This window comes from Sorex araneus, chromosome 2, assembly GCF_027595985.1.
Source record: "Sorex araneus isolate mSorAra2 chromosome 2, mSorAra2.pri, whole genome shotgun sequence".
Taxonomy (NCBI): domain Eukaryota; kingdom Metazoa; phylum Chordata; class Mammalia; order Eulipotyphla; family Soricidae; genus Sorex; species Sorex araneus.
Genome location: NC_073303.1, coordinates 235,845,726 through 235,912,720, shown reverse-complemented (window position 1 = coordinate 235,912,720; position 66,995 = coordinate 235,845,726). Strand labels below are relative to the sequence as shown.

Here is a 66,995-nt window from a genome sequence, read left to right as displayed (position 1 = left end):
TGCGGTCATAGGTGGAGAAGCAGCTGCAGAGGAGGGTGTGGGGCTGTGTGCCATGACACCCGGGAGGGTCAGCAGTCGTGGGGCCCTGGCAGAAACCAGGGAGAGCAGCAGGGAGTCGTGTCATTGTTTGGGAGGTGGGAGCGGTGTCCTGGAAGCGGGGGCACTGCAGACGGTGCTTTGAAGGATGAGTAGGAGTTTGTTGGCCCCCTTCCCGAAGAAAGTCTTTTTCTAGGCTCCGGAGGGGTGGTCCAGAAGGGACATGGGGGCCAGGAGGCTGTTGGTGTCGGTGTCGGGCAGAAGCAGGCCGGGGTGGCAGCGGGTGGGGGAGCCCAGGGTTCCAGGAAGAAGTCCATCCCAGTGATTTGAGATCTGAGCACTGCACCAGGAATACCAGGAGAATCCCAGTCCTGTTTCTCCCATTTGTTTGTTTGTTTGTTTGTTTTGCTCTTGTCTGGGAGCCACACCTAGATGGGCTGTGGGCCCCCCTCCCGGCACAGGCACAGACAGAACCGGGTTTCTCTGCAAAGCCTGTGCACACGCACCCCCCCCCCCCGCCCGCCCAACAGCAGCTGCTGTTGTGTTTTGTGGGGTTTTTTTTTGGTTTTTCTTTTAGGGAAAGGCCCAGGTGAAAGTCATTTTACATTTTGGGTTTTTTGATGTCCAGAACCAGAGAGCTGCCTTAGGGCCGAGGGAGACAACCCAGGGGCGCAGAGCACAGGTTGTGTCCTGGCACTGCACGGTCCCGTCCCAGACCTGCTGGGTGCTCAGAAATGACAGGGAGCTCTTCTGCTCTGTCTCTGGCCCGTGGATGCTTCTAGAATTCAGGCCACAGGCACACGTCAAAGGGCTCAGAGCTCCTGGGGCCAGTGATGGCCGTCGGGGCTGGAGAGGGTGCCCGGCGGGGGCTGCTGAAGGTGCCCAGGCCGAGCCCGTTCCCTGCTCTCCAGTGGGCGAGGTGTAACCCCCAGGTCGCTGCTCTCAGGGTGGGCCAGCAGGACCCCTGGTTCTTTCCAGACTTTGGTGTCTTGGGACTCAGTTACAGTCGGAGAGACCAGTTCCCAAGAAGGTCACAGAAATCAGATGGTGGTGGGGAGCGGGCAGTGACGGGAAGCACTGTCCCCGACACTCAGCCGGGAGCTGCCCCCAGCACTGCTGGGTGTGGCCCTAAAAACAAGGAGAGAGTCAGGTGGGGATGGAGGTGGGGCTGTGGAAGCAGATCCTGGAGGGCCATTTGAGCCAAACACCATTTGTTGGGGAGAATCTAGGGGGAAGCAGTGTCCTGTGCAAAGGCCCTGGGGTGGGCTGGTGGTTGGGGACCCAGGGGGCTCCCGTGAGGGGTCGTGGGGAGATTCCCAGCTCTTCCCCGAACCCTGTTTTCAGAGACTTGGGGCTTTTCGGGTGGGCCAACCCCTTCTGGCCCTGCACAGCCCTCTCCATCTTTGAATCTTTGACTTCCGGAGTGCTCCCTGCCGGCTTCCATGTGGGCGCAGCTGGGGGAGGGGCCGGGGATGGTTGCTGCTGTTCACGGGGTCAGACCAGGGAGCATCTTTCGTAGCCTCTGTAGGGGGCTTTACCGGTCACCTAGGAGCCTGCGCCCGCTCACCTCTGCCCCCCACCCCTCCCCCCCGCAGGCAGGACAAGCTGAAGGTGCACATGCGGAAGCACACGGGGGAGAAGCCCTACCTGTGCCAGCAGTGCGGCGCGGCCTTCGCGCACAACTACGACCTGAAGAACCATATGCGGGTGCACACGGGCCTGCGGCCCTACCAGTGCGACAGCTGCTGCAAGACCTTCGTGCGCTCCGACCACCTGCACAGACACCTCAAGAAGGACGGCTGCAACGGGGTGCCCTCGCGCCGCGGCCGCAAGCCCCGCGTGCGCACCGCGGGGGCGCTGGGGGGCCCCGAGCCCGCGCCGGGGGGCCCCGCGCCGCCGCCGCCGCCGCCGCCCCCCGACGGCGCAGCCGATGCCGACGACGACCCCCACCCCCCGCAGGCAGCCACGGCGGCAGCGGCAGCGGCGGCCACGGGGGCAGCGGCGCGGCGCAACGGGCAGGAGAAGCACTTTAAGGACGACGAGGACGAGGACGAGGACGCGGCGGGCAGCCCCGACGACAGGTCGAATGCGGGGGGCACCGGAGCGGGGGGCGCCGCCGGGGGCACGGGGGCCGCGGCCGGACTCGCCTGAAAACCAAAAAAAAACAAACAAAACAAAAAAAAATACAACAAAAATGCTCCCCCCCCAAAAAAAAAATACCACCCAGAGAAAGATGGAGAAAAAAAAAACCAACAAAAAAACCCACCACCACGCAGACACGCCCCCCAGCAGAGTGAAGTGAGCGCGTCACCCCGCCCGCCCCCAAAATCTATCTATATACAGACATCTATATCTCTATATATATATACACAGATATATATATATATATATGTATGACTCTACAGGATCTAGGGTAGCGCTTCTCAGCCCCCCGTCCCACCTCTGCCTCCGAACCCGCAGACCCCCAGCCCGCCCCTCCTCCCACCCCGCCCGTGGGTCGCGGTGGGGGGTGTAGGCGAGGGCTGGGGCTCTAGGGGGGGCTTAAGGGTTCTGAGCCTCTGTCCCCTTCCTTATCTGCCTCCTTCCCATCTGCCCCCGTCCGGGCGACCCCAGCAGCCTGGGGCCTGGATGTGGGGTGCTGGGGGTGGCAGTCGGAGCGGGGTGGGGGGTGTGCATGGGGGTGGGGGGCTCCCCTCCCCGGCTGTTCCCCCCCTCCCCGCGACCTGCCCACCCGCGCTGGTTTGTATGTGTCTTTCGGATGAGACTTTAAATGATTTCTGTCTGTCTGCTGTGAGCAGACGTTAAAAAGGCCTCCCCCGCCCCCGCCCCTGCCCCTGGAACTTGCCCCCCTGGACCCCACCCTCCTTCCTCAGGGCACTTACTAAAGGGGGGTCTCACCCCTCGATCACAGCCTCCCTGCACCCGCCGCCCCCACCCCCCATTCCTGCCTGTGGCCTCTTATATGTCCTGGCCACTGCCACACAAATCTATTTATTTCCAGGTGTGGGGTGAAAGGGTGGGGGCTGGGAGGGGGCGGGAAAGGGGGGTGCTGGGTGGCTCCCAGGGGCCCAGCTGCACTTAGAACCGGCAATGTCCTAGAGCCAGGGCCCGACGCCCCTCCCATCCCACAGCCACCCTCTTCCCAACTCACCCCAAGCCCCAGGCCACCTAGGGACCCCCCAACCTCCCACGATCCGTTTGGCAATGAATTCAAAACTGTTTGTTCTCTCCCATCCCGGCCCCCTTCCAGTTTTTTAAAGCACTTTTTTAGATTTGTTTCCCTCTTTTTTTTTCCTCCTTTAAAAACAAAAATTTATATATAGATATAAATATATATATATATATATATATATATAAAAAACTCTAGTTTTCCTCAGAGGCCCAGTACCTGAGGTGGAACCCGGGGGGGGGGGCCCTCCCCGCCCTGTCCCCGAGTTCCAGTGGCAGGGAGGGAGGGGGCAAAGCAAATGCGATGTCACAAAAACAGACACACACACAAAAGCAATAAACCAGCCATCACCAGATGATTGAGAGGAGGGAAAAAAAAAAACCAAACAAGCAAACAAACAAAAAACCAACAACAAAAAAAGATCCGAACCAAAACCGAGGCAGGCCACCGCCAGTAGCAGTCTTGGCACTTTGTAACTGAACGGGTACTTCTATGTTCATTCTTAATTTAAAAAAAAAAACAAAAAAACAAAAAAACAAACACATGTTTACAAGTTGCAACCAACTTCTATGAAAAGTCTGTAAAGACAAAAAAAAAAAGAGAGATGAGAGAGCGAGAGAGTGAGAGAGCGCAGATTCCTAAAAAAAAGAAAACATACAAAAAAAACCGCAAAAAAAAAGTCAATTTATTTTTGTACAAAATAATAAAAAAACAAACCCACCGCACAGTAGAATCCACTTCTGTTCCCCCCGAGGTGAGCTGGGGGGGGCCAGGAAGGCTTGGGGTCCGCCCCATCCCCCCATAAGCTGGCGTGCAGGCAGGACTGGGGGGGCCTGGAGGGCTCTGCCGAGTCCTCCCCAGGCCCCCACCCTGCCGACTCATGACCCACTAGCCATAACAGTGTCCGCCCTCGTCCCCCCCAGTTTCAGGGCTCCCTCACTCAGGGATGGACCCGAGCATCCCAGCCGCCCCCCACCCTCCAGCCACCCCCCTTGCCACCGCTGTGTCCCCTCCATCCCTCGCCCACTCTGGGCTTCCAGCCCTTTCCGGGGGACTCTTCCCTCCAACATGGCCAAGGAACTGCCATATTGGACGCGCCATCCCCGTGGAGGTGGGGCATGGGCCCCTCCCCCCCTCCAGGGCTCCCCACTCCTCTCCCTCTTCCCGGCCCTCCCCCTTTTTACTCAAAGGCACTGACTGTAACCCAGGGGCTGGCACTGGCCTCCCTCTGGCCTCTGGCTCCCCAAAGGCGCGGCATTGACCGGGCCACAGGCCACGAACGGGCCAAGGTCTGGGGGCATCCTCAGCCAGCGCGATCCCCACCCCCCACTTCTCCCCAACCCCCTCCCCCCAAACCCCTGCTCTGCATATGCAACGCCTAGCGTGGGACCCTGTAAATATCGCTGTGCTGAGCTGAGATCCTCCCGAAAGCCCGGGGCGCCACCCCCCTCCTCCGGAACCCCCACTTCTGCTCCTCGAGAACCCCTCCTCTCCTGCGTCCTTTGTTTTTTGTTCTTTTTTAAAGGGAAGCTTTTTCAAGCAGGCAGCGTACACGGCTCCTACCCGACAGGCCTCCCCACACACGCCCACCCCCGGGCCATCAGCCCCCTAAAATGTCTCAGGACCCCCCCTTGCGAGGGGGGGGTGGCAGGGGGAGCCCAGGGCTGGGTGCTGGTCATACCCCAGTGTCCGGGGGCACGCTCTGGGGGGGACCATCTGCGGAGGCTTAAGCAGATAAGCCCAGGCCAGGGATCCCCCCGCCCCCACGTCCCCCCCACCCATCTTTCCACACCCCCCCCACCCCAATTGCCAGTGAGGTTCTCTGTGGGGACAGCCCCGCCCCACACACCCCCTCGCAATAAAACCAACTGAAAAATCACAGCTGTCGTCCTGGCCAGTGGGGGCGACCGGACGTGGGACTCTTGGGGGTGGGGCGGGGGTGGGGGGTCCGGGGGTCCGAGGGCCGATTCCTCCCCTCCCCCCACCTGCCGAGAACACTTGAACACGGACCTCCTTGGGAACTGCACTAGCCCTCGCCCCCCAAGCTCCGCACCCAGCTTCTGCCCGGCCCGCTCGGCCTTAATGTGCCCTCACCATGTCCTGCTGCCCCGTCCGGCTGCATGGGTTCAAAGCCGGGACCCCCCCCCCGCCCCCCTGCCCAGCCCCCCCCACCCTCCCGCGCAAATCACATACTGTACATAGACGTGGATCGCTTTTATTTTTATTCTTTAAATTAAGGTTGTGATCAAGTGTTGCCAAAGATAACTGCTGAATTCTCGAATATATATATATATATTGGACGGGAATGTGTTGGACAGTCAAAGGAGACAAAAAAAAAAGCTTTTTTTAATTTAATTTAAAAATTTTTTTTTTTGGTTTGGTTGTTTGGTTGTTTTTTTTTTGGGTTTGGTTTGTTTCTGGTGAGGGAGGGGGTGTTTTTTTTTTCCTTTTTTTTTTTAACTGCCTGGTACAAAAAAAAAAGAAAAAGAAAAAAAAGCGAAGCGAAATTGTTCTTTGCATCTGGGTGAAGCTGCGTGGATGCGTCTGGCAAGTGTGTGCACGCGCCACCGATGCCAAGGGGTGAGGGGCCGTGTGGGGCCAAGCCTCTAGGGTGGGGGAGGTGGGGGGGTGCCGGACAGAGAGAAATTCCCTTTGCTGCTGCTGCTCCCTGCCTTGACCCCCCCTCTCCTCCCTCCCCCGCCTTTTGAGATTAAGAGGGGAAAAAAAAAAGCAAAAAAGTTGAAAATGAAACAGTGAATGTAAAGTGCCTGAAGGCACCTCTGGAACACGGGTGTGGATGGTCCTGTACCCCCAAGTCTAGGTCCCGTGGACAGGTCCCCCCCCCTACCGGGCAGCATGCCCGAGAGATGCCCTCCCAGCCCTGTGTGCCCACCCATCTGTAGGACCACCTGAAAGCAAAGGCCCTGGCAGGGCTGTACCCCCTGCAGGGTGGGGAGGGCAGAGGTGGGGGGGATCAGCCAGCCCCTTCTAGAGGCTTCTGGGGGAGGGGGCTTTGCACTTCGGAGACCCCTGGGCCTCGGTCAAATGAGGGACCGTGCAGGACCGAGGCGGGAAGGGTGTGTCACCCCCACCCTTGGGTGTGTGTGGGGGGGTCTACCTGGCAGTGACCCAGGCAGCCAAGATTGTAAGAGGCGAGACAGGGATAGGGGCGTGGGGGGGTGGGCAGGGAAAAAGCAAGCAGAAGAAAAAAATCCATTTTTTTTAAATCCAGAAAATAGAAAAAAGAAAAAAAAAAGAAAAAAATCCTATTTTTTGAGAAAGAAAGATATTTATATTTGCAGTTTTATTTTAAAAAGTTATTTAAACTGAGGAAACGGCCTTTCTGGATGGGGCGGGGGTGGGGGGTGTTGGCTGGACATGGGTCAGGGTCGGGGCTCAGGCCCCCCAGATGTAACCTCAGAGTCAAGATTTGTTAGCACTATATAGATTTATGGGGGTGCAGGGCCATGAGACGGAGGTGGGCTGCGAGATCCCCCCAAATCCCCTTGGTCGGGCTGCCTGGAACCCAGAGTGGATGGGGGGGGCAGGTGCTGGGTCTTTCCCCCCCCACGCCCGGGGGGGTGCGGCCCAGGCCCGGACACGAGGTGCCTTGGACTTTGGGGCGCCCGGCCTGGGGACGGGTGGGGGGCCCACAGCACAGAGGAGACATTCCACAGACTGTATTTGAGTCTTTATAAAAGTGTGGGAGACTGCAAAACAGAAAAATCCATTGATTAAAAAAAAATGCACTTTTGGGGGTGGGGGGAGAAGCTTTAAAAAGTAATTAAAAAAAAATGACAAAAAGATGATGAAAAAAACCCGGAAAAAAATCATTTTTTCTTGTACATAAAAAAAGAAAAGCCACTAAATGCAGCCTGTTCCGAACCCCGCCTCGTCTGTCTGCCTGATTCTCACGCGCTCTGCTGTTTTGTTGGGGGGGGCCGCCAAGGGTGGGTTTGGGGGCCCCTTCCCCAGTGGGTCTGCCACGGGCCAGAGGCATGGACAAGCCCCCCCTTGGGGCTGCGTGGGTGGGTGGGTGGGTGTAGCTGGCAGTGCCAGGCCTGGGGGGGTACCCTGGGGGAGACCCCTGGGGAGTAGCAGGCTCCGCAGCCCCTGGGTAGGGTGTTACCGCCTGGGGAGCCCTCAGGCCCCTATGACATTGGCAAGGGACCCCCTCCTAGCTGACTCCTACAAGTACATCTTGTGGAAAGGTTGGGCACCTTTCTCCTGGAGGGGAGAGGGGCCGGTGGGGATGGGGTGGGTGCACACGGACTCCAGAGGGTGCCTACCCAGCCCCAGGTGCCCATGGGCTGGGCCACAGCCGTGACTGGGCCCCAAGGTCCCACCCAGACACCGCCTGCTGGCTTGGGCCAGAACCACCTCCAGGACCGGAATGCAGACCCAGGCCGCAGACCACCACAAACCCACTTCCTGTGTGTGGGGGCGTCCTGTCATGAGCTTACCTGGGGCTTTCTGGGTTGGGGCTGGCTTCAGGCTCGGGTCTCCCTGCTGGTGGAGGGGGTCCCGCCCAGCCCCGTTCCCATGGCCCGGCCAGCAGGGACCTCTCTGACCCATTTCTGGAGCACTGGTATGCTGAGTCCCGTGGGAACTCCTAGTGCCCTTTGGGGAACCCTCTCCTGACACTTGTGACTGGTGCAGACTTCCCTGGATCCCCGCCCCCCAGCACACACAGCGCCACAGACCCCTGGGTCTCCACCGGCAGCTTCACGTTGACCTTTTTTTTTTTTTTTATTCGCGTTTTTAAAAAACAATTAAATTAGAATACAAATATTAGAAAACCGCGGCCGGGCCCGTGCGGGCCGGACTGCGGAACCGAGTTTATACAGTAAAACTGAATATTCGCCCGACCACGGCCCCGCCCCTCACTCGACACCTGAAATGATAAAATGATATTGCTTCCTGACCGGAGACATCTGCGTGTACAAAGGGGGGGTGCAACAAAAATTATTCTTGGGCTGGGGGGAGGGAACTGAGAGAAAAAAAATACAAAAAAAAAACCCCAAAACCCCCCACACACAAAAAATAAAGCCCCGTGCCGGGCGGAGGGGGCCTGCTGGAGCATTTGGGGCCAGTGGGCCTGGACCGGTTCGGTGCCTGCGTCCCCCACCCCTCCCGCAACCCCTAAGCCTGGCCTGGTCCTATTGGAAGACGAGATCGTGGTGATGGGGGGGGCGCTGGGCAGGCCTGGGACCCGTCGGGGCAAAAACCCAAGAGCACGAAGAGGGGGGAGAGGGGCCACCCCAAGTTGAGAGCGCGGGGTGGGGGCCCCGGGGCCCCCCCGGGAGTGGGGGTGGGACAGCGGGCGCTGCCCATAGGGAAGTTAACCTGAATTGGAATTTCCGAGGTAGCTGGCTAGAAAACTGACACCCACCCCCCCTTCGCCACGCGGTGCCACATCCTGGGGGGGCGCCCCCCCACCCCGACCCCCCACCGCCCGCAGAGGGGGGTGGGGGGGCCCAGACCACAAGCCGGGTCTTCAAAATACCAAGTTATTGCACTTTCAAAAAAATATCTGTGGCTGCGACCCCTCCCACCCGCCCCGCCCCTTCCTTGGACCCCTCCTCCGCCTCTCCCCACCCCCCACCCCCTTCCCTCCCCTTCTTCCCCCCCACCCCCAAACCCACTCCATGGCTTCTTGGCTAAAACGCTTGGTTGCTCGGCGCTGGACTCGGGGCTCTCTGCGAGGTGGGGGGCCGGGCGAAGGGCGGGATGCGGGGTGCGGCGGGCCGGGGGCAGCGGGCGCCCCGGCACCAGCTGGAATGCTCGATGGCGGCAAAGGTGGGGGCAGGGGTGTCCAGGGGCCGCAGGAGGGAGGCAGCTGCGGGCAGGCGGCTGGGCCTCGTGGCCGGAGTCCGCTTCTCCCGCGTTTCCTTTCTTGTTGCTTTTCCTGTAGGTTCATTGATTTTTTTTTTCCTTTTTCTTTCCTTTTTTTGTTTTTTTGGTGGGCTTTTTGCCTCTTTTTTTTTCCTTTTTTTAAATCCTCCCCTAGGACAGTCCAGTCCGGTCCCGCGGGTGCAGCACCGGGCGCCGGGCAGAGGGGGTGTCCGGACAGAGGAACGGTGGAAAGCCAGCTAAGGTCACTCGCGCCGCCTCCGCGCCCCGCGTCTGTCCGCCGGCGCGCACGCGCGCGGAGAGCACCAGAAAAGTGAGTCCGGCCGGGCGGCCGCGCGGCGCGGTCAGCAGGCCGACACCAGGCCCTTGGGGAACGGGCAGCGGCGCTTGGGCCGCGGGCCCTCCTCGTCCTCGTCCTCGTCCTCCTCTTCCTCCTCGTCTTCGTCCTCCGAAGACGATGAGCTGTCCAAAGTGAGGTCCACCACGTCGGCGCCGGTCTTGCCATTCTCCACGCTGCCCCCCGCGCCGCCGCCCCCCAGGGCCCCGCTGCCCCCGCCCGTGCCGCCGCCGCTGCTGCTGCCGCCGTTAATGCTGGGGGTGGCCAGGAGCCCGTTGGCGTCCGAGGTGCCTGCAGAGACAGGACGGGGCTCAGGCTGGGGGTCCAGGCCCGCACGCCCCCCGCGAGGAGGGCCCGCCCCCCACTCACCCAGCACCAGGATCGGGCACTGCGGGCTGCAGCTCCGCTCCTTCTCCGCGCGGATCGGGCACCACGAACCGTCCGCCAGGAACTCGATCTCGTCTGCGTCCTCACACTCACTCAGGATCTTGGAGAGGAGCCTGGAGGGACATGGGGGACCACAGAGGTGATGGGTGGGGGGCGCCCCTGCAGAGACTGGCTCTGTCCTGCGCTGCAGCAGCCTCCATGGGTCAGAGCAGTGGCCCCGCAGCGCCGCCATGCACGACCCACCTGGAGAGCTCCTACTCACACCCCAGAACCCCAGTGCACAGCTCCACTTTGGCCTCTGGACAAGGCCTGAGCAACAGGAATGAACGTCTGTGCTGCTCTGCTCCTCTCACCCCAGGGCCCAGTCGGGAATTCAGAAGTGAGGGTTTGGGGTAGGGCCCTGAACCACAAAAGCCTAGAGCCGGACAAGGACGGAGATGCATTAACGATAAACCGAGGCCCCCTCCTCCAGGAAGCTTCCCCGGTTACCACCCTCAGCCCATGGGCTACGTGGAGGGGGCTGCGGGGATCCTAGGTTCCAGGGCTCGTGGCTCCAGTGGAACCAGCATCACGTTCCCCAGCCCATGGGCTGACACCCGAACTGAGTGACCTGACCCAGGCCAGGCCTGGGGGGGAGGGGGTCGTGTGCCAGCCCCACAGCTGCCAGCAGGGAACAGAGCTGCTATTCAGGCCTGGTCTCCTCCCTCTGCCCAGGCTGCAAGAGGGCGGCAGCTCGGCCCCATCAGGGAGGGCTCAGAGTGGCAGAGACCCGGGTTCAAGTCCTGGGTCAGTCCTCTACTGGCTTGGTGGGGGCCGGCCCAGAGGCTGCGCCCCAAGCTCGGTGGCTCAGACTGCGGACAGGTGTGGGCGGGGCACCGTGACCAGAGGGCTAGCCAGTAAAGAGGGCGTGGTCAGGCTGGGGGCGTGGCCACGCCTGGCCCGTGCTTCTGCGCGGCCCGGCAGCTGTGGAGCGGGGGCGCACGCACCCATCGATGATGAGCTGGTCGTAGGGGGCCGGCTTGTCGCACACAGGGCACATCCAGGTGGGCTTCTTCTCGTTCATCTGCAGGTAGAAGACAGCGTCGAAGCACTGCAGGTGGGCACATGTCTCAGCCCGGCAGGGCACCGACAGCCGCATCTTCACCAGCTGCAGGGCGGGAGGGGCAGGCGGACATTAGCAAGTGCTCGTCTGCGCCTGAGCGGGTTAGGCCGCGCCCCAGCCGCACCCCCACACCCCTGGCCTGGCCGGTTGCCTCACCGGGCAGATGAGGGACACCCGCACGCCCGTGGTGGCGATCTCGCTGTCAGGGTCCAGGCGCAGCTTCTCCTTGACTGCGGAGAGGAGGGCCAGTGTCAGGGGGAGGACCCCGCCCCCCTGAACCCCGGCTTTCCTGAGAAGCGAAGGGAACAGTCGCCTTCCCATGATTGGCGGCACCTGAGCCTGGGTGGTGAGGATGCGGGGGCAGGGGAGGAGGGGGCTAGGGGGAGGCAAGGGTCATGTCCATAAAATCCCAGGAACCCCCTTCCCAGAAAATGACCTGGCACTTCCCGCGGTGTGTGAAGGCCGGGCTGGACGAGGTGGAAGGAGCAGCCCACAGACGCCACCAAACCTCTGACCCTTGGAAAGTCCCACCCCAGGACCCGAAGGCCTCACGCCCTGGAGGGAAGTGCAAGGCAGGGCAGGGCCTCACCTGGGCCACCCCACACCCAGTGTTCCCGGTGCCAGCCACAGGTGGGCACTTGCTGTGTCCAGGTGGCTGGGCGGGGGCAGGGAAGGGAGACAGTGCTGGGTGGGTCCCCTTTAAAGCTCCCACCCCCACGAAACCACGGGCGTCTGGTGCCTGGGGCCCCCTGTACTCACCCAGCGACTTGCACAACTCTGGGTGCTTCACCCCGATGGTCTTCAACCGCTGCAGCAGCTCAGAGGAGGTCAGCTGCCGCACCAGGTACAAGGCCACCGAGTAGCTCTGTGGGCCGGAGGTGGGCGTGGGTCCCCCGCCCTGCAGAGGCGCCCTTCCCCCCCTCCCCCCCCCCCCCCCGACAGCCAGGAGGGCGGGGACGCGAGACGGGTAGCGTGCTGGGGCGGCCCCCACTCACCTTGCCGTAGTTGCCCCAGGTGACGGTGATGCGGTTGGTGGCCGATGACAGGTACATGAGGTGGGTGAGGTTGATGGGGCGGCACGGCCGCTTGGGCTCCACGCCCGGCTTGTTGGAGGGGTAGTAGCCCTGCGAGCACACAGGCAGCGACGGGCTCATACCGGCCGTGGCCACAGCCGCAGCTGGGCCACCCCCGCCCCCTGGGTCCCCCCACGCACTCACCGGGACGGAGCAGTAGCTGTGGTTGACCTTCACGGCGATGTTGGGGGGGTACTGGTCCTCCTGTGGGCCACTGGCGTCCGAGTAGCAGATCCTGCGGGCACAGGCTGGGTGTGGGCTGGGGCCGCCGAAGGCGGGAAGAGGAGGAGAGGGAGCCATGGATGGGGACACGGGGGCCTTGGGGCGGGGCTCACCTCAGCACCACCTGCACGGCCTTGATCCCGGGCTGCAGCTCCCTGTGTGAGGAACGAAAGTGAGGCTACCTGGCTGACCCCATCCGCCCGCAGCCAGCCAGGGGTACATGAGCCCCTCCACCACTCCCGCACCTGGAATTTCGGATGAGCTCCACCTGCCGCGGCGTCAGGGCGAAGATGCACGGGCTCTCCTGCAGTTTCTCGCTGTTCTGCGGGACTGACACACACAGGCGCGCTGGCACCGGGAGAGCCGGCTCGGGCGCCCCCGCCCAGCTGCCTTCCAGAGGTGGGGGGAAAGCAGTGCCGAGACCCACAGCTGTGAGGAGAGGGCACCTGAGGTGGCAGCCATGAGGGGCCCTGGAGTAGGGGGTCAGACTACTCCCTGCACAGTGCTCAGAGGCTGCGGGGGCAGGGGTGGAGCTCAGCTCACTGAGCCCTGTCGAAGACTCAAGGGACCGGAGCCAGAGGGCAGTGGGGACAGCACGGCCCTGCACGCGGCTGACCGGGTTCCATCCCCGGCACCCTGTCCGGTCCCGAGCCCCACCACGAGGGAGCACCACAGCACAGAGCCAGAAGTCAGCCTTGAGCACTGCCAGGTGTGGCCCCCCGAACAGAAACCAACCCAGACCCCCAAAATGAGTCTTGAAACCTGGGAGAAGAGGAAGAAATGGTCCAAGCTGACAGGCCAAGCCTGGAAAGGCACAAATGCCCCACCGCGGCCACCCACTGAGGGATGAGGGTGCGGGCGCTGCTGCGGGCCAGGGCAGGTGGGCACCTGGCGTCCCGGAGCAGCCTTGAGTAGGGGCGGGGCTCTGGACATGCACTGGGCAAAGCCTGCGGTCCAGAGTGACCCGGGTTCACAGGGAGATCAGGACTGAAGCTGCCTTGCCCGCCGGCCCAGGCTCGATTCCTGGCATCCCCCAGGGGTCCAGACCCTGCCGCTGGGTGTGGCCCCAAACACAGGAACGAACAAACTGGCAACTGTGGCAGGAGCTGCTCCCCAGATGGGGGCTGGACACGGGGACACGAGGCCCCTCAGCCCGGGGCATGGGTCTCAGGAGCATCCTGAGCCAGGCTGCAGCCCCAAGGCCGAATCTGAGGGGGGCACTGCGGGGAGAACAGCAGCCCCCCGCCCCGAGAGGAAACCTCCAAGCCAGGGCCTGGTCCAGCTGCGCCCCACGGCTCTCCCCATGCGCCTGCCACGACGCCGACAGGGAAGGTGCACCCCTAGAGCCTGAGGGTGCCCCCAGTCAACTACTCCAGCCTCTGATCTTCATCGCATGAGCACAGGCAGCTGCATTGGTGTGGGGGGGGGGTGCCTGCCTTGACACGGCGGACCCAGGTTTGGTCCCCAGCCCCACCAGGAGTGACTCCTGAGCACAGAGCCATGGAGAAGTCCTGAGCACAACCGGGAGTGGTCCTCCCCCACCCCCAAATAAGATGGGGGAAAGGGGAAAATGCAGCCGCAGACGTGCCTGCTACCAACCCCGCCCACACCCCTAGCTGTGGCTGCGCTCTACACAGCCCCGGGGGCTGTCTGTCTGGTCAAGGGCTAGGGCTGGGGGCGGACACCGTCACACTTGTTTGTCTGGGCGGGTCCCCAGAGAGGTGAGGCCAAGAGGCCCTGAGGAGGAGGCTGGTGAGGGGACACAGGCCCAGAGCACTGGGTTGGGGGGGGGCTCCAGCGGCTCAGGCCCTAATGGGTCGGGGGAGGGGTCTGGATAGTTCCTGCAGGGGTGGCCATGACCAGCCAGTTCTCAGCACAGTGGGTCAGGCCTTTGTCCCCCACCCGTGGCCAGCGGCTACAGAAAGCCCTCTGGCCCTCCAGGGCAGGGGGGGCAGTGTCCACCCCCTCCCCCATATCCATCCCTGGGCCCTGCTTTCAGCCCTCGGGGCTGTGACCCCCTGCCCAGAGGCCTCTGGGTGCCTCCCTTATCTGGAATGTTCCTGTCCCAGCCTAGTCCCGCTGCCTTTCAAGTCCCTGAAACGGGCAGCCCGGAAGTAAAAGCAGAGACAGATGGCGACGGCAGGCCTGGCTGCGGGCACCTGCGTCCCCACGCACAGTCGGAGTGACCCCAAGCAGCGACAGCGGTGCCCTGCCCACCCCTATACCGCGGGGCTGCCAGGGGCCCCCAAGAGGATGGCCAAGGCCACAGGTAAGCGGCACGCAGTGCTGGGACAGAACCCAGGTGCGAGGCGCGTCCTGCTCCCGGCCACACAGAACCTCCCAAGAGCCCAAGTGAGGAAGGGGCGAAGCGGGCCAGGGTCAGCACAGTGGGTCTGGGGAGGGTCCCAGCACCCCCACATGCCACCACACGATGATGTCCAGACACTGACCGGGGCCTGAGCCAGAGCACAGCCAGAGGGCCCTGGCCTTGCACGCAGCTGACCGGGGTTCAATCCCAGGTATCCCACAGGGTCCCCCGAGCCCCTGCAGGAGTGAGCCACGGAGCCGGGAGTGTGCGGTGGCCCTAACACCCAAAGGAAAAGGATGCTGAGCAGGCAGCCGGGGCCGGGTGGTCGTCAGCTGTGGGCCGGCAGGAGCAGTGCTAGGACCCCCACCCGCCGCCATGCCGTGTGTGCATGACTGAAGGGCGGGCCCGGACAGCAGCCAGGGCTGAGCCCGCGTCCCCTACTGAGGCCCCCCAACAACCGAGCGGGCGAAAGCAGCTCTGTACCAGGGTCCCCCCAGCCCCCAAACACCACCTGATCCCCAAACACACACCGGGTGTGGCCCAGACCCAACCCCAAGGAGCAAAGGCAAAGCTGAGGGGGGTCCGGTGGACGTCCCCCCTCATCCGTCCTGGGCCCAGCTGCGGGGGAGACCGAGTGCCCAGCCGAGCCCCAGAGAGCAAGGAAGGAGACGGTCAAGGTCCGCAGGGTGGCAGGCCCCTGACTTTGGACCTGTGGGTTCCGGGTGGATGGGGCACAGCCTGAAGGGGCATGAGGACCACCAGCCCCAGGTCCTGCTGCCAGAGCAGTGGGCAGGGATGGATGTACACGGGAGGCACAGGGGGGCACCAGGCAGGGCCCCGGGGCGAGGGCAGGGCCTGAGCAGTTGCGCAAGCCACAGGGACGGATAGGTGAAGGGCTGGACACTGGGCCAGGGCTGCATCAGGGGTGGCCCCGGGGGACCATCCGGTCAGGCCCTTCCCCAAGACATTCTGGGACCAAGGCCACACCTCGGCCCAGTTACAATGGCCTGCATTCATGGGCCCACACCCGGCCCTGGCCAGGCTCACAATCGCTCTGTCCTAGGGTCTGTGTGAGAGCACAGCCTCCTCCTCCAGGAAGCCTTCCTAACTACCACCCCCCTGCCAAGCTCAAACTGGGGCACCAGGAAACTTTGAGAGTCACCCCTGGGGCCCTGCACTTCCCGGCAGAGCACAAACCCCCCCGCCCCAGCCCCCTATCAACGCTCAGGGATCCCTCGCTCTAACGGAGCTGTACTAGAGCCCGGGAGAGGAGGACTGGGTCCCACGTGGTGTGTGAACGTGGCATGGGGGAGGCGGCGCGGTGACCACTGCACCCCCAGTCCACCACCTCAGGGCCCGGCACAGGATGCGGGGGGCGGGGACGGCCCACGTCAGTTCAGCGACCAGCTTCCTTCCTTCCGCCCAGTCTCATGACGGCCTCCCGCACCCCAGCAGGCCATGCCGGGGGGCACCCGCTGGCCCTGGGACGCCCCAAGCTGTGGCCCCCCACCCTGGAACCATGCCCCCAGCACCCCCCAATCCCACTGGGGTCAGGAAGCAGGTGCTGAGCCTTCCCTGGAACTCTGAGGCCTGCCCAGGGGGCAGCGCCATGGGCTAGCGCCACGGGTACAGGGGCTCAGAGGGCTAGCGTGGGGGGGGCGGGGGTGGGCCGGGGGCTCCAGCCGCCCTGTGGGCCCTGCATCGCCGCCCCTCCCCCACCGCATTCCGGTGCGTGATTTATGTCCAGGCTGCCCCCACCGCCAGCGCTGACCTGTGCCGGGCGAGGGGAGGGAACAAGGGCAGGGCCTCACGGGGGCCCCCAGGCAAGGAAGGGGGCTGAGATCCAGCACATCCCGGGTCCTGGAACAATGAGCGGGGGTCCCGTAACCCGGAGGTGGGGGGAGAGGCCCGGCATAGTGTTTGGGGGCCCCCCGGGGGGGGCGCAGGGCTGGGGGGAGGCGCCTCTTTGTTCTGTGCCGCCACTTGGCGGGCGGGCGACTCATTCTCGGTGCAGACAGGGGCGCAGACTCTCCCGGAGATCAGGTGACGGGGTCCCCGGGGGCTCGGGCAGAGATGCATTGTGGGCCGCGGGGAGCCGGGCTCACTCCAGCAGGAAGGAAGCCCCAGACGGGCAGAGAAGGGGGCGAGGTCTCGGCCCCTCCACTGCCCCCGCGCCTGGCAGTGGGGACCCAAACAGGCTCCTCACTCAGAAGGGCTCCCAGAACCCCCAGTGACAGGTCCGGCAAGCGAGGGCCCGGGGAGAAGGTGGGGTCACCTAGGGACGTGGCCTCAGGCAGAGGAAACCCCCCCCCCAAGTACAGCCGCTCAGAACAGAACCCCACACCCCTGCCCCCTTCCCAGCCTCTCGCCAGGGCACCGGGAGAAGGTGCCAGCAGGCCTGTGCTGAGGCGGGGGGGAGCACTTAGGACCTGGGCTGGGAGGGATGTGGAGAGGGGACGTGCAGGGCCCACAGCCGGCCAGATGACGGGACAGGGGACCCAGCGATGGAATGTGGGGAGCCACAGTGTGAACCCCCGGCACTGCACAGGATCCCCTGGGCCCTGCCAGGAGTGAACCCTGAGCACCGCGGGCCATGGCCAGCCAGCACCCACCTACTACCCACTCACCCGCCCAACGGAAGCAGGTACAGGGGGACAGCCAAGAACGAGGGTGCTTGGGGCTGGAGTGGTAGCACAGCAGGGAGGGCATTTGCCTTGCACGCGGCTCACCCGGGTTCAATTCCCAGCATCCCATATGGTCCCCCGAGCACTGCCAGGAGTAATTCCTGAGTGAAGAGCCAAGACTGACCCCTGTGCATTGCTGGGTGTGACCCAAAAGGCCAAAAAATAAAAACCACGAGGGTGCTGCCCGCAGGGCCGTCCTGCCCACCTGTAAGTACACGGGAGATGGGGTGAGTGTGGGGAGCTGGTGGGCGGGAGGACCACGCTGAAGCACAGAAGAGGGGGGTGACACCTGTGGTGAGGGGCGCTGGGGATGCCTGGGTACGAGGGGACAGGGAGGAAGCCCAGAGGGGGTCAGGAGGAAGCACAAGGCCGGATCCTGCCCCTCCCCCAGGCATTCCTACTGAGCCATCCTGGGGTGGCCCCCATCCCTCTCACATGGGCTAGCAGGAAGCCAGGAGGGGGTGCTCGGAGGGGGGGCTGCGGGGGGGGCATCCCACCCCGCCCTGCTGCCTCAACGCCCCGCCTCCCCCACCCCGCCATCCCGGGGACCCACTCACCCAGCTCCGTGGGCTTCAGCAGCTCATCCAGCATATTGAAGAAGGGCAGCTTGACCAGGCGCACCTCGGGCTTCAGCGCCTTGGGCAGGCGGCCCAGTCCATTGAGGTACTTGCCATAGAGCACGGGGAAGTCGAGGTTGGGGCCGGGCAGCGGCGCGCGCGCCCCCGCAGCCGGCCGCTCGCGCTCGAAGGCGGCGGTGTGCACGGCCAGGGGGTCGAGGCCGCGGGCGGGCGGCCCGGGCTCAGCGTGCTTCTTGGCGTAGCGCGTCTCGTACAGCTCCTTGATCTTCTTGAAGAGCTCGGGGCTGCAGTCAAACTGCACGAGCTGCAGCGCGCGGGTCACCAGCTCGTGCTTCAGGCCGCTCTTGCTGCGGCCCACGAAGCCCAGCAGCATCTGGAGGTCGGACACTCGGAAGCTCATCACCATGTTCTGGGGGGCGGCAGAACGGGCGCTCAGAGGCCACCCCGGACCCCCGCTCTGCCCCCCAGCCCCTCGGCTACTCTCCTCTCTCGGATCCTCAGTCTCCTTGTCGGGTGTGGGCAGAGCCGAGACATCCGCTACACTCGCTGTCCTGGGGCTGCGGCCACAGTGGATGGCCACCCCCACCCCCGCACCTGGCCCCCCGAATGCCCGCACCCCATGACACAGCGTTGTTCTTTCCGGCTAGTTCCAGTAGTTTTTTCTGTGGGCTGGGCAATGTCCTGGCCCCGGACTCTGGTTCAGAGCATCATAAGGAGAGGCCTGAGTGACAGGACAACAAGGAGGGTGTTTTGCCTTGCCGGTGGCTGACCTGGGTCTGATCCCCAGGACCCTAGAGGGTCCCCTGAGCCCCGCCAGGAGTGATTCCTGGGCACAGAACCAGGAGTAAGTCCTGAGCACCACTGGGTGTAGCCCCCCCCACCAACCAAAAAAAAAAATCATAAAGGGCTAGAAAAATCGTACAGTGGGGAGGTCACTTGCTTTGCACACAGCAGCCAACCCAGGTTCGATTCCCAGCACCCCATATGGTCCCCCAAGTGCCATCAGGAGCGATCCCCGAGTACAGAGACCTGACAACCGGTGAAAGGGGACCCAAAAACAAAACAGACCATCATGAAAGTCCCCAGACATCACCCAGATTCCCCGAGGGGAGGATCTGACCGGCCAATCCCAGGGGTCTGGGGGTGGCAGGAGTCTGTGACGGGGGGTCCTGGTGACCAAGGTCAGAGTGCCAAGAGTGCCAAGGGCTGGGCATGTGTGAGGCCCCTCAGCATCGTCAGGCGGGACCCCTAAACAATCCCCAAACCAAAGTTAGCAGCAGGCAGCCCCTACCAAAGTTAGCAGCAGGGGGCCGGGGAAGGAGGGAGCCTGTCCCACGCAGGGCTGAGGGCACCTAAGGGCCGGGCTCCCCCAAAGCTGGCCCAACTCAAGTGAAGTGTGGTGGGAAAGAGAAGGTTCTATCAAAGGGCAGGAACAGAGCTTGGGCCCATGACCAGTGAAGCTGGCAGAGAGCCAGGCCCCGAGAACTCCAGAGGGCAGGACCAGAGGGCAGGGGGGTCCTGGCTGCCAGAGGCACCAGCAGATTCTGGAGCCTGAGGCGAGTCCAAATGTGGGGGGCAGAGGGGCAGCGGCGCTGGCAGGGTGTCAGCAGCGCTGTGGTCCCACAGAGGGTGAGTTGGCTGAGACACTGCACCAGGTCCTGCTGCCCCTCCCCCCAAAAAACACTTGGGGATCGAACCCTGCAGGAACACGGCGCCCCAAACCCATTCCGGCAGAACCTCACAGCAGGCCAGACGGGGCGGGGAAGCACAGGGAACCCTGGGCAGCGCACACCTACCCAGGGGCATGGGGGTCACTTGACAGCTAAGGAGCAGCCTGACGGACACCCCCCTGCCCAACCTGCACAGAGCAAAAGGCCTAAGGCCCGCAGGGGGCAAGGTCCTGCCTGCAGGTGGGGGAAGAGGGCAGGCAGGGGGTGCCGACAGACAGACACAGGCTGATCCCGGGCTGGACGCGAGGTGCTAGGCCCCACCCGCCCCCCACCTGTGGCCGGATGTTCACCACTCGAGTTTCCCAGCACCTGCCACCAGAAAGGAGCCTGGCCCGGGCACTGCCAGGGTGTCAGGTGAGGGCACCCCCCCCCCACTATCCAAGCCTCACTGCACCTGTGTTTATAAACACCCACGCCCCGCCCCCAGCCTCAGAGAAGGGTGGAACCCAGACCGTGCAGCCAGACAACTGCTGCGGTAACAGGTTTGGGGCTTCACACAAACACCCCCCAGCACTAAGGGATCTTCAGAGTGTGAACTGGATTTCCAAGTCTGTACCCAAGGGGGGAAAAAGAAAAAGCAAACTCAGCTCTTAAAGAGAGGCTAAGAAAGTAACTAAAAGCAGTGCTCCATGTGTGTGTGTGTGAGAGAAGGGGGGGGAGGGGTAGGACCCTCAATTACTGAAAAGATACTCCAAAATGACAGTTCGAGGTTAGGGATGAAGGGGCGGCTCCTCTGGATAGGGGGGTGCTATGCAGCCCAATTCCCCTTGGTACAGAGGATCCCCAGGAAACGGGTCACCCTAGAGCAATAGCACAGCGGGCCAGTGCTCGCTGAGGGCACACAGCTGACCGGAGGTTCGATCCCTGGCACCTCACAGGGTCCCCCAGCTCTGTGAGGAGTGATCCCTGAGTGCAGCACCAGGGGTCAGCCCTGGACACCACTGGTGTGGCCCCCCAAACCAGAAAATAAATGAAATAAAAAGGGCCCACCATCTGTTAGGGAGTTGGGGGCCTCATCTCTGGAAGGTCAAGCAGAGCTCATGGGGCCTCTGCTCCAGGTCCACGCGCCACCCCCACCCCACCCGCTTTGGGCACCCCTCCCAAACTGAGGTGAAGGCGGGGAAATGCCTTGTAAATAAATATCTCTGCAACTTTGTAACGGGGGCGGGGGTTGGAATCCGAGGTCCGGAAGGCAAGCACCGCGGAGCAGTGGGGGCAGAAGGGAGCAGAGGGAGCAGAGTCGGTGGGGACCCGCCTCCACGCACCTCCCAGCTTCAGCAAACTTCTGGGGAAGACAGCACTGACGATGCCTGGGTGGGTTTCTGGGACCTCCCCTCGCCCCCGACAAGTTCTTAGCAAGGGAAGCCCCTTGAGCTAGCGATCACCCCTAGAACCAGGCGGGCGGATCGATACCAGACACTGGCAGGAACGGAAGGTGGAAGGGGGCGGGAGGGAGGGAAAAAGTGAGTCCTAAGTCCCAACAAGGAGTGCAGGGAAGATCAAAAGCAGAGACGCGGGGGTCCCCCACCCCGCTAGCAATGAGGGAGGTGGTGCGCATGGGTGTTTAAGGGGCTTCAGAGACCCTGGCACGCGTGGACCCTCGCAGCTGTGGCTGCAGCCGCGGGGTGGTGCCGCCGGGCAGAGCCCAGACAGCTGGGGGCTGGGCGGCAATCGGGGTTTGGGGCCCACTGGGTGCACACCGCGTGGTGTCAGCAGGGGGGGCGGGGCTCGGACGCGGACCCGGGCTGCATGGCCGAGCACGGGGGTGGGGTAGGATGGATAGAGATGGCATGCATCCCGAGGGGATGCATCGGAGAGCCCCGGGACCCCCTGGCCCCTTTGCAGGATGCCAGCGGCGGTGGCAACAGCAGAGCTCGGGGGTGGGGGGCGAGAGGGGGACCCTGAGAGTCGCTAACTCCAAGCTGGCCTGCAGGGCCGGGAACACCGCTGGACGCAAGAAAAGAACGGGGCGGGGGGCGCCCCAGACACTCCCCCCGCCAGGCCCGCGAGCACGCACCCGGCTGCGGCCGCGACGCGGGGCGCGACGCTGGGGCCGGGTCGCTCGAGCATCGCCGCGTTCCGGGGGTGGGGGATGGGGGAGGACCCCTGTCTCAGCCTGGGAGGCGGGGCCGGGTCCCCGTGTTTCGGGAGACGCAGACCCTAAATGCTCGTGCTGGGCACGGCTGGTGCGCGGAGAGCCTTGCCCACAGCCTCGCGGGGAGGCTGGGCCGGACCCTCGTACCCAGGCGCCGGGGGAGGTCGCGGGGACCCCGCCCCCAGCCTCCCCGCTCCCCGCCCCGCACCCGGAGCCCGGGGGGCCAGGGGGGAGGACGAGGGGGGTCGGGCGGCGAGCCTCGGGCGAGCCGCGCCGTGGGGCCTCGCGGCGGCGGGCGCAGAACTCGGCCCACCGCCAGGCCCCCGCCCCCTCGACCGGCCGCCCGGCCCGGCGCCGCCGCCGCTCACTCACTTTGGCCTCCACCAGCTCCGCCGCCATCTTGGCCACCAGCGTCCCCCGCGCCGGGAGCCCCCAGCCGTCGCGTCACGTGACCGCCCGCCACTCGTGGGCGGGGCCGACACGGCGGCCAATGAACGACCGCGCGCCCTCCTCCCCCGCCCGGGCGCGCGCTCCTCGGCACTGCGCAGGCGCGCGCGGCCGCCGCCCTGGCGTGGAGCCAATCAGGGCGGCCCCACTTCGCGGGGACCCCCCTCCCCTCCGCCCTTCCAGGCTTCTCGGCTGGCGACGGCCACGCCCACTCCTGGGCGCGTCTTGCCTCTTAAAGCGACACGAGCCTCTCGCGCAGGTGTAGGGTGGGGGCAGGTCCTAAGTCTTGTGGTGGGTGGGAACGAGGGCGTGGGGATGGCGGTGGTGGTAAGAGGCGGCGGGGACAACAATGCAGCCAAGTGGCTTAGATCCCAGCGCCGGGCGTCGCCAGGTGCGCACCTGGAGTGCTGGATTGCTCCAGCCCCGCGACCGCCAATGTGTGCAAATTGCCAGGGCGCCCTGCGCGGTGCACATCCGGGGCCTGACGCTGCATCCCGCTGGCCTGACAAATGCGGAGTGACCGTTCCCCAGTTTTTCCGCAGCTCGTATTCTCTGTCACCCCTGTTGCCCTTCTCTACTGTCCACACTAACCCTGCCTCCTTAACCCCGACGGTCCTTTGGAATCCTCATGGACCCTGCTCTCGAGCATTCCATGACTTCCAGTACCCAATGGACTGGGGAACCCCAACATTTCTTGCATAACGAGCAGGAAGCGAGCACCCCGGGGACATTCCCTGAGATCATAATTCTCAGCCTGAAATGTGAGTGTCCCTCCCACCTCTTACCCCACCCCCCAAACTCAGCGATGGAGGTAAGATGGAAACAAACGCCAAGGTGCTGAAGCTCAGGCTTGAAGGCTGGAAGCCCAGGTTCAATCCCTGGGGACCACGTGCTCTGTGTTTTTGTGTGTGGTGAGTGCGTGTGTGTCCCACAGCACCAGAGAGCTTCTCCTGATCACAACAGAGCTAGGAGTGACCTAGCAGGGCTGAGAGTGCCCTCTCACCTAAAATAAAACAAAACCCAAAAACCGAAAAACAGACGGTGAAGAAAATGTGAACTCTTTAAGACAGACTTCAGTTCTGGAGTTTTGTTTTGTTTGTTTGTTTGGAAGGCATATCTGGCAATCGATACTCAGGGGTTACTCCTGGCTTTGCACTTAGGAATTACTCCTGGCAGAGGCACTGCACTGTAGCTCTGTCCTGTTGTTCATCAGTTTGCTCGAGCGGGCACCAGTAACGTCTCCATTGTGAGGTTTGTTACTGTTTTTGGCATATCGAATATGCCATGGGTAGCTTGCCAGGCTCTGCTAGTGCGGGCGGGATACTCTAGGTAGCTTGCCAGGCTCTCTGAGAAGGATGGAAGAATCGAACCTGGGTCAGCCGCATGCAGGGCAAACACCCTACCTGCAGTGCTATCACTCTAGTCCACTGGCAGTCCTCTTGGCAGTCCTCCAGGAAATGTATGGGACGCTGGGGATGGAACCCAGGATGGCCGCGTGAGAGCAAACACCCTCTCCACTCCCACCCTAGACTTCAGTTCTGGAATGGTACAACTCACCTGCTCTCACCCCCAATCTTCCTCCTTTGTTTTTCAGGGGATTGTTTGCCTTAAACATTAAAAAAAAAAAAACCACAAAAAAAAGTTTATGGACTGGAAAATCCCACAAAATGAGACCTGTTCCTTTTCTGTGCTCAGGAGTGACCCCTGTTGGGGCTTGTGTGGTCGTAGGTGGACCTGGGATACAAACCAGTGCCTCCCACAGAGACGCAGCTGCCATGTGCTAAGCAAATGCTTTAGCTCCGATGCTGTAGGTCCAGTCCACCATGATGGCACGGCCACAGTGGGTAGTCAAGTTTCAGCAAGTTTGGGGTGGCTATGATTCCAGCAGTTCAGAGACTCTGCCTTTCTGCTCTCCTTAGTTGAATTTCATTGTTGTTATTTTAACAAGCATTTTGTTTGCTGATAGTTTCATGAATTTTTTTTTCTTTTTGGGTCACACCCAGTGATGCACAGGGGCTACTCCTGGCTTAGCACTCAGGAATTATTCCTGGCTGTGTTTGGGGGACCATATGGGATAATGGGAATCGAACCTGGGTCAGCCGCGTGCAAGACAAATGCCCTACCTGCTGTACTATTACTCCAGCCCAATTTCACAAAATTTGATCATTCCATTTTACAACCCTGTCGTTTTGAATGATTTCAGGTATGGTAATGATCTGAGGGCTATGTTTTGATTTCTTTTAATTTGGGGGTTTGCTTTGTTTGGGGGGGTACACCCAGCAGTGCTCAGGGCTTGCTTCTGGCTCCTTCCCCCTAAAACCCTGCCAGGAGTGATACTGAGGATAGAGCCAGGAATAAGCCCTGAGCATCGCTGGGTATGACCCCAAAATACAAAAACAAACAAACCCGTGAACTAGAGGCTATTTTGAGTTCCAATGGACAGATGAGGGGCTGGAGTGATAGCACAGCGGGTAGGACATTTGTGTTGCATGCGGCCGACCCAGATTCGATTCCCAGCATCCCATATGCTCCCTCGAGCACTGCCAGGAGTAATTCCTGAGTGCATGAACCAGGAATAACCTCTGTGCATCGCCGGGTGTGACCCAAAAAGAAAAACCAAAAACAAAACCAGTGGACAGATGAGAAAACTGGGGTCTTAGGGCCTGAGTGATAGTCCAGCCGGGAGGGCACTTTCCTTGCACTTGGCTGACACAACCCCCCCCTCCCCCCCGCCCCATACCACTGCCAGAAGTAATTCTTGAGTGTAGAATCAGGAGTAACCCCTGAACATCGTTGGTTGCGGCCCGAAAAACAAAAACAAACAAACTGGGGTTTTGAGTGGTTAAATCATTTACCCAGGTTACATAACAGAACAAGGGCATAAAGCACTGCATGGTCAGGGGCAGGGGAGAAAGAACTAGAAAGCACTTGTGCCAGGAGCTGACCGGGCTTGATCCACAGCATTGCGTCTGTTCCCCTGAGCACCACCAGGGGCCACTCCTGAGCACAGAGCTGGAAATAGCCCCTGAGTACCATTGGGTATGGCTCCCCCAAAGCAAGACAGACAACAAGAATGCAAGGTTGTGGTTCTGGGTGAGAGGTGTGGGGGACAAGTCTGGACTATATGTCACTTCTTGGGAATCTCACCAGACATCCCCCGTTCTGATGCATTCTCGGTTTGTCACATATGACGGATAGAGAATTTTTTATATGTGGAAGGTTTTCAGCTGCTCAATCTGGGTCATTTTTTCCAACAGCTCCGTTGTTACTTAGCATTTTTTAGCAGCAGTATTTTTAATGAAGGTGTGTGCGTGATTTCTCTCTCTCTCTCTCTCTCTCTCTCTCTCTCTCTCTCTCTCTCTCTCGATTGGGAAGGGCTACACCTCTACCCTACTCTACCCTGTGTTGTGCGGGCGCTGGCCTTGCACATTGCCTACCTGGCCAGAATTGCCATCATCCCATAGGGGGCCCCAAGCACTTCTAGAAGTAATTCCATATGGAATTCTATCTTCTTTGAAGGCGGGGAGACAGTATGACAGTTAAGTAAGATGCAGCAAGCTGCCTTTGATGGAAGTAGAAAAGCTACCACATTGCCACTTCTAAAAAAATATTTTGATTGGAGCAAAGGTGATGGCAGGGCCAGACAGTGGAAGGGGAGGAGAGAGACCCTGGAGGACTGGCTGCCCCCCCCAATCTGGGACAGCCCCTCCCCCACCCCAGGATGCTTCTGCCTCTGGATCTTCTTCATGGGAAGCACATTTAACCCACCTGCACGTTTGAAGCTGGCTTTTATTGGCTGCAACTCAGACATGTGCTGCCTGTGTGTGCCTGTGTGTGTCTGTGTGTGCATGTGTATGTATGTGTGTGCCTGTGTGTGCCTATGTACGTGTGTGCCTGTGTGCCTGTGTATATGTGTGCTGTGTGTACCTGTGTGCCTGTGTGTGCCTGTGTATATGTGTGCTGTGTATGTACCTGTGTATGTGTGTGCCTGTGTGTATATCTGTGTGCCTCTGTGTGCCTGTGTGTGCCTGTGTATGTGCCTGTCCCTGTGTGTGCCTGTGTATGTGTGTGCTATGTGTGCCTATGTGCCTGTGTGTGCCTGTGTGTGCGCCTGTGTGTGAATGTGTATGCCTGTGTGTGCCTGTGTGTGCCTCTGTGTTGTGTGCCCGTATGTGCACCTGTGTGTGCCTGTGTGTATATATTGTGCTGTGTGTGTGCTTGCATACATGTGTGTGCCTATGTGTGCCTGTGTGGGTGCCTATGTGTATCTGTGTGCCTGTGTATGTGCCTGTATGTGTCTGTGTGTGCCTGTGTATGTGTGTGCTATATGTGCCTGTGTGTATGTGTGTGCCTCCATGTGCCTCTGTGTATATGAGTGTGTGCCTGTGTGTGAATGTGTATGCCTGTGTGTGCCTCTGTGTTGTGTACCCATGTGTACACCTGTGTGTGCCTGTGTGTATACGTTGTGCCGTGTGTGCCTGTATATATGTGTGTGTGCCTGTGTGTATCTGTGTGTATGTGTGTGCCTGTGTATGTGCCTGTGTATGTGTGTGCTGTGTGTGTGCCTGTGTGTATGTGTGTGCCTCTGTGTTGTATGCCTGTGTGTGTACCTGCGTGTGTACCTTTGTGTGCCTTTGCTTATGTTATGTTGTGTGTGTGCCTGGGTGTATGTGTGTGCCTGTGTGTGCCTATGTGTATATGTGTGTATTTCCATGTGTGTATGCCTGTGTGTGCCTCTGTGTTATGCCTGTGTGTGCACCTGCGTGTGTACCTTTGTGTGCCTGTGGGTGTATGTTGTGCTGTGTATGCCTATGTGTACATGTGTGCACCTATGTGTATATGTGTGTATGCCTGTGTGTGCCTCTGTTTTGTATGCCTGTGTGTGCACCTGCGTGTGTACCTGTGTGTAAGTTATGTTGTGTGTATGCCTCTGTGTTGTATGCCTGAGTGTATGTGTGTGCCTATGTGTATATGTGTGTATTTCTATGTGTTTATGCCTGTATGTGCCTCTGTGTTGCATGCCTGTGTGTGTGCACCTGCGTGTGTACCTGTGTGTGCCTGTGTGTGTATGTTGTGCTGTGTGTGCCTGTGTGTATGTGCATGCCTGTGTGTGCCTATGTGTATTTGTGTGTATGTGTGTATGCCTGTGTGTGCCTCTGTGTTGTATGCCTGTGTGTGCACCTGCGTGTATACCTGCGTGCCTGTGTGTGTATGTTATATTGTGTGTGTGCCTGTGTGTATGTGTGCCTGTGTGTGCCTATGTGTATTTGTGTGTATGTGTGTATGCCTGTGTGTGCCTGTATGTGTACACCTGCGTGTGTACCTGTGTGCGTCTGTGTGTATGTTGTGTTGTGTGTGCCTGAGTGTATGTGTGTGCCTGTGTGTGCCTATGTGTATATGTGTGCCTGTGTATGCCTATGTGTGTATGTGTGTGTGCCTGTGTGTATGCCTGTGTGTATTTCAGTAGCTAGACCAGATGAGTTAAGACACCCCAAGTAGCTGCACAGACAAATCCAGTACTGCTCAATGGGCTGGTTTTCTTTTCTTTTCTTTTTTTGGGGGCTATAGAGAGGTGGGTGGTTCGTGCTTATGGGCTGTTCCTGGCGTTTTGCTCAGGATGCTCCTGCTGGTGCTCCAGGGAAGATATGCTCTTCACGGGAAATTTTCCCGCAGGCCAGGGAGAGGCTCCAGGACTGACAGGCTTTTCATGCAGGAACCCCTGATTCAATCCCCAGCACCTCAGGGACCCCCAGGTCAGCTGGGTGTGGTCAGTGGTTTACAGCTTGCATTTTGCTAGGAGAATGGACTGCTCTGGTGAGGTTGGGCACAATCACATCACTCAGCATTTCCACTCTAGTGCTATTGGGAAGCCTTCTAGAATGTTCCCTGGGTGGGGGCCAGAGTGATAACAGTAGGGAGGGCACTTGCCTTGCTGAAGTTTATCCAAGGTTGATCCCCAGAATCCCACAGGGTCCCTGAGCAACCTCAGAAGTGATGCCTGAGTGCAGAGCCAGGGGTAAGTCCTGAACACCACTGAACAACAATAAAATATGTGGTGTTTTTTGTAGGTGTTTTTTGGGGGGATTAGCCATGGGCTGTTGATGCTCAGGTGGTACTGGGTTGTCCTAAAGGTTCTTGGGGGACCCTTGAGTGCTGGCATAGAATCCCAAGACAGGTTTCTTTGTCTGTTAGCTTATTTTGGCTACACCTGGCGATACTCAGGGGTTCCTCCTGGTTCTGCACTCAGGAATCACTCCTGGCAGTGCTCAGGGGACCCTGTGGGACGCTGGGGATTGAATCTGGGTCAGCTGTGTGCAAGGCAAACGCCCCCCTGATGTACTATCTTCTAGCCCCCAAGTAAGACTTGGGCTGGAGTCATAGCATGGTGGGTAGGGCGTTTACCGACCCAGGTTCGAGTCCCATGAATGAATGAACCAGGAGTAACCCCTGTGCATTGCCACGTGTGACCCAAAAAAGAAAAAAAAAACAACAAAGTAAGACAGACTTAGGTGGGGGTAAGGTAGAGGAGCAGGCGGTAGGGCTTTAGCCCTCAAAAGAACCCACAAAGTGGGGCTGGAGTGATAGCACATTGGGTAGGGAGTTTGCCTTGCAAGTGGCTGACCCGGGTTTAATTCCCAGCATCCCATATGGTCCCCCAGCACCGCCAGGGGTAATTCCTGAGTGCAGAGTCAGGAGTAACCCCTGAGCATTGCTGGGTGTGACCCAAAAAGAAAAAAAAAACCCAAAACCAAAAGAGCCCACAAAGTGGCTGAGACAGTGCAGGAAGCTGCAAGTTCAGGTTCTAGGTGTGGGTCGCAGGCCATTTTCTCTGAGGCCATGTGGCTGACCTGCTCCAGCCCACATGGTCTCTCCATTCCAGGGTTCATCTTGCTGAAGTGACTTAATGACGCCATTCCAATTTACCTGCTTCTTGAAAGACCCTGTCTAGTGAGTCATATTCTTTTTTTTTATTTATTTTTTATTTAAAAATTTTGTTTATTTATTTACTTATGGCTTTGGGGGGTCATACCTGGCGATACTCAGGGGTTACATGCCAGGTTCGCAAGGCAAATGCCCTCCTCCCCGCTCTGGCCAGCCCCGAGTCATATATATATATATATATATATATATATATATATATATATATATATATTTGCTCTTTGGGTCACACCTGGCGATGCACAGGGGTCACTCCTGGTTCTGTACTCAGGAATGACCCCTTGCGATACTCAGGGGACCCTGTGGGATGCTGGGAATCGAAGTCGACCCCTGGTCAGCCAGGTGCAAGGCAAACGCCCTACCCGCTGTCACTTCAGCCCCCAAGTCATATTCTTTTTTTTTTTTCTTTTTGGGTCACACCTGGCGATGCACAGGGGTCATTCCTGGTTCTGCACTCAGGAATTACCCCTGGCGGTGCTCAGGGGACCATATGGGATGCTGGGAACCGAACCCGGATCGGCCGCAGTGCAAGGCAAATGCCCTATCCACTGTGCTATTGCTCCAGCCCCCAGTCATATTCTTTTTTTTTGCTTTTTGGGTCACACCTGGCGATGCACAGGGGTTACTCCTGGCTCTGCACTCAGGAATTACTCCTGGCGGTGCTCAGGGGACCATATGGGATGCTGGGATTTGAATCCGGGTTGGCCGCGTGCAAGGCAAATGCCCTACCCGCTGTGCTATCACTCCAGCCCCCCCAGTCATATTCTTTTAAAATAATTTTGTTGTTTGTTTTGAAGCCACACCTGGTGGTGCTCAGGGTTTACTCCTGGCTCCACGCTCAAGAATTACTCCTGGCAGGGCTCGGGGCGCCATATAGGTTGCTGGGGATTGAACCTGGGTCCTCTGTGTGCAAGGTAAGCACCTTACCCACTGTACTACTGCTCCAGCCTCATCTTTTTCTTTCTTTTCCCTGAGGAAATTTTTGCTATTATTTGGCTTTTTCAGCAGAGCCTGACAAGCGTATTTGATATGCCAAAAACAGTAACAATAACAGGTCTCATTCCCCTGACCCTGAAAGAGCCTCCAATCATCGGGAAAGGAGAGGCTGCTAAAAATCTCACGGCTGGGACAAATGGAGACGTTACTGGCACCCGCTAGAGTAAATCAATGAACAACGGGATGACAGTGATATAGTGATACAGTGATTTGGCTTTTTGGGGAACACACCTAGCCGTGCTCAGGGTATCCCCCTGGTTCTGAGTTCAGGGGTCACTCCTGACAGGCTCTGGAAATCAACCCTGGTCTACTGCTTGCAAGCCAGGCACCCTACCCTCTGTTCTTAGGAGCCAGCGTGTCCTACTGGGAAGTCCCAGACTTCAGGACTTTAATAAACTGTGGGATGGGAGTGGGGGTCGCAAGGAGGGAGAGAGGGAACCCCACTTGGAAAGGTGGAATAAGTGGGTCTGGAATGAGTTTACATTCCAATTCAACCATCAAAAAGCCAAGTAAAAACCTTCTGTGCTGTCCTGTCATTCCTGCCCAAGGCTAAGTGAGAGACCCTCAAAACCAACCTTCTTGATGCTTCTTGATTTGCTCTTTTCTGCTCTGTGCCCTTGAGCAAATGGCTTAACCTCTCTGAGCTCAGTCACTTCCCTCAGGAAGAGCCCAACCAAAGTCCAGGGTATGCGGAGCAGATTAAGAGAACTAAGGAGTTAAGGGGCTGGAGCGGTAGCACAGCGGGTAGGGCGTTAGCCTTGCACGTGTCTAACCTGGGTTAGATTACCAGCATCCCATATAGTTTCCCCAAGCACCTCCAAGAAAGGTTCCTAAGTGCAGAGCCAGGAGTAACCTCTGTGCATCGCTGGGTATGACCCAAAAAGCAAACAAAAAAAAACCCAGCAGCAACAACAACAACAACAAAACCAAAAAGAACTAAGGAGTTTAATAGATGTTGTCAGGCATCTAACTGGAGTCTTAAAGGACGGTGGAGGGAATCTAACAAGATAGAAGGGACAGCGGATGCAGCGGCGCCCAGGGACCAGCAGGGGCCGCTGTCCTCACCCCGGCCTCTAGGCGCCGCAACGGGCGCATGCGCAGCGGAGCCTCCCTGCAGAGGTGATTTTTTTTTTTCCCTCTCTTCCCCCCGCCCCCCCCCCCCCGCCCCGTGTTTTTCTCCAGCCCTTACCCCAGTGTGTTTTTATGCCTGCAGATCCTGGCTGTGGTCGCCTTTGAGTCCTGTCAGAGACCCGCTCCACCGCCGGGCTTCTGTTCACCGTGGATCTGCGGATTGGAGGTGGTGGCCAGAGGTGCCAACCTCTGGCTTCGCCCATACAGGCTGGGAAGACTGAATATCTCTCTATAAGAAGGGCAACGGGGCGGAAGGTGGGGGACGCAATAGGGCATAAACCTCACCATTCCTCTTAATATCTCTCCTTTCTCAAACCCACAATAAATTAAAGTTTCCCCATATGTCTGCAATGAAAACCTTTCCCTTTCCCTCTTTGAAAAACCCCTAATTTACCAGGACGTGATGCAGTAGTTCTTGTCGCGTTGAAAGATTTAAAGTAAAAAGGAAGAGAGAAAAACTGGATAACTATATTGAGGAAGAAAACGGTGCTTGCTACCTTTGGCGCTTGCGCTTGCCTTATGAAATTCACAAAACGTGTCACCAATACAGGTGTGTTTCCAGACCCAGGTCAGAGCCCAGGGGATTGATATTGCCGCCTGCCATTCAGAGCTTCAATCAGTTCAAGAGATATTTATAGAACAGATCTGGCCTGCCTTAGTTTCCCCTTGGGTTAAACGCGAGCTGGTGATCGCTGGCTTCCATTACCTGAAATCAGGGGCATGACCAAGCTTTGCAAAAAGCAAGATGCACCAAGAATTTGCAGAAGAGGAGGAGCTTTAGAGTTCAGACCGAATCTGTATTGCTCTTTTTTTTTTTCTTTTTGGGTGGTAGGCACACCCAGCGATGCTCAGGGGTTACTCCTGGCCACTGCACTTAGAAATCACTCCTGGCGGTGCTCATAGAGGATGCAGGGAACCCGGGTCCGCCGCGTGCAAGGCAAGAGTCCTCCCTGCTGGACGATCTTCCAGGCATCCAAAAAGCACCTGACACGCCCCTGCTTTGGGTCAATACTAATTTTAGGGGAAAGATTGTCCGCAGGGGTTTTGTTTGCACTGATTTGATCCTTCATTGATGCCAGAAATATTTCCCGAGTGCGTACTCTATGCCAGGCATTGAGCCGGCCTTTTCCCAAAGAACCAAGATACCGAAATAGGATGCCGATTGCTTTCCCTTTGAGCCAAAGATCGGAAATATAACTATATTTTTTAGGGTCAGATTAGGACACAAATGTGAAGTCTTCCTGCGCCGCCTCCTGGAGAGAAGAGGAAATAGGCAAACCGATTGCGCATATAAAGAAACCTTGACCCTAATCTGACAGGGCAAACTGGCTCCTGAAATAAACGTTCTCTGAGCAGAAAGGAGAGCTAATTAAGAGCTAAATACTGAGTTCCGTATGTCAGACTGACTGAAATATACTTTCAACATATATTTTACTTTGCTCTTCCCCCAGTGAGGCAATACCAAACACCCCTGCGTTACAGACGGGGAAACTGAGTCGCAGAGAAACCTGGGGCACCAGTGTAAGAACTTGTAGCGTGGGGGACGTTGATAAGAAAGGAAGATTTTGTTTTCTGCGCTGTCCAACAACACCTAAAGCAAGTCACGTCTGGTATGGCAGCCTGTGCTTACGGAATAAATGCACCATGGGTATCTGATTAAATAAAAAGAGCTTTTACTTTGAAATAATCAGAGTTAAGTTGTCGCAAAATCAGAGAGCTGTCCTTTCCGAGTTCCTACCCACCCTGTATCATCCTCTTAGCAATACTGAAAAACTGCAAAATGAGTGCAATGCACAGACACTCTTTATTCACCTTATGTACTCTCAACAGGAAAAAAAAATCTTGATGTGTTGCCAACTACTCTAGCTGCTCTAGTTAATATACGCAAGCGAAAATGGCTCTAGGTAGAGTGCTGGGCATGACAGCATCCCCCAGGTGGAGTACGCGGCTGCCCCCCCCGACCACCGCCCACGGGAAAGTTCAGGCAGCCAATGAGAACGCCGGTATCCCGAGCGCAGCCGCGTCGGCACCTACAGGGTTAAGCCGAGAGGCCGGTCCTTGCGCCTGCGCGCGGCGACGCTCGGCCCCGCCCCCCAGCGCGCGCGCAGATGACCCGCCCAACCGGCGTCGCGCTATAAAAGGCCGGGTGTTGACGTCAGCGTTCTCTTCCGCCGTCGTCGCCGCCATCGTCGGCGCGACTCGCCTCGCTCGGATCTGCTTGGGAGAATCCATCGCCATCCGCCACCATGGTGAGCGACGCCGTCCGACTGGTCTCCGGCGGCGGCGACCGGACCTCGGCGGGCCCGGCGCTGCCGGAGTGGAGGCGGCGGCACCGCGCCCGCGCCCGGCAGGAGGAAGACATGGCAGAGCCGGCGGGCCTGGGGGCTGGAGGGGTCGGCCGCCATGTCTTCCTCGGCGTCCCTTTATTTTTCGCACTTCCGGGGACGCCGCCGGAGCCCCGGGGAGAGCCCCCGGGCCGGGTTGGGAGCCGCCGCGGGAGACGGGGGGAGGGTGGGTGATGATGTGGCAGGCTCTGGGATGGCGGTGGTAGCGGGGAGCGGCGGGCGCGGGCCGCCTTATGTAATTTGCGAGCGTGCGGCGGGGCGGCCGCGGGGGGCGACCCGCAGGCCCCGGGGCCTCGCCTTTTGCCCTGCCCGCGCCTCGGGGTGCGGCGCCGGCCTGGCAGCTGCGGGGCGTGGGGCTCCACGTCAGCCCCGGACTTCCCCGGGGTCAGGGGGTGCCCCGTGACACTCTGCCGGAAGGGGGGTGACCTTGGCTTGAAAGCGGGGCAGAGGGGCGGGGAGTGGCGTTGGGGGCGCAACGATGCCCGGCGCCTAGCTCTCAGGGCCAGGGGCCCCCGAGACATGAGCTGTCATTGTTACGGGACCTGCCATCTCCGCTTCGCCGGGGAACTTGGCGTTCAGGAGGTGTCCGGGAGTGTGGAGGGGGGGACGTAGGAGGCGAGGAAACGCCCCCTCCCCCCACCAGCTGTGCATGATCGATCCCTGAGGATTTCGGGAATTCTGGCCCTGTCCTGAACCCTCACTGCTCCTCCCTCCCCCACGCACCTTGTAGGTGAACTTCACAGTAGACCAGATCCGGGCCATTATGGACAAGAAGGCCAACATCCGCAACATGTCCGTCATCGCCCACGTGGACCACGGCAAGTCCACCCTGACGGACTCGCTGGTGTGCAAGGCGGGTATCATTGCCTCCGCGCGGGCTGGCGAGACCCGCTTCACTGACACCCGGAAGGACGAGCAGGAGCGTTGCATCACCATCAAATCCACGTGAGTGTGTGTATGGGGGGGGTTGGACTCCTTAAACTTTAGCTTCACAGCCTAGGGAGGTCCTCCCAGTACAGGGGTGAGGTTCTCATGGGGCCACAAGAGAGGTGGTTCGGGTCCCCTGTCAGATCAGCAGGGCCAGGAGGGGAGGTGCACAGGAGGGAAGAAAGGCAGGTGACAGGGAGCCTGGGTGTTGGAGGGTGTTGAGTCGGGTCCAGGTGTGTTGGACCTGGGCAGAGTTGGGTGGTACCTGGGAGGATGCTGGGGGAGATTGGGGCGCCTCCCTGGACTGAGTCACAGCTATGACAGGGGTTATCTTGTGTGTACGTTGTCTTTTGTTCTCTGGCTGATTCAGCTGAAGGGTGCAGGGCATCGGACTGTCCTCGTCTCCCTTGAGGTGAGCTGCCGGGCTGAGGGTCTGCGTCCACCCCCGCAGGGCCATCTCCCTCTTCTACGAGCTCTCGGAGAATGACCTGAACTTCATCAAGCAGAGCAAGGAAGGCTCCGGCTTCCTCATCAACCTCATTGACTCCCCTGGCCATGTGGATTTCTCCTCTGAGGTGACCGCGGCGCTGCGTGTCACAGATGGCGCCTTGGTGGTGGTGGACTGCGTGTCAGGTAGGCTCGGGCAGGCTGTGGGGTGGGGGGGGCCTGGGGACTCCCCTGCCAGCACCGCTGACCCCGTGTGTGGCACGCACAGGCGTGTGCGTGCAGACGGAGACGGTGCTGCGGCAGGCCATCGCCGAGCGCATCAAGCCCGTGCTCATGATGAACAAGATGGACCGGGCGCTGCTGGAGCTGCAGCTGGAGCCCGAGGAGCTGTACCAGACCTTCCAGCGCATCGTGGAGAACGTCAACGTCATCATCTCCACCTACGGCGAGGGCGAGAGCGGCCCCATGGGCAACATCATGGTGGGTCCCGCTGGGCGCTGCCGGGCTTTCAGGGGGGAGGGGGGCGAGGCTGGTCCAGACTGTGATGACCTGAGATTTCTTCACTTTGACCTGAACTGTTTTGAAGAAACACAGACTCTGAGGCTTGGCGGGGGCGGCAGCGATGGCAGTAGCAGTCCCTGCCCCAGCTGACAGCTTCTCTCCCACAGATTGACCCTGTCCTTGGCACTGTGGGCTTCGGCTCGGGCCTGCACGGCTGGGCCTTCACCCTGAAGCAGTTTGCTGAGATGTATGTGGCCAAGTTTGCCGCCAAGGGCGAGGGCCAGCTGGGGCCTGCGGAGCGGGCCAAGAAAGTGGAGGACATGATGAAGAAGCTGTGGGGCGACCGGTGAGCATGGGGAGCGCCCGCTTGGGGCTGGGGAGTGTGGGGCGGCTACCAGGCCGCTGACCTCCCCTCCACGCGCTTCTTTAGGTACTTTGATCCAGCCAACGGCAAGTTCAGCAAGTCGGCAACCAGCCCTGATGGCAAGAAGCTGCCCCGGACTTTCTGTCAGCTCATCCTGGACCCCATCTTCAAGGTGAGTGCTTGGGGGCGGGAGTTGTCTGGGCTTGGCCAGAAGGAGAGGTGGGGACAACGTTGGCTGTGACGGCGTCTTGAGAGGTGCCATTGTCACCCACTCTGGTGGCTGCCATGTCCTGGCCTCTATCTGACTCTTTCCTGACCCGCTGTGTCCACCCCAGGTGTTTGACGCCATCATGAACTTCAAGAAGGAGGAGACGGCCAAGCTGATTGAGAAACTGGACATCAAGCTGGACAGCGAGGACAAGGACAAGGAGGGCAAGCCCCTGCTGAAGGTGGGCGCTGTCCCTGGGGCTGGGGTGAGGGTGGCAGGGCGTGGCTGACTGAGACCCCTGCGCCCGCAGGCTGTGATGCGCCGCTGGCTGCCCGCCGGGGAGGCGCTGCTGCAGATGATCACCATCCACCTGCCGTCCCCCGTCACCGCGCAGAAGTACCGCTGCGAGCTGCTCTACGAGGGCCCCCCTGACGACGAGGCTGCCATGGGTAGGGGCCGCAGGGCGCCCGATGGGGACTGGGGGTGCTCTGGGCAAGGGACCCTCCTCATGGTGCTCTGTCCCCGCAGCCATCAAGAGCTGTGACCCCAAAGGCCCTCTCATGATGTACATTTCCAAAATGGTGCCCACATCCGACAAGGGCCGCTTCTACGCCTTTGGCCGCGTTTTCTCGGGCATAGTGGCTACCGGTCTCAAGGTCCGGATCATGGGGCCCAACTACACCCCCGGGAAGAAGGAAGATCTGTACCTGAAGCCGATCCAGAGGTGAGGGGGCCTGCAGGACTGTGGCCAGCCGCCCTATGAGACCGGCCCCTCTGTCACCTCTGGGGGGTGCCCTTGTCCCTCTGCTGAGCCCGATTCCCTAGAAATCCTGGGGTGGAGCAGCCCCCATCTCCCTGTGGGGTCTCTGCCCCTCGGGTGCTGGAACTCAGTGTGGTGTTTGTTCCCCCAGGACCATCCTGATGATGGGCCGCTACGTAGAGCCCATTGAGGACGTACCCTGCGGGAACATCGTGGGGCTGGTGGGTGTGGACCAGTTCCTGGTGAAGACGGGCACCATCACCACCTTTGAGCATGCCCACAACATGCGCGTCATGAAGTTCAGCGTCAGCCCTGTGGTGCGCGTGGCCGTGGAGGCCAAGAACCCGGCTGATCTGCCCAAGCTGGTGGAGGGCTTGAAGAGGCTGGCCAAGTCGGACCCTATGGTGCAGGTGGGCACACTGGGAACCGGGGGGGGGGTGCTCCGATAGCTGGACCCACCAGGGCCGCCTGTGGCTTGGCTGGAGGCTGGGGGTGCGACATGGCTGGGCATGGGGGCTGTGGGGGAGTGGGGAGCCCCAACTCACAGCCCTGGGCCCGCAGTGCATCATCGAGGAGTCCGGGGAGCACATCATCGCGGGAGCCGGGGAGCTGCATCTCGAGATCTGCCTCAAGGACCTGGAGGAGGACCACGCCTGCATCCCCATTAAGGTGGGCACCCGCCGGGCAGAGCGGGCCGGGGCACTGCCGCTCCCTGCGCCGGCCCTCACCCGCCCCTCGCTCCTCTGCAGAAATCGGACCCCGTGGTCTCGTACAGGGAGACGGTAGCCGAGGAGTCGAACGTGATGTGTCTGTCCAAGTCCCCCAACAAGCACAACCGCCTGTACATGAAGGCCCGGCCCTTCCCTGATGGCCTGGCCGAGGACATCGACAAGGGCGAGGTGTCGGCCCGTCAGGAGCTGAAGCAGCGCGCGCGCTACCTGGCCGAGAAGTACGAGTGGGACGTGGCCGAGGCCCGCAAGATCTGGTGCTTCGGCCCCGACGGCACAGGCCCCAACATCCTCACTGACATCACCAAGGGCGTGCAGTACCTCAACGAGATCAAGGACAGCGTGGTGGCTGGCTTCCAGTGGGCCACCAAGGAGGTGAGACAGCCCCTGACCCACCCTGCTGCCCTTAGTTTGGGCTGCATGGGAGGGCTGGAGGGGGTCTGCACTGGTGCTAGACCCCATCTCCCGGCTGCAGGGGGCGCTGTGTGAGGAAAACATGCGAGGGGTCCGATTTGATGTGCACGACGTGACGCTCCATGCCGACGCTATCCACCGTGGTGGCGGCCAGATCATCCCCACCGCCCGGCGCTGCCTGTATGCCAGTGTGCTGACGGCGCAGCCCCGGCTCATGGAGCCCATCTACTTGGTGGAGATCCAGGTAGGACCTGCCCCTGCTCCTGCCCCTGCCCGCCCTCACACCCAGCTCTTGGCCCCGTTGCTCACAGCTGCTACTTCTGCAGTGCCCAGAGCAGGTGGTCGGGGGCATCTACGGGGTGCTCAACAGGAAGCGTGGCCACGTTTTTGAGGAGACCCAGGTGGCCGGCACCCCCATGTTCGTCGTCAAAGCCTACCTGCCTGTCAACGAGTCTTTCGGTGAGTGCCGGGTGGGTGTCATGGCCGGGCTCTGAGGGTGCCGCGGGGTCCAGGACCACCCTGATCGCTGCTCTGTCTGTCCCGCAGGCTTCACCGCCGACCTGCGGTCCAACACGGGAGGCCAGGCCTTCCCGCAGTGCGTGTTTGACCACTGGCAGATTCTGCCCGGGGACCCCTTCGACAACAGCAGCCGCCCCAGCCAGGTGGTGGCCGAGACGCGCAAGCGCAAAGGCCTCAAGGAGGGGATCCCTGCCCTTGACAACTTCCTGGACAAGCTGTGAGCCGCCGGCCTGCACCCCGCCACCCCGGACTGTCCACAGCGCAGCTGCTCCCACCCTCGATGCCGGCTCTCGATATTTATTTCAGGATTTCGAACGCACAGAAAGGCCCTTGCAGCTGGGACTTACTGGCCTGCAGGGAGGTGGGGGGGCGGGACGCCCCACTCACCGTGTTTTCTCATTTCAGAGGGAAATACAAATGTCCAGAAAAATAAATGCATTCAGAGGTTGATGTGGGCAACTGGCTTGTGGACGTCCCCAAGGTGGGGACAGAAACTAGTCGGGGCCTGTGTCCCCTGAGCGCCGGCAGCTGTGCGGGGCCTGCGGGTAATAAACTTGATCTGGTGACCACACTGCCCTCCTGGATTTCTTCTGTGGGCAGCGATTGGCAGGTCCCTGGTACAAGCCAGCCCAGTTGCCAAATAGTCGCCAAAAGTGTACTGCAAACCATGTGCAAGCTGGCCGCCATCGCTGCTGGGCTCTGCAACGTTCTGGCAGTGAGGCGAGGTGTTGTGCAGCCACCCTGCCCATGATGCCCTTCGCTGTCAGATCTGTGTGCAAGCCCTCTGGCCCCCAAAGATTTCTAGAACCACAGCCCGCACCACGCTTGCAGACTAGGTACTAGAGTAGGGCTCCTGGGGGTACTGGGGACCCAAACGAGGGATGGCTGTGCCTGTGGCCCTGACAAGGCCACTCCTTGATAAGCCAGGGAGTAGCCCTGGTGTATGTTGGGGCCAAGAACAGGATCTCTGGGGGAGCTGGGGAAGGGCCTCCCTATCCCTGTGGTGAAAGGTGAGGTCCAGAGAGGTCAGAGAAGCTGCCGGTAAAGCAGCTCTAGGGTTCCCTCTCCCGGGTTTCTCCTGCATTAGGACCCCCTCATGGGGGATCTCTCCTGGATCTGCTCCATACTGACCCCTGCTGGCGGTGGCGGGGTTCAAACCGGGATTGGCAAACCTACATGGCAGACTTTTTCTTGGTGGCGGGGGAGGTTACACAGCGTTGCACAGGGCTTACTCCTGGCTCATACACTCAGGAATTACTGCTGGCGGTGCAAGGGGACCATATGGGATGCTTGGAATTGAACTCGGTCACCCACATGCAAGGCAAACACCCTACCCACTGTGCTATTGCTTCCGCCCCTGCACGGCAGACACTCTTGATCCCCTTTTCTGGTTCTGGGTCACTGGGCAGTGGGTGTGAGGCCTCCAGTGGGCTGAACCAGATCAGCCCAACAGAACCAGCCTGAGGCTTCCACTCCTGGTTATGAAGGGCGTGGGCTTGCAGGTGGTGCTCAGCTTTTTGGGGGGGTCAGGACAGGCCATACCCAGCAGTGCTCAGGGCTCATTCCCGGGCATATGGTCAGGGAATAAGGAAAGTGCCTGGCCCTGACCACTCCGGCCCTGGCTGGGCTTTTCATGAGTGGAGTTGAAAGATTTCAGCATAGCGGATGGACTATGAGGTTCAGGGTAGACTTTGCTGGAGCTGCTGGGTTTAAGGTGCTTCCAAGAGGCTGGGCCAAGCTTGGGTTTGGGCCCTGCACCCCCCTCGGGGTCCCCTGAGCCCTGCCGAGCGTGGTCCTTGATTGCAGGGCCAGAAGAAAAACCTGGGCACTGGGTGTGGCCCCAAAACAATAGTATGTTTTTTTTTTTTTTGCCTTTTGGATCACATCTGGCGGTGCTAGGGTCTCACTCCTGGCTCTGCGCTCAGGAATTAGTCCTGGCGATGCTCAGGGGACCATGTGGGATGCCGGGAATTGAACCCAGGGTGGCTGCGTGCAAGGCAAATGCCCTATCTGCTGTGCTATCGCTCGAGCCCCATGTTTTGTAATTTTTTACCTGTGTGTTTTAATACATCTCTAAGCCCCCATCTTTTATAATTTTGGGCATTCAATGCTAACTCCAAGCCCACCCAGTATCCTTTTAAAGTTTTTTCTCTTCTTTTTGGGTATCACCTGGTGATACTCAGAGGTTATCTTGGTGAACTCAGGTCCGGGGGTGGAACCCAGTGAGCTGCACGCAAGGCGAACACCTTACCTGCTGTGTTCTCTGGCTCTTTTAACTTACAAGTAAACTTTTTTTTTTCTTTTCTGGGTCACACCCGATGATGCTCAGGGGTTGTTTCTGACTCTGAACTCAGGAATTACTCCTGGTAGTGGTTGGGGACCATATGGGCTGCCAGGGATTGAACCTGCATCAGCTGCGTGCAAGGCAAACGTCCTACCTGCTGTTCTATTGCTCCGGGCCTCCAAGTGAACCTTTTAACTTGTGAGTCATTTTGTGTTTGCAGATAGTACAAAGGTCCACATCCTATGTGACCACTGCACATGGGTCAGGGCTGAGAAGTGTTTTATTTGAGGGTGGGACGGGGTGGACACACCAGTGGTACAGTAGCCCTTGGTCATTAGGTTGGGAGCACAGTGCTGGGAGTCGAGCCTAAATCTGATCTTTGTCCACTTACCTCTGAGCGACGATGATATTATTTATTTATTTTTTATTTTCCTTTGTTTTTCTTTTTGGGTCACACCCAGCAATGCACAGGGGTCGCTCCTGGCTCATGCACTCAGGAATCAGCCTTGGCGGTGCTCAGGGGACCATATGGGATGCTGGGATTTGGACCCAGGTAGGCCACGTGCAAAGCAAACACCCTACCCTCTGTGCCATCACTCCAGCCCCTTACTTTATTTTTTATTTATTTATTTTTCTTTTTGGGTCACATCCGGCGATGCACAGGGGTTACTCCTGGCTCTGTGCTCAGGAATTACTCCTGGCGGTGCTCAGGGGACCATATGGGATGCTGGGAATCGAACCCGGGTTGGCCGTGTGCAAGGCAAACGCCCTACCCGCTTTGCTATCGCTCCAGCCCCGGGACGAGGATATTTTAAATATGAGTGTTGCGGGCCAGAGCCGGTCCATCATTGCCTTGCACGTGGTGGACCCTGGCTCCATTTCTGGTACCCCAAAGCCCGGGAACAATCCCGCCCTGTATAAACTGACCAAAGAGTTATTTACTTATAATTTATCACTTTTTATAGGGGCTACACTTAACACTTGGGGTATCAAATTTGGCCACACATATGTTAAGATGTGATGTGCCACTTGAAATGCTCTGGCCTGGTTTTGATTTCCTGATTTTGTTTTGTGTGGAGAAAGGGGTCGGGGAGCTGGGTCTCAGGCTATTCCAGGCTTTGCTCAGGAGCGACCCCTGGTGGTGTTTTGGGCTATTTCTGGCCGTGCTCAGGAGCGTCCTCCTGGCGGTGTTTCTGGGCACCGTAACGCATAAAAACAAATCTAACATTTACTTAAAAGGGGTGACCTGGATGCCGAATCAGCTCAGGTGTCCGACATGCGAAACACATGCGAGTAAACACGATGTTTCAGCTCACCAAGTGTGAGCTGCGCATAGTAAAGGAGAGGAATAAATAGTGACCAGGGCTACCATCAACAGTAAGGGTGAAAGTTTGGACGCCAGGACCTCATACAAAAGACAACGGGCCACGGCTGAGCACTTGTGTCGCTGAGATTTCGTTGGATGACCCTTGGACTGATAGTGTATGAGACTGGGGTGGGGGCCACGGACAGGAGACGAGGTGACAGCCGGCTACAAACAGAAGGAGGTGGGATCTGGTGTCTGAAGCATCTGGCTTAGGAATGAATGTCCACTGTGCCACTGGCCCGGCTGCGTGACTTTGACATCTCTGAGTCTCGGGAATGGGGAAAAATGTTTTCCCTGCAGAGGTTGTTTGATAGCTTGTTGACAGTCCTAACTGAAGCATTAGGTGGAGGATGGGGCCCCTCAGGGATCAGAGCTCTACCGCCAGAACCAGGCCTTCGGTGCACGTTCTCGTGCTCAAGGAGGAGGGATTCAAGCCCTAATTCCGCGGTTTCAGAACCCCGGGCCGCAAGAAAACTCAGAAGGCTGCCTACTGGCCGGAAGTCAGAGTTCCAATTTCCTTAAACGTGACGGACGTCAGGAGTAGCCAATCAGTTCCGAGACAGTTGTCTGTTAGCCAATGGAAAAGTAGTCGGCTGGCTTAGGGTGGGGCGTCAAGCATTGACCAATGAACAATAGACTCTGCCTTGTGGGCGGGCACTAGCGAGCGAGGTGACGTCAACGCTGTCCGTGGAGTTGCGGCGGTGGCGGCGGTGGCGGCTGCTGAGTCCGTGGAGAGGCCGATCCCGGAGTCGGGTCCGCAGAGGGTCCGGAGCGGGGTCGACCGGAGGCTGGTAGGTGGGACGGAATTTGCTCTTTAGGGGCCTGCGGGAAGATATTTGGGGACCCTCTGGGAGGACCGGGCCCGCGATGGGGCTGAGCTGGGGCCCGCGAGGGGCGTGGTGGCCTTGGAGGCGACCTTGGAGGGGAGGGTCGGCTGGGGCTGGGGTCTTCGGGTCTGTATTGAAGCTGGGGTGAAGATGGAGTGCAGGACGTTGGAGGCGGCTCAGGTGCGCCCTTTGGGGGGTCGGGGAGATGGTGTGGGGCTCTGATTGGTCCCGTGGGGCTTTGCGGTTGCCGGGGAGTCGGTGGGGGGGCTCCGATAGGTCGCGGGGGGCCTTGGGGCAGCCGGGGAGTCGGTGGGGGTCTCTGATACATCGCGGGGGAACCCATCAGGACCGCATAGTGAGAACGGGCAGGAGTGGTGGGGGACTGTTTGCGAGAGTTGGGAATCCTTTTGTCCGCGTCCTTGGGGATTCAGGATTTGGGGTACCCCATCGCGGAAGGCGGGGGGGTTCCTCTAGGTCAGCCGGGGGACCGGTGCGAGTGTTGCGGGCGGAGCTGTTGAGGAAAGTGGAGCCAGGAGTCCGGGAGCGCGCTCTTCCCCCGACGTACACGCTCACGTGTTTTGGGGGTGTGTGCGCAGTGTGGGCGCGCTTGCAGGAATGTGTGGGGGCTCCGGAGCAGCAGGTCGCGAGGGGCCGAGGGAGGCTGGGAACCGAGGGCTGCGCCTGGTTTGGGGGGGTGATCGGAGCTCGGGGGTGAAGGTGGCAGGAGGAAGAGGGGTGTTGCTCACCCTATCCGACCGTGAATCTTCCCCAAGGAACAAGGCGCGGGAGCCAGGCATGATGTGAAACCTATTTCGGGCGGAGCAGTCACCCGGGACCTTCACCCCAACTTCCTTCCCCGTTTCTCCAGGGAACTCTCCGAGGTCCGGTCCCCAAGCCGCTGGCGCTGGGCCCTCCCCGGGACAGCCGCGGAGGCCGCAGGCGGACAGCCCGGCCACCATGTCCACCTTCCGGCAGGAAGATGTGGAAGACCACTACGAGATGGGGGAGGAGCTGGGCAGGTGAGCTGGGGTCTCCCCCGCATCGCTCAGGGGTGGGGGGGACTCGCGCACCGATGCTCTGTAGAGCGCCCCCTTGTGGCCACAAGGGGGCGCTCTACAGAGCATCGGTGCGCGAGTAGAGCCTGGGCGGGTGCATTTCTAGTAGGAAAGCTTTATGGGGGCTTCATGGGGTCCCCCAGACTCCCCGCCTCCAGCCTGTCAGTTGTTTGCAGCTGAGTTCTGTCCTGCCTGGGCCTGGGGTTCCCTCCCCACCCCCCTCACCTTTCTTTATTTCTTTTTTTTTGCTCCATTCTTCTTCCTCTTTTTGGCACCTCCCACCTTATTTGGCGATTTGGCTCCCTGCCCGCAGCCACTTGGGCCATGATGTCAGCTGAAGGGAATGTCAGCGGCGGAAGCCCAACACAGCAGAGGGAGGGGGTGGGGGGCTTTTCCAGAGTTTACCAGGCCCCTTGGGGATTCTGAAAGAACCTTCTCTGGGAAGAGCAAATGTGCGCCCATCCACGCCCCACCCCTGCCCCCACCGTAATCCCAGAGCTGGAAAGTGTATCCTGGAGCTCAGGAGGGTGAGCGCAGCCTCTGCATGCAGGAGCCCCTGGTTCCATCCCAGCACCACCATATGGACCCTCCCCCCAACCAGTGCAGGGGGGTGACCCAGAAAACAAAACAAAAAGGCATATGATTATGGCAGGTGATCAGCAGAAGGGGGGCCACACCTGCTCTGTGTAATGTGGGTTGCTGTAGGGAAGGTTAGTCAGTGATGAGGTACCACACAGATAATGGAGGGGGCCGGGTGTCTCCTAGGCTGTCCCCCCAGCCCTGGGGGGGGATCATGCCCTCACCCTTGCACCCTGCTCACATCTCCTGTTGAGGTGCTTCTTAAAGCGTGTGGGGTGCTGAGGTGACCTCCCCACCCCACCCCCCAGCCCTGCCGGGGTTGGTAAAGGCACAGCTGCTGTTGGACTTGGTCCCGGTCTGTGTCCTGGTTTTTCGGATAGAGAAACCGTGGCAGACTGGACAGGAAGTGACTCGCTCAGGTCTCAGTGGGGCTTATTCCTTGATTCTTTTCCCTTTTGGTAAAAGGCACACCCTGCTTGGTGTTTGGGCGCCCGTGTGGTGTTGGGGGTCAAACTTGTGCCTCCTGTGGACAACAGCTGGCACTCTGGCCAGTTGGATTTCCTCTCCAGCCCCAGTTCTTTCATTTTTATTTATTTTTAACTTATAAATAAATTATATTTATATAATAAATATAAATATAATTTATATTTATATAAATATAATATATAAATTTATACACATATAATATATATTTATATTTATTCTGTCACACCCGGCAGTGTTCAGGGTTGATGCCTGACTCTGTGCCCAGGGGTGACTCCTGATGGGGCTCACAGTCTTTTTTTTTTTGTTTGTTTTTTTTTTTGGTCACGCCTGGCGATGCACAGGGGTTACTCCTGGCTTTGCACTCAGGAATTACCCCTGGCGGTGCTCAGGGGACCATATGGGATGCTGGGATTCGAACCTGGGTCGGCCGGGTGCAAGGCAAACGCCCTACCCGCTGTGCTATTGCCCCAGCCCCTGGGGCTCACATTCTTGTGTGGTACTGGGTTGTGAACCGGGGGATCAAGAGCGTGCAAGGCCTGGTACTCCTCTTGTGCTCTGGAGAGAGAGAGTGTGTGTATGTGTGTGTTGGGGTATTCCCAGAGACAAAGAGTAAGAGTGTGTGTGTGTGCGTGCGTGCGTGCGTGTGTGCATGTGTGTGTGTTGGGGTATTCCCAGCAGGGGCCTGGTCCCCGGACTGCAGCCTGCCCATCCTCCATGCCCTACCCATCTTGCCACTCCGCCCACCCCTCTAAGGCCCGCCCACTTATTTGCACCACCATCTTTTAGCCCCGCCCACTCCCCCAGGCCCTGCCCACCACCTAAGCCCCACCTGCCTATTTACCTCCCAGTTTAGCCCCACCTACCTCATTGCCCTGCCCACTCCTATAGGCCACACCCACCACTTAAACATTCCTACAAAGCATCCACACCATTGATACCTCGCTCACATTTAATCCCACTCACTAGACCCCGCCCACAATTTAGCCCCGCCCACTTACCTCTACTCTGCGCTCACTATCACCCCTCCCTTCCCGCACTCACCTGTCCGCTCTGTCCCCGATGCCTCCCGCAGCGGCCAGTTCGCCATTGTGCGGAAGTGCCGGCAGAAGGGCACGGGCAAGGAATACGCGGCCAAGTTCATCAAGAAGCGGCGCCTGTCATCCAGCCGGCGCGGGGTGAGCCGGGAGGAGATCGAGCGGGAGGTGGACATCCTGCGGGAGATCCGGCACCCCAACATCATCACGCTGCACGACGTGTTCGAGAACAAGACGGACGTGGTGCTCATCCTGGAGCTGGTGTCCGGCGGCGAGCTCTTCGACTTCCTGGCCGAGAAGGAGTCGCTGACCGAGGACGAGGCCACGCAGTTCCTCAAGCAGATCCTGGACGGCGTCCACTATCTGCACTCGAAGCGCATCGCCCACTTTGACCTCAAAGTACGCCTTGCCCCTGGCGCAGAGGGGGGCAGAGCTGGGGAGGGACAGGGACAGGGACAGAGGGGCAGAACCTGGCTCTGGGCACGGAAGGACAGCTGGTGTTAGAGTGACGGAACTGGGGTCAGGGGACAGGGCTGGGAACATAGCCAGGCTTCAAGCTGGACCCTGAGCTCCGAGGGGCAGATCTGGGTCTTTTTTTTTTCTCTTTTGGGTCACACCCAGCGGGCTCAGGACTTTCTCCTGGCTCTGTGCTCAGGAATCACTCTTGATGAGGCTTGGGGGACCCTATGGGGTGACGAGGATTGAACCCGGCTTGGCCAAGTGCAAGGGTAGCACCCTCCCCGCGGTACTATCTCTCTGGCCCCAAAGAAATTTGTTTGAAGGGGGTGCCATAAATCCAGCAATGCTTGGGGGTTACTCCTGGCTCTGCATTCAAGGATCATTCCTGGTGGGGCTCTGGGGACCCTGTGGGGTGCCAGGAATCAAACTCAGGTTGGCTGTGTGCAAGGCAAGCGTCCTCCCCACTGTACTATCACCAGCTCCCAGCGGGGCAGAGATGGGCGGGGGAGAGCAGTGTGTGTGTGTGTTTGGGGGGGGTGGCAGGGAAGAGTGAGGGTCTGGTTCCTGGCTCAGAACACACCCCGTGGAGTGGGAGGGGGTCCTCTGAGAAGTCAGGGCGGCCAGCTAGAGCAGTGGGGTCCCCCCGCAGCCGGAGAATATCATGCTTCTGGACAAGAACGTCGCCAGTCCCCGGATCAAGCTCATTGACTTCGGCATCGCCCACAAGATCGAAGCCGGGAACGAGTTCAAGAACATCTTCGGCACCCCGGAGTTTGTGGGTGAGGGTGACCCCCAGGCTGCATGCCCCCAGAGTTTGTGGGTGAGGGTGGTACCGGGCTGTGTCCCCCCGGAGTTTGTGGCTGTGCGTTGGGCTCTGGGCTTCCCTGCCTGGGGGTGGGGGTGGGGATCTGTGCTGCTTCCCGGGGCTGCCATGGATACGCCTCCTGTCCCCCTAACCCCCCAGCTCCTGAGATTGTCAACTACGAGCCCCTGGGCCTGGAGGCTGACATGTGGTGAGTGGGGGGCCGGGCAGGGGACTGCGATCAGTGGCTGTCTCACATCTGCGTGCTCTGGGGGGCCCTTTGCACCCGGAATGCCTGGTCTGTGGGTGGGAGCCTGGAGGCCAGAGGGGATTTTCTCCCCTGCTCTGCACCCCTTGGGCCTGGGGGGCAGCAGCAGGCGGTGCCCACCCCATGCCCTCAGAGCCCACCCTGGGCCTCCCTTGCACCCCCACCAGCCAGCCTTGGCGTCTGCTTTGGGCTCAGACTCCGCTCCGGGGAGGGGGCTCTGGGGGAGTCTGGGGGCTGCCCCTGGCTACCCAGCTGACCTCCCCCCTCCCATGTCACCCCACAGGAGCATCGGCGTTATCACCTACATCCTGTGAGTGTCTGGCCTTGCCGGGCCCCCTGGGCAGAGGGTCGGGCAGCCCCGTGGGGGGCTGGGCAGGTGGGGCCGGCTCAGTCTTTATGGACCCCCGTGGGCTGGGTGGTGGTTCGAGCCATGTCCCCGGCCTTCAGGGGCCTGTAGAGATGGAGGCTCGGGGGTTCCAGGCCCTGCTGGCCCTGAGGAATTGGGGTGCCAAGCCTTTCCTTCCTGCGGTTCCTTCCCGATTGCTGGGGCGGAGGGGATTGGTGGGGAGGGTGGGGGCGAGTCCAGCGGCCGCCGCCACTGAGCCCCGCGCCCGGCTTGCGGCAGCTTGAGCGGCGCGTCCCCGTTCCTGGGGGACACCAAGCAGGAGACGCTGACCAACATCTCGGCCGTCAACTACGACTTCGATGAGGAGTATTTCAGCAGCACCAGCGAGCTGGCCAAGGACTTCATCCGCCGGCTCCTGGTCAAGGACCCCAAGTACGTAGGGGAGGCAGAGGATCGGGGTCCCCCTCGCCCGGGCTCGGGCAGTGGGTCTGTACCCTGACCCTGCCTTACCGCCATCCCTGTCTGGGTTGAAGCTGATTCCAACATAAAATGAGCCCGTGTTGCCGAGGCACAGGAGGGCAGGGAGGGAGCTGGCCTGGCATGGGGCTGACTTGGGGCCGACCCTTGGCACTCCATAAGGTGCCCCAAATCCCACCAGGAGTGATTGATGAGCACAGGGCCAGAAATCAGCCCAGAGCATTGCCAGGTGTGACCCCAACACCCAGCCCCCCAGGACCCCAAACAACCCAAAATACAAAACGAGCAATAGTACAGCAGGGAGGGCACTGACGGTGCACTCGGCCAATCCCTGGCATCCCATAGGGTCCCCAAGCACCGCCAGGAGTAGCTCCTGAGTGCAGAGCCAAAAGTCAGCCCTGAGCACCGCTGGGTGTGGCCCAAACACCAAAAAAAAAGTTCTTGCATTTTTTATTTTCTAGAAAAGTCATTAAAAATCCCCAGCAGGGGGCTGGAGCGATAGCACAGCGGGGAGGGCGTTTGCCTTGCATGCAGCCGACTTGAGTTCGATTCCCAGCATCCCATATGGTCCCCTGAGCACCGCCAGGAGTAATTCCTGAGTACAGAGCCAGGAGTAACCCCTGTGCATCACCAGGTGTGAATCAAAAAGCAAAAAAAAAAAAAAAAAAATCCCAGCAGGCGTGGGAGAGGGGGGCGCCTCCGTGTCGGGGTTTGAGCCCGTGCACTGATGTCCCCCAGGTGCCTCTTAATTTTTTTGGGGGGGTTTCACACCCGGCGATGCTCAGGGGTTACTCCTGGCAGTGCTCAGAGGACCTTATGGGATGCCGAGGATCAAACCTGGGTTGGCTGCGTGCAAGGCAAACGCCCTCTTCACTGTACTATCGCTCTGGCCCCCCAGGTGCCTCTTGGTGGGCCCTGCTGATCCCCCCAGCACTGCCAGGACTGCCCCCCACCCCCTAGGGGACTCCAAGTGGGGCTGTCCCACGGGTACCTGAGTTCCAGACCCTGAGGCTTCCTCTCTTTCCACAAGCTCCCCAGGACACAGAGAGACTCTGCCCCGCCCCACCCCCATGGCCCCAGCAGGCTGGCTCAGCCTGACTGAGTGGCAGGTCCTGGCCTTGTGCTGTTTCAGGGGTGTTTCGTCCACAGCCAGGAGGGTGACTATGAGGCCCGAGGACCCCCCAGCCGGTGCTGAGGCGGGGATGAGGGGCGGGGAGAGCCTGGCCACTCCCGTCCTTGGCAGTGATGGCTTTGGTAGACCCTGTTTCCGGGACTGATGCTTTGGAGTCTCTTTCAGGAGGAGAATGACCATTGCCGAGAGCCTGGAGCACTCCTGGATCAAGGTGAGCTGGGCGACGGGGCGCTCAGCCTGGGGTGAGCGGACCCCAGGGGATTGGGCAGTGGGGTGCATGGGGTCCCCTGGCCCTTCTGTGCACACAGCAGGGGTTGCGCCACCTTCCCAGACGGGGGCAGGGCTGGCCTCCTGTGCGTGCAGGGTGGGAGAATCCCTCCCACCAGGCCTGGGTGCCCATAAAGCTTTATTGACCACGGCGGGGCCCCCCCCCTCCCCGGGCGCGCCTGCGCCCCCTGCAGGCCATCCGGCGGCGGAACGTGCGGCGGGAGGACAGCGGCAAGAAGCCAGAGCGGCGGCGCCTGAAGACCGCGCGCCTCAAGGAGTACACCATCAAGTCGCACTCCAGCATGCCCCCCAACCACACCTACATCAACTTCGAGCGCTTCTCCAAGGTGCTGGAGGAGGTGGCGGCGGCCGAGGAGGGCCTGCGCGGCCTGGAGCACAGCCGGCGCCTGTGCCACGAGGACGTGGAGGCACTCACGGCCATCTACGAGGAGAAGGAGGCCTGGTACCGCGAGGAGCAGGAGGGCCTGGGCCAGGACCTGCGGCGGCTGCGCCAGGAGCTGCACAAGACCGAGACGCTGCGGCGCCAGGCCCAGGAGGAGGCCAAGGGCGCGCTGCTGGGCGCCAACGGGCTCAAGCGCCGCTTCAGCCGCCTGGAGAACCGCTACGAGGCCCTGGCGCAGCAGCTGGCCTCCGAGATGCGCTTCGTGCAGGACCTGGTGCGCACCATGGAGCAGGAGAAGCTGCAGGGCGGCCAGTGCGGGCTGCGCTAGGGCGCGCGCGCAGGGCCCGGGGCGCGCGCCGACTCCCCTCCCCACCTGCTCACCTTGCCCTCACCCGCCTCCTGCTTAGGGCTCTGGATCCGGCTTTGCCACCCCCCGAGCTTCACCCTTTGCGTGTAGGGTTGGCCATTTTGGGGGGAGGTGGGTTGGGGGTGTTCCCCGGGGATTATCGCCCTGGGTCTGGGAGGAGCCGAGGGCTAGTTCCTTCTACATGGGACTGGCCATGAGCGGCACGGACTGGCACTGGCGGGGTGGGGCTAGGAGCGGTGGGGCCGTCTGGGGCCTCGGCGGGACACTGGAGCCCCCCTCAAATTGGGTAGTGGCTGCTGACCTTCCCCAGGGTTCCCCATCTCCGCCCCTCCAGCCGAGAGGGTCAGCCTGGGCTGAGCTGACAGTAGCTCAGGAGGAGTTGGGGGTCTGGGGGAGTAGGTGGGCTGTTTCAGGGCAGACTCTTGACCTGCTGGAGCCCTCAGTGCCCCCGGCGCTCCAGGAGGCTGGAGCACACCAGCCCGCACCCCAAGGCTCATCTCCGCCTCCTAGGCACCCAGCCCCTGACCCTTCCGCCCCGCCGACCTCCCTTTCCCAGCGCCACCCCGTGAGCCCTCGGGGTGGACCTGTGCAGTCAGAAGCCCATTGGACTTAGTCTGCTGGCTAGGCGCCCTCCAAAGCCTGTGGACACGGCGGGGATTCTCATGCAGTACCGCTTTGCGCCACAAGGTGGCGCCCTCGAGCCTATCCCTGGGAAGGAGGCGCTGAGGTCCTGGGGCGTCTGAGCCCCACGTCCCCCCACCCGACTGGGGGTTTGGGGAGCAATTCTTGAGGCCTGGGATCGCTCGGGGCTGCAGAGGGCCCCCCTCCTGTCTGGAGACCCCCCCAGTCGCTAAGCGCATTTTTGCAAACTTGCACCTGCCGCAGCTGAAGGAAATAAACACGGTTGTGCTTGTCCCTCTGTCTGCCCTGTTCACTGCTCGGGGTCTGTCCCTCTGTCCGCGCGCTGCCCGCACCTCAGAGCCTCCTGTCGGGGTGTGGAGCTGAGCGCCCCGATATTGGGACTGGACTGATCTCGGTGTCTGCTTCTCATTTTAAAGTTTTTTTTTTTTTTTTTTTTTTTAATGTGCCTTTTTTTGTTGCAATGAGAGAAACTTCCAGGCCCCCGCAGTGGGGCTCTGGAGGGGCTTCTCGTCCCTTTGCGTCCTCAGAGACGCTGCCAAGTGCGGGGTCCCCTCTCCCTACTTCTGATTGGTGCCATGGCAGCTTACCGGCCCTGGCCTCCTCGCACCCCCTCGGGGACCCCTTTGCATTTCTTAAAAGCGAATTAAAGGGCCGGGGTAGGAAGAGAGCCTTTTTCGCAGCCTGCAGGGGTTCGATGCCAGGGACCCCACCCATAGGGTGCTCCGAGCCTCACCAGGAGCGACCTCTGAGCGCCACGGAATGTGGCGCTAAAACCGACCAAAACGAAAACCAAATCGAGTTGATGGCCAGGAAGAACAGTGCAAGAGGCTTAGCCCGGCAAGCCGAGGTGGCGACAAGTTCCAAATCCCGGTGTCCCCCGTGTGCCTAGTGAGGCCTCCGCCGTGGAACCCGTCTGCGTCCCTGTCCCTGTCCCTGTTCCTTCCTACCCCGTGAGTGATTCCCGGCTGCCACGCGGCCCAGCACAGCCGGTGAGCGGCAGAAAGCGCGACGTCTAGTGGACACCTGGAGTATTGCAGGCCGGAGCGATAATACAGCAGGTAGGGCTCTTGCCTTGCACGCGGGTGACCTGGGTTCAATTCCCAGTATCCCATATGGTCCCCCGAGCACTGCCAGGAGAAACTCCTGAGTGCATGAGCCAGGAGTAACCCCTGTGTATCGCTTTGTGTGACCCAAAAAGCAAAACTAAAAATAAATAAATAAAGAAAGAAAGAAAGAAAGAAAGTTGTAGCCACAACCAGGGCTGGAGCGATAGTGCAGCGGGTAGGTCGTTCGCCTTGCAGAGCCTGGCAAGCTCTCCGTGGCATATTTGATATGCCCAAAACAGTAACAACAAATCTCCAATGGAGATGTTACTGGTGCCCGCTCGAGCAAATCAATGAGCAACGGGATGACAGTGACAGTGACAGTCACAACCAGACTCTAGGGACAAGAGGCCAAGGAGCCCCTCCCCGGGGAAGGGTGAGGTGAATATTTTGCGGGAAAAATGCAAGATCTGGTAAGGCAGTGAAAGATGCTTCTTGAGAACGTTCTAGAAGTATTCCTCAAAGTGGGGGGGTAACCCACCTCCCCCCTCACTCCTGGCCTGGCTCAGGGCTTGAACCCCAGTCTGCCACATGTAAGGCAGGTGCTCTGCCTCTCTTGGGGCCCGGGTGTGGGGTTGTCTGAGGTCTGATGAGGCCTTTTCCCTTCCTCTTCCCTCCCTGTCCTTCCCCTCCTCCTTCCCCCTTCCTCCCCCCTCCCCCCTCCTCTCTCTGTCCTTTCTCCTGATTGAGCTGATGGTTTTGGGTAGACGCCGGGCTCAGGTCACCTTGATGTCCTGGACCTGGCGTGGAACCAGCGCGGGTGCAGGGCAGGGACTCGGGTGCTGGCTGTGCCAGGAATTTGTACCCATCAGGTCACAGCGTCACCCAACACCCAGACAAGGGGAGGGGCAGGCGCCGATTCTCAGTCACGAGGACTCTGAGGGCCACACCCAGAGTCTTGGGGACAAGGGCCTCACGCTGACCAGAAGCCAAGGGCCCCCCTCCCTGGGGAAGAGGCCAGTGTCTTGTGGGTAGAGTCCAAGATCTCACAAGGCAGTGACAGTGCTCCTTGAGAATATCCTAGAACAGTTTCCCAACGTGGGGGAGTCCTGACCCCCGGCTTTGCCCAGCCAGTGCGGGAAGGATCCTGCTTGCTCACAGAAGCCACATTACCTGGCTCATGCCTTCACCCTAAAAATGGGGCAGTGGACCCCTAAGGTTTTGGGCCATCAGCTCTAGGGTATCGTGTGCCTCCTGCACTCGGGTGGGTACTGGGGGTGCAGGGCAGGGATCAGCTCGGGCAGGAGGGGGGGGCCCTGGGAGGGTGCGGGGCGGGGCCGGCGCAGCTGTTGGATACCCAACAGGCTATTCATAGCTCCAGGGAGGCCCCTATAAAGCCCGGCCCGCCCGGCCCGCGGCTCCTCCAGCCCCGAGACCTTTAGCCCCCTGTGTGAGAGAAAAAGAAAAGTAAGTACCCAAACCACCTCTCCCCGTCCCCAAAGTGAGTCACAGCACAGCACCCAGACCCCCTGGGGGCCCCACTGCCCCGGACGTCTGAAACACAGTCTGCGGGGGCTTGAGCACCCCCGGAGGCCTGGGGGGGCCATCCGGCTGGGCCCAGGGGTCGCGAGGAGGAGGCCGAGGAGCTGGGACCTCCCGGCCAGGTGACCCCGAGTGTGTGTGTGTTTGGGGGGGGGAAACGTGGCCACAGCATTGCCAACCCCCCCTCGGGGAGTGGACGAGGCTCCCTCTCTCCCCCAGACCCCTCTTCCCCTCGCTTGTGTACTCTGGGGGTCTCTGTTTGGGGTTGTACCCTATGGGCATCAAGGGACCTCAAGTTGCCCCAATAATACCCCACACCCCAGCATCGCTGAGGGGCGCTGGACCCTGCACCCCTGACGCAGCTATTCGGTGTCTCTGAGGAGTGTCGGGGCTGGTAAATAGTGGGGGGAAAGATGAAATCGGGTTCGAACCCTCCAGGCAGCCCCCAGAAATGTGCTGGGCAGCTTTGGGGGCTCCTGGACCGTCTGGCACCTTCTGGCTGGCCCCCTTGTCCCCAAGGACATCCCTTGGGGAGCTGGCATCCATCTGGGCTGGGGAGGGACAGTCTTTGGAGGTGACCCTTTACTCACTGACTGGGTCACGGGTTTCCCCCCCATCACTCCGGGCAGAGCAACTGCTGATTAAGCTTCCCTGAGTGCTATATGATGTGAGAGACAAATGTTCGGGGGACCCGAAAGGGGGGGCCGGGGAACCTCGGCCACCAGCCAGGAGGGGGCTCAGCTTCTCTCTTGCATCCCAACCCTGCACCCCACGTCCAGATTGAAAAGAATTTTATTATATATATTAAATATATTATATATTTATATATATATATATTTTCACTGGGGCGATAGCACAGTGGGTAGGGCGTTTGCCTTGCATGCAGCCGACCTGGGTTCGATTCCTCCATCCCTCTCGAAGAGCCCAGCAAGCTACCGAGAGTATCCCACCCGAATGGCAGAGCCTGGCAAGCTCCCCGTGGCGTATTCGATATGACAAAAACAGTAGCAAGTCTCACAATGGAGATGTTACTGGTGCCTGCTCGAGCAAATTGATGAACAACGAGATGACAATGCTACAGGGCTACAGTGCATATATTTTTTCGGGGGACCCCACCCGGCATGCTTATAGTTTAAGTCCTGACTGCACTCAAGGCTCACTCCTGGTGGGGCTCAGGGACCCCATGGGGGCGTCGGGGCTCAAATCTGGGTGGCCTCGTGCAAGGTCAACACCCTCCTGTTGTCCTGTGGCTCTGGACGCTGCTCTAAAAAGATTTTAAAAAGCAAAATTTTTGGTGTTATCTCTGTGGGCCCGACCTTCGCGCTCAGGGAGACCTTTGGGGTTAGGTTGGGGGGTCCAGCCTGAGCTCTGGCCTCTGGCCATCAGGATGGGGCAGCGGGGGCCAGGCCAGGACTTTGGGGCTTCTGTCTCCATTTGTGCCAGCAGCATGGGGAGGGGTGAGTCTCCCACACCCAGCGGGGGTGAAGGGGAATCCCAGGCTGACTTTCCCAATGGGGAGCAGCAGAGGGCCTGGGGCTACCCACCCACGCCTCAGTCCCCCCAAATCCTGGGCATCCCTCCGTGGAGTCTCGGGATTACCCCAGGGGTTCTGCAGACACAGCTGGCCCAGTGTCTGGGGGGTGGGGGGACTTGGCCCTGCATTATTGAGCCTCAAGGTGGACGTGTGGACCAGGTCTCCATGTGGCCAGGCACCTCAAGGGCACGGGGTGGGCTAGCCTGAGCTTTTAGGGCCAAGTCCAAGTCCAACAGTGCTCAGGGCTGACTCCTGGCTTGGTGCTCAGGGATCACTCCTGATGGGGCTCAGAGGACCCCCCCCCAGGGATTGAACCTGGGTCAGCTGCATGCAAGGCGAGCGCCCCTCCCCGCTGTCCTATCTCTGGCCCCTTTCTTATTCATTTTTCCTTCTGTTTTTGGAGCCTCACTCAGTGATGTTCAGGGGTGACTCCTAGTTCAGTGCTCTGTGGGTGGCTGGGGGGAGTCCCTACTGCACTTGAGGCACCATCTGCGGCCCTGGGACTCAAACCCGGGCCTTCTGCATGCAAAGCCTGTGCTCCAGCCCTTTCAGCCGCCGGCCGGGCCCCATGCGGACCTTCTTCAGCCTGTGGTCCTGCTCCCCCCCCACCAGCCCTGCCTGGGGGGCCCCCACTCTCCACGTCCTCACCCCTTTTGGCTCGAGCAGTTCCCCCGGTGGCTACCGATGCTCGGTACGGGCCAGCTGCCTGGTGACCAGGCGGGCGATGTCGCTGTCCCTGTCTCCTCTGGGACTATTATATTTTGGGCGGGTGACCATGGGTCAGCCTCACTGAGCTTCGTGCCTGGGCAAATGGCAGACCTTGGCAGGCCCTCGAGGCGCGTCCGCCTGGCCCACCCCCGCCTGGACAGGCCACCTCGGGCCCAGCCGTGCCCTGAGGCTGCCTCTCCCTCTGGCCCTGCACGCTGGACCTTTGCCATACCAGCTCCGTGAGGGACACTTGGGACACTGGGACACTGTGGCTGTGGACAGTGACGTAGATAAGAGGAATGGAGCCGCACAGGAGTGACATGGGACGAAATTTGATTTTTGTTTCATTTTGGGGTTCAGACCCGGCGGGGCTCAGGGCTTCCCTCTGGCTGTGTACAGGGAGCACTCCAGGTGGGGCTCAGAGAACCCTGACGTGGTGCTGGGGATCGAACCTGGGTCAGCTGCATGCAAGGCTAACACTGGGGGTCCCCACTCTGCTACCGCTGCATGGCCCGAGGCTGTGTGCTTGATCCTTGACCTCCCAAGGTTAACATTGAAGCAAACCCAAGGGCTGGAAGGAAACATTTAGGGTGGAAAACTCGGGTCACTGCAGTTCCAGAAAGTGGCCACAAGACGCTATAGGACGCTTCCATCCTTCCCAGGTCCATTTCTCTAAGAAATGTCCCGTCCCCCACTCCCCTCCCACCCCATGTCCTGACCTCCCTCCGAAACCTGTTGTAGCTCCCCAGGACGCTCCGAGCTCTCTGCAGAGGGGAGTCCGATCCTTGTCCACTTCTGCAATACCCCACGCAGACTTGCCCCGTTAGTACTCTTTTTTTTCTTTCTTTCTTTTTGGGTCACTCCCGGCGATGCACAGGGGTTAACTCCTGGCTTTGCACTGAGGAATAACTCCTGGCGGTGCTCGGGGGACCATGTGGGATGCTGGGAATCGATCCCGGGTCAGCTGCGTGCAAGACAAACACCCTACCTGCTGTGCTATCGCTCTAGCCCCTGCCCCGTTAGTACTCTGGCTTCTTCATTTGAGAGGTAGGTGGCCAGAGCAGAGCCAAATGACCACTTTTGGAGGTTCAGAGGCTCCTATATGGTGCGGGGGATTGAACTCAGGTTGACCACAAGCAAGGTAAGTGCCGTCCACGCAAAACAGTTTTAGGTCTTGATCCCTGTTCTCAAGGTTTCCCCATCATGGTCATCCTCACACCCCATCACCCCACTTTTCTGACCTGAGTGTGCCCCCTGCTCTGGTCTACGTGAAGGAGTCAGAAGGAAGATTCAGCTCGATACTCCCCCACTTTGGGGTAAAGAAATCTGCTATAAAAGAAGTGAGGCTGCTTTTTATTTTTGGGGGACCACACCGGGCGCTGTTCCGAAGTTCCTCCTGACTCTGCACTCAGGAGTTCCTTCTGATCGTCCTAGGGGGACCCTATGGGATATTGAGGCTTGAACCAGGCCCCGCTACGTGCTAGGGAAGCGCCCTAGGTGCTTTACTATCACTTCATAGCCTGAGGCGACGTGCTTGATCCTTAATGACCCTATACCTAACACTGAAGCAAAGAAAAGGGCTGGAAATCTTAAGCGTGGGAAAAGTCGGGCCGCGGCAGTTATGCCGAAGTACCACGAGATGGCGCTGCAGGACGCTTTTGTTCCTCCCCAGGCCCGTTTCTCTAAGAAATTTCCTCCCTTGGGTTTGCTTCAGTGTTAGGTATGGGGTCATTAAGAATCAAGCACGCGGCTTCGACAGGTGCAGCGGTAGCAGAGCAGTTAGGGCTCTTGCCTTGCGTTCTGCGGATTCAGGTTCATTCCCCAGCATACGGTTCCCCAGTCATGCCAGGACTGATTCCTGAGTGCAGAGCCAGGAGTCACCCCTGAGCATCGCCGATTGTGGCCCCGAAACAAAAATAAACAAGAAAACAGAGCAGTCTCGTTCGGATGCTAGCAGATTTCTTCACATGCAGACTTGGGGGGGGGGTTACCGAGCTGAATCAATTTTTCTTTTTTATTTTTGCTTTTTTTGGGCCACACCCCAGCGATGCTCAGGGTTTACTCCTGGTTCTGTACTCAGGAATTATTCCTGGCGCTGCTGGGGAGACCATATGGGATGCTGGAGATCAAACCTGGGTCAGCTGCGTGCAAGGCAAGCACCCTACCCTCCGTGCTATCGACCGAGCTGAATCTTGCTTCCACCCGCCTCTTTCTCACAGAACAGGGAAGGGAGCACCCTCAGAACTTGGAGAGTTTGGACTGTGGAGTGCACAATAACAGCAAACTTTTATGAAGCGGTTCAGCATAGCGGGTTCAAAACTTGCCATGCTCAGAGAGAAGAGGACATTAAAAATTTCATTAAATTCAAAGAGCGAAAACTTGCCTTGCTGTGGCAGACAAGGTTCAATCCCAGGCACTCTTAATGGTCCCCAGCAGAACCCCTCAGACACACCGTGAACCCCCCCTTAAATAAAATGAAGAATCCTTGTCAGACGTGGTGTATTTTGTATGTCCAGGGAAGGAGACCGCCCTGTCTTAGGCTCCTTATTCCTGTGTTAAGTAACGTTCTTCCCAGCCCCCCCCCCCAATTCCTCTGACGGCAGGTACCTTCACTCCAAACTTCTGGAGATGCCAGAGTTGAATCTGGCCTCTGCCACCCTCCTCCACGGAGAACAGAGGACTTTGGGACTTCTCATGTGTATAGGAACCCAAAACTCTCAGGGAGGGGTAATGGCACCCTCAGAAATGTGGGGTGCTGGAGTGTGGGGATGGCCATGCTGGAGACCTCTAAGAACAGGGATTGATTTGGAGGATCATACTCGGGAAGGCACAATCCTCTCTTGTGGTCGACCTGAGTTTGATCTCAAGCACCATATAGGGTCCCCTAAGCCCCCAGAAACTTGTGGTCACCCACACCTGGGGAGTTATGAAAACGCCCCACAACACCATGAACAAACCGGGGTTCGCCAAGTTCAAGACAAGCGTCCGGAATCCCCGCTCTGCTACCGTTGCATGCCCCGAGGCTGTGTGCTTGATCCTAAATCCCCCCCAAGGTCAACACTGAAGCAAATCCAAGGGTTGGAAACATTTAGCATGGGAAACTCGGGTCACGGCAGTTCCAAAAAGTGGCCACAAGACAGCGCTGTGGGGCTCTTCCATTCTTCCCAGACCCATTTCTCTAAGAAATGTCCCCCCCCTCCATCCGCCCTCCGCCGTCCGGACCTCCCTCCGGAACCTGCTGTAGCTCCCCAGGACCCTCCGAGCTCTCTGCAGAGGGGAGCCCGACCCTCGCCCACCTCCGCAGTCCCCCCACGCTGATTTGCCCCGTTGGTACTCTGGCTTCTTCATTTGGGAGGTAGGTGGTCAGAGCAGAGCCGAAAGACCACTTTTGGGGGGGTTCAGAGGCCCCTAAATGGTGCGGGGGATCGAACTCAGGTTGACCACAAGCAAGACAAGTGCCGTCCACGCAGAACAGCCTCAGGTCCTGATCCCCGTTCTCAAGGTTTTCCCTTCATGATCGTCCCCACACCTCATCACCCCTCATTTCTGGCCTGAGGATGCCCCCTACCCTGTTCTTTTGTGAGGAAAACGGAAGGAAGATTCAACTCGATACTCCCCCACTTTGGGGTAAAGAAATCTGCTATAAAAGAAGTGAGGCTGCTTTTCATTGTTTGGGGGCCACACCGGGCGCTGTTCCGGGGTTCCTCCTGACTCTGCAATCAGGAATTTCTTTTGGTCATTCTCGGGAACCCTATGGGATACTGGGATCGAACCAGTCCCCGCTACGTGCTAGGGAAGCGCCCTAGGTGCTTTACTATCACTTCATAGCCGAGGCAACGTGCTTGATCCTTAATGACCCTATACCTAACACTGAAGCAAAGAAAAGGGCTGGAAATCTTAAGCGTGGGAAAGTCGGGCCGCGGCAGTTCTACAGAAACGCCACGAGATGGCGCTGTGGGGCGTTTCCTTCTCTCCCCAGGCCCGTTTCTCTAAGAAATTTCCTCCCTTGGGTTTGCTTCAGTGTTAGGTAGGTATGGGGTAATTAAGGATCAAGCACGCAGCTTCCACAGGTGCAGCGGAAGCAGAGCAGTTAGGGCTCTTGCCTTGCGTTCTGCGGACTTAGTTCATTTCTCAGCACCCCTTAAGGTTCCCCAATCATGGGAACATGGGTCAAGACAGTTCTAGAAAGTGGCCACAAGATGGCGCTATGGGGCACTTCCGTCCTTTCCCAGATCCGTTTCTCTAAGAAAGGAACCTGCTGCGGCTCCCCAGGACCCTCTGAGCTCTCTGCAGAGGGAAGCCCGACCCTCGCCCACCTCCGCCACCCAGGAGTGATTCCTGAGTGCCAGGAGTGATTCCTGAGTGCAGAGCCAGAAAGTCACCCCTGAGCATCGTGGATTGTGGCCCCGAAACAAAAACAAACAAGAAAACAGAACGGCCTCAATTCTGATGCTGGCAGATTCTTTCACACGCAGACTTGGTGGGGGGTACTGAGGTGAATCTTGCTTCCACACCCCTCTTACTCAAAGAACATGGAAGAACACAAAAAACACCTTCAAGAATGTGGGGTGCTGGGGTGTGGAGATGATCTTGCTGGAGACCTTTTTACATTTTTTTAAACTTTTAGTTTTTTGCTTTTTGGGTCACACCTGGTGATGCTCAGGGGTTACTCTTGGCCTCAGGAGTCACTCTTGGTGGTGCTTCGGGGACCATATGGGATGCTGGGAATTGAACCAGGGTCGGCTGCGTGCAAGGCAAACGCCCTACCTGCTGTGCTATCATTCTGGCCCTGCAGGAGACTTTTAAAAATGGGTGTAGGGGGCTGGAGCGATAGCACAGCCGGGTAGGGCATTTGTCTTGCATGCAGCCAACCTGGGTTCAATTCCCAGGATCCCATATGGTCCCCTGAGCACCGCCCAGAGTAATTCCTGAGGGCAAAGCCAAGAGTAACCCCTGAGCATCGCCACATGCGACCCCAAAAGCAAAACAAACAAACAGGAAAATGGGCATCAGTTTGGAGGGATCGTACTGTGGGAAGACACAAACCTCTTCTGTGACCAACCAGGGTTCGATCTCAGGCACCGTATAGGGCCCCCTGAGCCCCCAGAAACTGTTGTGGTCACCCACAGCACCAATGAACAAATTGGGGCCCGCCAAATACAAGGCAGGTGCCCGGGGTCCCCGCTCTGCTATGCTGTATGGCCCAAGGCTGTGTGCATGATCCTTTTGTTTTGTTTTGTTTTGTTTTTTGGGTCACACCCGGCAATGCACAGGGGTTACTCCTGGCTCTGCATTCATGAATTACTCCTGGCTGTGCTCAGGGGACCATATGGGATGCTGGGAATCGAACCCGGGTCGGCTGCGTGCAAGGCAAACACCCTACCCGCTGTGCTATCGCTCCAGCCCCCTGTGTGCTTGATTCTTAATCCCCCAACACTGAAGCAAACCCAAGGGTTGGAAACATTAAGCTTGGGAAACTCGGGTCACGGCAGTTCCAGAAAGTGGCCACAAGACGGCGCTCTGGGGCACTTCCGTCCTTTCCCAGACAAATTTCTCTAAGAAATGTGCCCCCCTCCCTAACCTCCGGAACCTGCTGTAGCTCCCCAGGACCCTCCGAGCTCTCTGCAGAGGGAAGCCCGACCCTTGCCCACCTCCGCCACCCACCTCATTGACAGTCCCAGCAAGTGTCCCTTTTGAGGTATGGGTGACCATAGCAGAGTTTCTGGGGGACTCAGGGGACCTATATATATGAGGGGGGAGACCCGGGTTGGCCATAGGGAGGCAAATGACTTTCCTGCATTGTGATCTCTCTGTCCTGGCCCCTTTTTTAATGGTTTCCTGAGATGCTCACCCCCACACCCCATCACCCCATATCTTCAACTATGCCACTTGCCTGTTCTTCATGCAGGAGGGGTGGTGGAAGCAAGATTCAGCTCAGTACCCCGCAAAATTGTGGCAAAGAAGTCGCAGACAAAGGAACGGAGGCTGATTTGTTTATTATTACATTTTGTTTTTTTTTGGGGGGGGCACAATCCGTGATGCTCAGAAATTACTCCTGGCTCTGCACTCAGGAATTACTCCAGGAGGTGATCGGGAGTCGAAATGGGGTGCGAAGGAACCCGAGACCACCTAATGCATGGCGAGCGCCCTACCCCCGAGGCTATGGCCCCCTCACCAGAGGCTTGATCCTTAATTAGCCAGAGACAAACCCAAGGGCCTGGAAATCTTCCCTGCAAACACGGGACAGGCCACTTCCCCTGAGGTGCCACAAGAGGGAGCCTTGGAGCGTTTCCGTCCCTCCCCTGTGACGTTTCTCTCAGCAGCCCCCCCACCCCACGCTGACTCACCCCGCCAGTGCTCTGGCTTCTTTATTTGGGGACCAGAGTGTGGGTCACCCCCAGCAGAGCTCAGGAGTCTTTCCTGACGGGGTTCAGGGAACCTCTGAAGGGCCAGGAATCTACCTGGGATTGGCCATCTGCCAAACACGTGTCTCATCTGCTGTAACTACTTTCTGACCCTCTGGTTTGAGCTTTTGTCTGGTTTCGGTGTTACACGCGGAGGTGTTCAGGAGTACTTGCAGCTCGGTGCTTCGTGGTCATTCCTGGTCATTCCTTCTATGACCAGGCTGGGGTTTGCCACCAGGAAGACCCTTCACACATTCCAGTTCTGCCTCAACACACCAGGCCTGGGGGATCTGCCGGGGACACAGGCCCGCATGCCTGGGCCCCCTGACCTGCGGAACCCCGTCACATGCTCTTCTGGGGGTCCTCAGAAAACCAGCAGGGTGACCTGGGACCGGGGACATGGACCTTCTGGGCTGAAACTGACTGAATACCTTACCCCCCTCCCTCACCCTTCTGGTGATTGCCTGGGTTGGGTTTCTAGGTTTTGGGGGGCTACCTCCTTGGTCATGGGGTCCCAAGAGCAAAGGAGGGCTCCTGTTTTCTGGTGGGGGTTACTGGTTTATGGGGGAGTCACACTTAGTGGTGCTCAGGGGATCACTGCGCCTGTGTTCAGTCCCCCGGAGCCTCCTTTCCCTATATTTTGGGGTCTTTGGGGGACACACCCAGTGGTGTTCAGGGCTGGCTCCAGACTCTGCACTCAGGGCGCAGGGGGACCCTAGGGGGTACAGGGGACTGAACATGGGTCGGCGGCATTCAAGGCCAGTGCCCTCCCTGTTGTCCTGTCTCTCTGCCCCCCGCCCAAGCCTCCTTTGAACCCAGTCCACTGGGAAGGTTCCTTGGAGGAGTAGGGTACCCCGGGGTGTTGGCAGGACTGGAGTCAGGTTCCTGGCTGGTTCTGTGGTCAGAACACGGGGACCTGAGGACATGGAGAGTCTGTCCCACGGGCCCCCTGGCAGGAAGTGGGTGGCGGTGACCAAGGACTGAGGGAGGCTGGGCAGGCTCGCATCCCCCAGGCCTCTCCCCTGACTGCAAATACAGCATCTGGGGGGTCTGGGGGTGTCTGTGTGTTCCCCGGCCACGCGGCTGGTGAATCGCTCCTCCTTGGGTCAACCAGATCCAGGTCCACTATGTCCTCTGCCCTCTTCACTCACCACTGCCCTTTGCTCTTTTTCCTATTTATTTTAACCTCCCCTGGAGACACTCAGGGTTTGGGGGTCCCTTATGCGTGGTTCCAGCACTGTCATCTCTCTCCTCTCTTTCCTCCCCTGCTGACAACGGGCCTTGGGTCCTGCTGGGGTGGGTTCAGCCCCACCAAGTGACTGAGTATCTCCGTGCCTCCCTGAGGGTCGAGGTGGGTGGGGTGGCTCCGCGGGGACAGGGTCTAGGACAGGGTCGAGGTGGGCAGGGGGCTTAGAGGGGACAGGGTCTAGCGTGTCTGCAGTCAGCTGCAGTTGCAAAGGAGGGGGGTCAGGCTGCCTGTGGGGAGCTTGGGGGGTTCTGCCAAGAGCCGGGCACAGCTCAGGCTGGGTGACAGCCCGGGGCCCCCTCTGAGAACGGTGTGTTGAGAGTTGGCAGGAAAGTTCCCTCTGAGAAATGGAGGCCTCAAGAATCCCTCGGTTCCCATGGGCATGGATGGAGGGGACCACAGAGAGAGTCTCTCAGTACCCAGAGTTCACCTGGCGCCACCCCCAAAGACCCCCAAAAGAACCAGGGAGAAAGCCCAGGAGGACCCCCTCTCTTCGTTCCTGAGGACACAACAGGCTGGACCTCCAAGATTAAAAAAACAACAACACGGGTTTATACTGAAGCCACAGTAAGGTTACATAGGCTGAGAAGCTGAGCTGATGGTCACGCAGAGCCTGCTGGGATGACTGTCCCACTGGGGTCAGGATCTTGCCAGTGCCAGGAGGGGATGGGTGGGGGCGGTGCCTGTCCACAGCCACGCCCCCGAACACAGAGCCACGCCCTAAGCCACGCCTCTGGTACATAGCCACGCCCGGGCACAAGGCACGCCCACTCTCCCGCAGCCAGGTCCAACCCCAGGGCTCCGTGCCAGCCACGCCCCTCCCGCCCGGCCCCGCCCCCGGCCCCGCCTAGGGGCAGTTGAGAAGCGTGTTCTGAATGTCCTCCAGGACTTGGCGCAGCAGCTCCTCGCGGGGCTTGGTGCCGTCCAGGTACTCTGAAATGACACGGGTGGCGATCAGGCGGCAGAAAGGCCGCTGGGTCAGCAGAGTGGGGCTGCAGGGTGATGGGGGTGGGGGGCTCACGTGTCCCTGCCTCAGCTTACCCACTTCCACGCCGTCCGCCTCCATCTCCTGCCGGTACTTCTGGTACATGGGCCACACGTGGCCGTCGAAGAGGCCCGGCGGGTCGGGGACCGTGTAGTTTCGAGAGCTGGGGGAGGGGCGAGAGATGGACAGGCATGAGGGGCGGCCCCCACTCTCCCCCGTGGTGCCGGGGGCCGGCGAGGGGGTGTGTGGGTGGGTGGGTGAGGAGGTTAGGGGTCGCATGTCGTGCCTGGGCACTGGGTGCCTGCAACAGAAACAGCCCGTGACCTGCGGGCATGGTCACTGGGTATCCTGGTCTCTGGGGTCCCTCACCGCCCCCCCCCACCAGCTCTCTCTCCAATCCTCACCTTCTCCTCCTCTTGCACTCGTCGTAAGGCACAGTGAGGAAATACCGTCTGCTGTACAAATCCACCAGGGGCCTGGGCAGAGGCAGGCGGGGGCGAAGGTCAGCTCAATGCCTGCAATGCTGACAGCCGCCACCTCCAGCTCCCAGGGTCTTCCTTGTGTGTGTGGGGTGCAGGGTGGGGAGGGGAGTGGTTGGTTTAGGGGCCGGGGCCAGATCCAGTCTTCCTCCAAATGATTCCCACTTTCTTTTATTTGCATGGGCCCAGAGAGGTCCGACTTCTGACCCAAGAATGCACAGCAAGATGGGGAAGAGGCACTGTGCATGTGGCAAGGGCTGAGAACTCTGTCATTTGCGTGTTTGCTTTTGGGCCACGCCTGGAGGCGCACTCCTGGCAGGACTCAGAAGGACCATAGGTGGTGCTGGTATAGAACCCAGGTCAATCTCGTGCAAGGCAAGCACCCGGCAGGCCGGATATCTCTCCGCCTCGTGGCTAAGGTTCTGGAGGGACTGCTGTTTCCCCAAGGGGCCTCTGACTTGAGCTCAGCTCAGCCTCGCCTGCCCCTTCCTGCTCTCCCCATCCCTCTACCTTGCCTCTAGTTCCCCATCCCAATCTCCTGGGTGGGTCGAAGTGGAGAGGCAGCACGCCCGCGTGCCTGGGGACGAACCCCCGCGGGTGCAGCCAGGCTCACTTGTAGCTGTAGAGCAGAAAACCCTCCAGGATGAGGATGTGGGTGTCTGAGGCGTTGGGGGGTGGGACGCTGACCCCGTGGGAGCGGGCAAATTTGCGAGGGTTGCTCAGCCAGGCCTGCACGGTGCTCAGCATTGCCTCCATGTCCAGGGACTCCAACACTGGAAAAGGGAGAAGAGGTGTTGAGGAGGGGGAAGAGTGTGACCAGGCTGCTGGGGGCATGACCAGACTGCCACGGGTGTAACTAGGGTGTTGTGGGCGTGGCCTGAATATAGCAGGCGTGGCCTGAATATCATGGCGTGGCTAGGTTGCTTGGGATGTGATCAGGCTTTCATGGGCGTGACTGGATGTCACGGGCCTGGTTGGGCTGTAGGGGGGCGTGACTAGATGTCATGGTCGTGGCTGGGCTGTAAGGGGCGTGACTGGATGTCATGGGCGTGGCTGGACTGTAGGGGCGTGGCTAGATGTCATGGGCGTGGCTGGGCTGCAAGGGGCGTGACTAGATGCCATGGGCGTGGCTGGGCTATAGGGGGCGTGACTACACGTCATGGGCGTGGTTGGACTGCAAGGGGGCGTGACTGGATGTCATGGGCGTACCTGGGCTGTAGGGGGCATGACTAGGTCGAGGGGGTGAACAGGTTGTTGTGGTGTGTACAATGCTATCCTGAGAGTGACCAGGCTGCTGGGGGTGTGGTCAGGTTGTTTGAGGTGTGTGGTCAGGCTGTCATGGGCGTGGCTACGCTGTCCTGGGCATGACTGGGCTCTCGGGGGTGTGGCCAGACTCTAGGGTGCGTGGTTTCACGGGGCAGGAGCGGTACTTACCATCCCACTGTTTGAAGCCGTCTTCCCCAACGGCGATTTGGTCTTGGGGCTGGAAGGCAGAAGACCGAGTTCTCAGACTAGGTCTTTGCCACCTCACGCCCCCACCCCAGGGTGCCAGCCCCATCCCGATGCTGCTGAGGCTCCCAGCCTCTGTGATCCTGTGTGGGGGTGGGAATCATGCTCTGGACTGGCATGGACCCTCCCACTCCAGTGACACGGGCTCAGGAGGGAAGGGGACATGCCACAAAACCGAGGCCGGCTGGCGGGGGCATTCCACAGATGAAAAAGTGGGGAGAGTCTGCGGGTTCCTACTCGTTCTTCTTGCCCCGGGTTTGCCTGGAGAGGGGGGGGGACCTGGAGCCCCGGAGGCTGGGCACTGGGGCACTGGGCAGTCACAGCCCGGTCCCTTCTTGGGGTGCCACCTCCCGCCCCCTGTCCCCAGCGACGGGGCAGCACCTTAAAAAAATCATCTTGGTGGATCACACAGCAGTTGGGCAGTAACTTCAGCAGGTTGTTGGTCAGTGTG

At 59.6% G+C, this 66,995-nt stretch overlaps 5 protein-coding genes and 1 non-coding gene across 7 annotated transcripts in view; 4 read left to right on the top strand and 2 right to left on the bottom strand.

Moving 5' to 3' along the window:
• The window catches only part of ZBTB7A (zinc finger and BTB domain containing 7A), a 13,215-nt gene extending 10,851 nt beyond the window's left edge, over positions 1 to 2,364 (top strand). For both annotated transcript variants that reach the window (XM_055124970.1, XM_055124971.1), the window contains exon 3: positions 1,632 to 2,364. In XM_055124970.1, coding sequence (XP_054980945.1) covers positions 1,632 to 2,187 — 556 coding nt within the window. In that variant the 3' untranslated portion in view covers positions 2,188 to 2,364. The remainder of the gene's footprint in view (positions 1 to 1,631) is intronic.
• Positions 2,365 to 8,822: 6,458 nt separating this feature from the next.
• PIAS4 (protein inhibitor of activated STAT 4) lies at positions 8,823 to 22,040 on the bottom strand. Its single transcript, XM_055126506.1, has 11 exons — positions 21,947 to 22,040; positions 17,729 to 18,158; positions 12,425 to 12,509; positions 12,293 to 12,334; positions 12,102 to 12,192; positions 11,880 to 12,008; positions 11,644 to 11,749; positions 11,041 to 11,114; positions 10,769 to 10,929; positions 9,765 to 9,895; positions 8,823 to 9,686 (listed from the first exon to the last, which is right to left on the bottom strand). Exons 1-11 carry the CDS (start codon positions 21,971 to 21,973, stop codon positions 9,403 to 9,405), a joined length of 1,560 nt encoding a protein of 519 aa, XP_054982481.1. The 5' UTR covers positions 21,974 to 22,040; the 3' UTR covers positions 8,823 to 9,402.
• Positions 22,041 to 33,229: 11,189 nt separating this feature from the next.
• Positions 33,230 to 38,871, top strand: EEF2 (eukaryotic translation elongation factor 2). The gene is made up of 15 exons (XM_004619428.2): positions 33,230 to 33,336; positions 34,163 to 34,377; positions 34,811 to 34,992; positions 35,075 to 35,286; positions 35,475 to 35,653; positions 35,738 to 35,843; positions 36,007 to 36,120; positions 36,190 to 36,328; positions 36,408 to 36,603; positions 36,791 to 37,049; positions 37,201 to 37,308; positions 37,389 to 37,742; positions 37,843 to 38,025; positions 38,108 to 38,240; positions 38,328 to 38,871. Exons 1-15 carry the CDS (start codon positions 33,334 to 33,336, stop codon positions 38,519 to 38,521), a joined length of 2,577 nt encoding a protein of 858 aa, XP_004619485.1. The 5' UTR covers positions 33,230 to 33,333; the 3' UTR covers positions 38,522 to 38,871.
• On the top strand, positions 35,344 to 35,409 carry LOC129403064 (small nucleolar RNA SNORD37). The gene has a single exon (XR_008629051.1). It is a non-coding gene; the product is annotated as a small nucleolar RNA SNORD37 (small nucleolar RNA).
• Positions 38,872 to 42,607: 3,736 nt separating the features above from the next.
• Positions 42,608 to 51,367, top strand: DAPK3 (death associated protein kinase 3). Its single transcript, XM_004619429.2, has 9 exons — positions 42,608 to 42,741; positions 43,646 to 43,796; positions 45,970 to 46,330; positions 47,040 to 47,169; positions 47,355 to 47,403; positions 47,744 to 47,770; positions 48,086 to 48,238; positions 49,581 to 49,626; positions 49,877 to 51,367. The coding sequence occupies exons 2-9, from the start codon at positions 43,735 to 43,737 to the stop codon at positions 50,411 to 50,413; spliced, it is 1,365 nt and encodes a 454-aa protein (XP_004619486.1). The 5' UTR covers positions 42,608 to 42,741; positions 43,646 to 43,734; the 3' UTR covers positions 50,414 to 51,367.
• A 12,733-nt stretch (positions 51,368 to 64,100) lies between these two features.
• The window catches only part of NMRK2 (nicotinamide riboside kinase 2), a 4,850-nt gene continuing 1,955 nt past the window's right edge, over positions 64,101 to 66,995 (bottom strand). The window contains exons 2-7 of the mRNA XM_055128324.1: positions 66,926 to 66,995; positions 66,470 to 66,518; positions 65,649 to 65,808; positions 64,961 to 65,032; positions 64,613 to 64,719; positions 64,101 to 64,504 (exon numbers count right to left, since the gene is read on the bottom strand). The exon at positions 66,926 to 66,995 is cut by the window's right edge and continues 21 nt beyond it. Coding sequence (XP_054984299.1) covers positions 64,419 to 64,504; positions 64,613 to 64,719; positions 64,961 to 65,032; positions 65,649 to 65,808; positions 66,470 to 66,518; positions 66,926 to 66,995 — 544 coding nt within the window. The 3' untranslated portion in view covers positions 64,101 to 64,418. The remainder of the gene's footprint in view (positions 64,505 to 64,612; positions 64,720 to 64,960; positions 65,033 to 65,648; positions 65,809 to 66,469; positions 66,519 to 66,925) is intronic.

Excerpts from the sequence above, each read along its gene's own strand:
- PIAS4 (XM_055126506.1), bottom strand. The coding sequence starts at position 21,973 with ATGGCGGCGGAGCTGGTGGAGGCCAAA. Across the intron at positions 12,510-17,728 it reads GCTGAAGCCCACGGAGCTGG|TCCCGCAGAACAGCGAGAAA; the intron begins GTGAGTGGGTCC and ends TGTGTGTGTCAG. Across the intron at positions 11,115-11,643 it reads AGAGTTGTGCAAGTCGCTGG|TCAAGGAGAAGCTGCGCCTG; the intron begins GTGAGTACAGGG and ends TCCTCTCCGCAG.
- EEF2 (XM_004619428.2), top strand. Across the intron at positions 34,993-35,074 it reads GGTGGTGGACTGCGTGTCAG|GCGTGTGCGTGCAGACGGAG; the intron begins GTAGGCTCGGGC and ends TGGCACGCACAG. Across the intron at positions 36,121-36,189 it reads AGGGCAAGCCCCTGCTGAAG|GCTGTGATGCGCCGCTGGCT; the intron begins GTGGGCGCTGTC and ends CTGCGCCCGCAG.
- DAPK3 (XM_004619429.2), top strand. The coding sequence starts at position 43,735 with ATGTCCACCTTCCGGCAGGAAGATGTGGAAGACCACTACGAGATGGGG. Across the intron at positions 47,771-48,085 it reads GGCGTTATCACCTACATCCT|CTTGAGCGGCGCGTCCCCGT; the intron begins GTGAGTGTCTGG and ends GGCTTGCGGCAG. Across the intron at positions 48,239-49,580 it reads CTCCTGGTCAAGGACCCCAA|GAGGAGAATGACCATTGCCG; the intron begins GTACGTAGGGGA and ends AGTCTCTTTCAG.